Source organism: Pholis gunnellus, assembly GCF_910591455.1.
Source record: "Pholis gunnellus genome assembly, chromosome: 16".
Lineage (NCBI taxonomy): Eukaryota > Metazoa > Chordata > Actinopteri > Perciformes > Pholidae > Pholis > Pholis gunnellus.
This window is the reverse complement of record NC_136543.1, coordinates 16,025,086-16,097,174: the sequence shown is the minus strand read 5'-3', so window position 1 is coordinate 16,097,174 and position 72,089 is coordinate 16,025,086. Positions and strand designations below refer to the sequence as shown.

At 40.7% G+C, this 72,089-nt stretch overlaps 1 protein-coding gene and 1 pseudogene across 3 annotated transcripts; one reads left to right on the top strand and one right to left on the bottom strand.

The window, feature by feature from the left end:
• The first annotated feature begins 18,672 nt into the window (after window positions 1-18,672).
• On the top strand, window positions 18,673-63,382 carry LOC306708465 (NADH dehydrogenase [ubiquinone] 1 alpha subcomplex subunit 12-like; annotated as a pseudogene). Its single transcript has 4 exons — window positions 18,673-18,736; window positions 62,828-62,914; window positions 63,102-63,105; window positions 63,196-63,382. The product of its transcript is annotated as an NADH dehydrogenase [ubiquinone] 1 alpha subcomplex subunit 12-like (transcript).
• Window positions 63,383-64,863: 1,481 nt separating this feature from the next.
• Window positions 64,864-68,009, bottom strand: LOC306707988 (stathmin-like). Of its 2 annotated transcripts, none has more exons than XM_079175664.1 (5): window positions 67,963-68,009; window positions 66,331-66,375; window positions 66,066-66,238; window positions 65,753-65,944; window positions 64,864-65,657 (listed from the first exon to the last, which is right to left on the bottom strand). In XM_079175664.1, the coding sequence occupies exons 2-5, from the start codon at window positions 66,344-66,346 to the stop codon at window positions 65,598-65,600; spliced, it is 441 nt and encodes a 146-aa protein (XP_079031790.1). In that variant the 5' UTR covers window positions 66,347-66,375; window positions 67,963-68,009; the 3' UTR covers window positions 64,864-65,597. The 2 variants fall into 2 exon arrangements, with proteins under 2 accessions (XP_079031790.1, XP_079031789.1); XM_079175663.1 differs by having other exon boundaries at window positions 67,902-68,005.
• Window positions 68,010-72,089: the final 4,080 nt, after the last annotated feature.

Here is a 72,089-nt window from a genome sequence, read left to right as displayed (position 1 = left end):
ACTGTTCCCAAGGTGTTGAGGCCATCTCTCACCTGCATTGCGGTTGCGGTACAGTGGATGTTCGGTGTAAAACTTGACACTGGAAGGTATTCATGCAGAGACATCTGGCATGCAGTCTTAGTAACCATAGCAGCACTGACAGACAAGTCAGTTGCTGATACATGAGGTGACAGAGCCGGCTAACAGGCGTGTTCTTGCCCATTACGGGCAGAACATGGACTGAGGTACTGGGTTTCCTTGGTTGGGTCCACGGTATGGCCCTGATTTGACTGCGTTTGTGCTGCCCACTGTTCCCGTATGGGCCGACGATAAGCCAGTATTTGTGGGTTTATGTGAGCAAACCGACATGCTATATGTCGTGACAGCCCTGTCACCCTGCACTGTCTGAAATTGACTTTGGAAAAGGCAGTTAATAATAAAAAACAATCCGACCAGAAGGTCCACTCCGTAGTTCTGTGTCTCTCTATCTAATCTTTAGCACTTCTCATTCATGTTGGGGTGAGATTTAAATAATCAAAGCTCCAGAACTGCCACAGAGTGGTCTGTCGAGTGTTTCCTAAACTTGTTTTTCTGGGAACCCACGAGTAAAAAAGACATTTCATCAAGAAACAATTCAAAATAAATTTGTGCGTAATTGAATGTTCCTGACCATTTTACTGCCATTTCCACATAACATTATTTTATCTTGAATAGGTAAACCAGCCATTGTTTTATGCTTGTGTTATTAAGGTACTTAATGACACCAAATAAATGCATTTAGCAGAAGTTAATAGGTTATCTTCCTTTTCATTTACTCCCATCCGTTAAACATAAGCCTTTCATATTAGATTTAATGTTATAAAGAACAATAATCAGAACAACACGAACATTCAAGCTCCCACATGTGGCTCAAAGGTCTCTGCATCAGATAAACATTTTGAAGAAAAGAAAATTTGTCAAATTCATTTTTTGTCTAGAAGTCATAATTCATGCATTCAGTAAATGTCACGGCAATCAGAATATTATATTAAACACACATTACAACAATACAACTTGCACGAGGAAGGTTTAGCACAAAGGTAACGCTAGAGAAAGGAACAGACGTTTATTAAAAATCATTATGGTTTATCCTCTGGGGACCATGTGTATGGATTGATAATGCAACTCTCCTTCATTCTGAAAAATTAAGTGAGCCTAAAATGCCAGTGTTCGCATTCTCTGTCAGGGGACATGTGTTTTATGTTCTTATACATTAATGGCTAAACTAATCTACTAATCTAATATCCGTATATGTTTACCCTTATCAAAATTAAACTTAATTACAATATGAACACTAAATTCAATCATAATCCTAAAACCTGTTGAGATGTTTTCTTCATCTTTCTACCTGATGTAGACATTGATCCTTAGAAGAAAAGAAGTACAGAACACACACACTGACACAAGCAGAGCATGAACAGAATGGCAGTGCAGCAGAACAAGTGATGTAAACCCTAATACAGACAGAAGCGCAGAAAATCTCCTCAAATAGGGTCTTAGGTGGGATGAAGAAAGCTGGAAATGAGAGCCAGCATTACACAACCGTGAGCTGATGGAGATGAAAATGTATTGATTGTTTTGCCTGTCGACCAGATTAAATCTAGGGGTTTCGTAATTATTAAAAGAGTCTGTACTTGTTTCACATGAGCATAAAATCAATAACCATTTCAGGCAAGCACTGTTAACATATCCTTCTTTTGAAGCTGCAATTCCCCAGGAGATATTTCTTTAATGCCTTATTGTTGGTTCTCTTTCAGTTGAAGTGTTATTGCAAGCCTTGACGCATGAAAACAGATCCCCCTCCCTCTTCCTTTATTTTAGACATCTTGAGTTGGCTCTGAAAGACATTGAATTAACTGACTAGTTTTAATGTAAATAACATGAATTATTAATATTGCACTTCACATGTCAACATTTACCTTCAAAGGAAACATTAAATAGACAACAAAGAGAATATATATCAAGGACTCTATCAATGAAAAGTCTTGTAATATTTCTGCAAATTGGTGCTTGAGTCACTCGTTGCACAATGACGGACAAGAAAACATATTGACAAAACCCAACAGTATGCAGACGGTGAGAGTGAACTTTATGAAGGCAAATCTAGCAATAGGAGGAGGTATTTTCTGTGTTTGCCTCCAGATCATCGTCAACAGCGGCATGCTGTTCTCATTCAATACAGGTGAATTCACTTTACATACTAACATAAGTTACATAACAAACTCTTTTTTTATTAATTTTGAACAAATTATTTTCCGTAAAATATCTTACGGACCGTTGTTTGAGATCACGTTGCAATTCAGGCCTATGTTGCAATTCAGGCCTGGATTCATCAAGGGGTTGGAAATGTACTGTTCATACACACTGGTGTGATGATGTCACATACTTTTTAGCAGTGGCAAACATTTCTTCCCCAAAGAACTCTGTGATTGTTAAGTCTGTCCTGTTCCTGGAATCATTCCGACATAATGGCGCACCACTCTGCTGGAAACACCATTTGACAAAGGCTGGACTGCAGCTTGGAAAGGATCTTTTCAGTCAGCAACAATGTTAAGGTCTGCGTACATTTGGCCTAATGGAGCCTAACACCGTCACAACCAACGTGCCTGTTGATGCAGGAAGGCATGATGGCAATGAAGTTATTAAGTATAACTTAACCTACCCCATAATGATTAGTATATCTGTTTATACATATATATCTGTGTGTGTCTGTGTGTGTGTGTGTGTGTGTGTGTGTGTGTGTGTGTGTGTGTGTGTGTGTGAGAGAACAACACAGCACTTAAACAACACTGATAAAAGTAATAAACAACGTACTCCTTCCACATGATGCAAGACATCGTTGATAATTCCCTTTCTCTCAAATATATCCAAATACATCTTTTGATATTTGACAGTTAATTCTAAGTTTGTAGGGAGTTAGTACCTGACTCATATTAAATGTAGCAAAACAAGGTTAGGGCCTTTCACTGAAGGTCAAAGGCTCTATTGTTTGCCTTAATAACACACTTGCATCTGCTGTTGTGACAGGGGCTTCCTTCATACACGAGTCTCTAGCGGCAGTGATATCTGCTGGGACTGGTGTGCTATACTGTCCATCCTGGGAGAGGGATCCCTCTTCTGTTGCTCTCCCTAAGGTCTCTTCCTCTTTTCTCCCTGTTAAAGTTTTTTTTTTGGGGGGAGTTTTTCCTGATGTGAAGGTTCCGGGACAGAGGATGTCGTATTTGTACAGACTGTAAAGCCCTCTGAGGCAAATGTGTAATCTGTGATTTTGGGCTGTACAAAAATAAATTGAATTTAATTGAATATTGCCAGGTTGGAAATTCATCAGAAACGCCTTGTATCTAAAGAAACTCAGATGACAAGGTGTCAACACTTTTTGACTTCTTCTTGGATCTGCCACACTCTACCCTGTGGCTCCCAGGTGGTTCAGATGCACCAGATGGAAGAAACCTATGACTGCTCCCCAAGGCCCACTTTATCTTTGCCAGTTTCAGTTTGGTGCCAGTTACTGGAACTCCTACATGGTTTATTAAGCCAGACACTGTGTGCATTTAGCCTGATTTTAACGGAGATCGTTGCTGACATTGTGCTTGAGCAACCACGGCGTGAGCACAAACGATGTAGGTCCTGGCGAGGGTTGTTAATAATCATCCAACCGTTTACCGACAATAAGAATTTTGACCGATTAATGCAGTTAAAAGGTAAAATATGCAGGAATTTTCTTAAAAACAATATATGAACTCATGCAAAAATAACCACTCTCAATAATCACATAGGACCCTGTATCTAGAGACTTCTTATACTTCTCTACCTATAGCTCACAGATTGATGTCTGAATACATAGTTTACCCAAACAAAACTAACCACTTACACTTACTATGCCTAACATCCCAATATAGAAACACATGCTGCTGCAACAGCCAGATTGATGTTAATTGTTTGTACGGAGAGAGAAAGGGATAAAAGGCTTTTTGCAGCTTTTGGTGGATAACAATTGAGGCACTAACCTTTAAGCTCGAGGGTACAAGGAATAGAGGTAATATCCTTTTTTTAAATTCCCTCCCCTTCATTCTATTAAATCAATCAGTCTCTCTCTCCCTAATTAAAAGTTACACCTTATGAAAGTGCAGTATGACTATGGAAAGCTAGGTAGACGCCACCCATTCAATTTCTATTAGAGGCGGTGAATCACTGGCAGTCAGCAGGGAGGGCAAAGGAGTTAAAATCTGAAAAAGGGTGGAGAATGGCAGCATGTACCTGAGATTTGTTGTAAATTAATGCAAAACACAGCCTGTTATTTTACTCCTGACTCCATTCAGATCCAGCTCTGCACTGATACTTGTGAACCTTGAGTGCTATAACAAGGGAGGCGGGCAATACACTGCATTTGGTTCGGCGAGATGATGGATCTGCTTTATCCTCGTAATGGTCTCTCGCTGTGGTAACAACAACATCCCTCTCTCACTGCTAACTATAGACACTTCTTGTATGTGTCACTATCCCATGAGGCCGTCTCTATCTTTGATTGTTAAACCAGTGCATTTAGTGCCAAACACAATATTCAAAGCCACTCAAATCACTCATCTTACCTCTTCCGACTTCCCACCGACAGGGACCGAACCTATTGTCCCTATCGGCATGCTTTATGTTTTATTTATACATGACTCACTGCCTGAATAGGTGTACTACTCCCCAGGGTAATACATATGTTGAGGGCTTAACAAGTGATCCACAAAGACAAGGCTTCTTCTTCATGAGGACACAAACACAGCACTTTAATTGCAGAGCTAGATACCTATGTAGACAGAGGGACACATTTACCACTGAGGACGCACTAATGCACAGTCAGTCTCCAAGGAGCTTCCATCCGACGGTCGCTGCCTCCTCAGCTCAAGCTGTTTTCATTGGCTCATCACATCCCATCACAGCCCATTTGCCTCTCAGTTAATCCAGTCCTCCAAACCTTTAAGTCTTTACACTCTCAGCATGGGAAAATAGATGCACTGGCTAAACATGTCAGCATTAGACTGCTGGAACAGAGGAAATCATCCAGAACATTAAACAGCACTGCAGAAAAAAAGTAGTTGTTGTAGCTCAGATAATCTTTGAAATGCTCATGAGAAATGTTTCATCATCAGTGAAATTGCTGAAAATGTCAAAACTTTAAAGACTTGAGCCTGTGGAAGGAGCGGCATGCTGGGAATGTGAATGTATTACTGTACGTACTTTATTTTGTATTAACACTTAAGGGCAACTTAAGTCAAATTTGTATTGACGGAATAAGTCAGATTTTAAGAGCATACCTCTTTTATAGGGCTATTGATTTTTTTAAGTTAATGATCTAAATCTTAATACTGTCATCTCTTTATGCCAGCTTGGCTGGTGTCGATTGATCGCCATCAGCACTGTTTATAACAGATTATCATGGCTGTCTCTGTCATAAAGATTTAAAGACAAGAATCACCCTTTACAGTGTCTGGCTGTCACCCCTTCCACTCCACCTATAAAAATCACTTCTGCATAAAGACATTACCTCCTGTACCCTCTGGCCACTACTTTTATACATCGAAACAAATCTAATTATCAATGCCATTACTTCCACTCTATTGTAATGGAACTAATGTTGTGGTAAATTGTAAGGAATGCCAGTTTTCATGGACACAGTTATAGCAAGAGTTGTGTCTCATCAGTCTGTTTGTAGTCCCCATCAACTGTTCATTCCCCCTCTGTTTTCCTTCTGTTCACATCTAAAGTGACTCCACTGCTTTTGTTTCAGCCCATTAGCTGTTGTAGTTCTCATATGTTGCACTCTTATTGGAACTCATACCTTATCGTTAGTGCGTACTTCAGCAACAAATTGCCGGTTTGAAGGCTGCAGCCGTTGCTGTTTCTGCTGATCAACCAGAAGTCATGGCTCCTATTAGAAATTACAGGAGTCGTGAATATGAGCGGTGGGGAAGATAACGAGATGAAAGAAAATGTGAAAACACTGAAATGAGTGTTGTGCCCCAAACCTTTTAAACATAAACCCACATTTATGGCACTCACACGAGCCAAACAGAACACTTTTCAAGAGGAACTACTCTATAAGCAGAAACTAATTTGTAATTATGTGTAATTTACTTGTGCTGGCCTGATGATTCCCGATTTCTTTTTAGCAGAAATAGAAAAGCCTATTCATTTTAACGGTTGGTATTATTTCCTTCTAGCATTGCATTACAATACACTTAAAGTAAAGTGTTAACTCAAACAGTGACCCCTGTAAATATGAAGTGAGAAAAAGTACACTTTTCAGTTGGTTTTCAAGTTAGTTTATGAAGTCTGTCAAACTTCAAAATATTATCGTCACTCCACAATTTTTGCTGTGCAAAGCCCGGTCTATTATTGTGGGGAGGGACGAGATCAGATCCTAGGGTACCAAATATCTCTGTACATATGACTGACTAAAATGCAATCTTTATTGTTTTATCTTGGCTATATTTACTGTCAAATATTGTAGTAGGTTAAAAAGGTTAGGCTTCGGGTCATCTTTGATTGACAGAGTAGCCAAACATCGGAGAAGCAAATGAAAGAAACTCTCTATGGGAAAATACATTGATGGATGAAAGCTTGGGAAACAGACAGTTTTGATAGGCCATATTAAGCTCTTCAGGCTGCAATAAGGATGAAGAAGGCTTTGACAGAGTTCCATGGGCTCCCCTGAAAAGTGATGGAGAGATTAATGTTATACTGCGCTTGATTCAGGATAGAGTGACACAGGTCAAACCTACGTCATTGGTAATTGGATTCGTGTAGGATACTGTTCTATCGCTGCTGGTCTGTGTGTCAATATGTCTAATACCCAAGTGGATCTAAGGAGACTTGTCATCACCTTTGATCTTGTGGTGAATCAATCATCGCAGGAAAATGGGTTTTTAGAGGCAAGATGGACAGTGAACTGTTGATAGCATTGCATTGATTATTACAGCATTGTACTGCTACTCGCCGCTGCTCGTCAATTGGTGGTGCATCGTGCTGCTGCTATAGTGTTTGGGATCTATTTACCTAGAGTCTATTCTAGACTCTTTGATTTTGTTATGACCTGGCTTGGATGTGAGTCAGATCTGACTTGACTTTGGCAAACCCAAACATTTAAACTACTTGCATGCAAAGAGCACAAAGATAATGTCAAATGAAAGTTTCCTGTGTAGGGGACATTAGAGAGTATGTAGGAATTCCAATCATCCATTTCAGCATCATCAGTATCAAAGCCCTTCCCTAATTGTCTTCTCAAACAATACAATGTAGGCTGTTGTACAATTAAAAAGTGAATCATGAAGGAAATACCATTTCCCATATGGAGCCGCAGGGAAAAAAATCTTATCAAATGATGTGGTGAAACCTGGTGTCTAATGCTTATCTATTCAGAGATCTTGGAGCCTCTGAGGATGTCTGATGTAAAACATTTCCCAAGTTTTTTTTATATATTTATTTAGAACCAAGCTGTCCTGCAGCAACGGCAGTCAGTAGTGCAGTAAGCAGATACAAAACGGAGGAGCTCTTTCTGTGTGAAACCGGCGGAGAAGCAGGTGTTACTGTTTTTTCAAGCACCTCCTGTGAGCAGCATTTGATGGTGCAGAATATTCACAGATGGAAAGTTTCAATTGAGCGTGTCATGAATTCTTGCGGCGTTCAGCGGAGACAAAATGATTGGAGGCAACATCCCTGCTGATCATCACGGCAACCGCATTAGAATCACCAAGAGATTGTGATTCTCGCAAAGAAATAATGTGCTGAACCTCTTAAGCACATTATCTGGGGTTTAGCTCTTCATATATTACACTTCAAAGTGTTGTATTCATAGCACAAGTTTGTGCATCTTTGGGAAATGACTCGTCTTAAGTACATCTGGGGATGAATGGGTGACGATATCAGTACAAGTGACGAACGCTCCATACATGGTGACACTGAATTTCAATAGATTTGATCTGGGATGTTTTGTCACTCCTCATTATTTTAGGAGCTGCTTGATTCAGATGCCACCTTGGTGAAGGAGTTCTATCAGTCCCCTGCCTGTCACCCCTTATCTTGCACTATCCACTGTACAAATTAAGCTTCCTGTGTGGCATTCAGAACAGATGAACCAAAAAGGAACTATGAAACATAGTGTATTCATTCAGTAGATTCCTACCCAAATTACATATTCATAAGTTTGCTCTGAAGCTATTTGTTTTTGGAGCTACTTTTAGTCATAGAGGGATCTAACTGCTGTCAACAATCTAAAATATTTATGTTCTTAAGCAAGTTAGCCATCCTCCTCAAGACCCAGTACAGCTGTTCAGTATTTATTCGTAAAGATGCAAATGAGAGCAGTGAAAACTTTGCTTGAGGAACGGACATTTCCTTTCCAAACCAAACCTATTTGAATACTGGTACTTCAATTTAGCCACGCTGAGGGACGGCAATGTTGGTGTGACGGCTGGGCGGTCTGTCAGCCACTTAGTGCAAAGTTTCATGGCAATCCATACACTTTTTAGTAAAGATATTTAATTCTCCCCAAGAGGACAAATACAACTAACTTTGATGATCCACCGACTTCTCCTCTAACGCCACCCGCAGGTGGACATTTCTGGCTTTTACTGAAGTATCTATTGAAAAGATTGCCGTGAAATTTGGTAGAGATATCAATGGTTTCCAGACGATGTATTGCATTGACTTTGGTGATTCACAACCGCTGAATCGATTGGCATTCAATTTGTTACATATTCGGACACTCACATGCAATTTCCTCAGCAACAAGAGAAGGCACGCCAACATCATCAACCATCATCACCACCAACACCAGAGTCACTTAATTCTCTTCGTTTACACATTTCACACAAAATGACTCTGCCAGCCCTTCACCACATACTTTAGATACTCTGATGAGACTGCCATACTATTCAAACAAAGGTGCAATGACAACTACCTGTAGCTGAACGTGGAATGAACAAAATAAATGGTTGTTAGCGCATTAAATAAACCCCACACATGGACTGAAGCCCACCTCACTCCATAAAGGATCACAGCATAGATTCTATTTTGCCTTCTCACAACCAGCCTCTCCATCAGCCTCAGCTATACGTTGTGTTTAGGGCTAATGAGCAAATATTAACGTTCTGAGATGTCAAGATTGTAAACCTAAACAGTCCCTGGTGACTGATTCTAAATTTGAGCTTGTTTGCATGCCGAGATTAGCATTTAAATCAAGACACCACTGTCGAAAGGTACAGCCTCACAGAGCAAAAGGCATGGCTGTGTTGATGATAAACATCTGAATAATATGCATATAATATAAATGCTGGCCTTGTTTTTATAGCTGAAACTACTGTCAATTTGGATGACATTGTTCTCACCAAAACAATTGCTGAGATGTGAGAGCATGGCCACATGGCTACAAGAAAATATGACAGAACAAAAAACAAAAATAAATCAGATTATCAGGTTGGTTCAAATCAGTATACGGCAGAATATCTATACCACTTTAATTCAAAGTAAAATTTAAAGTTAGAAATCTTCAAAAATTACCACTTTGCACAGTAAAGCTGGATGAGCACAATTTGGTTAAGTTGAACCATGAAGCTGGTCCGTGAAATCATGTTTACAACTGACATTTTAATGATTTTACCAGTAACCTTCATTTACATATTCTATCATATTCATGCTGCACTTTCTAAAGGTCATCTGTAAATCTGTAGCGTTATTTTCACCATCTGTATCACCCTTTTTTATTGACTTTTCTCATGCTAACAGCCCAGCACAAAGACATCATTCCCTTCGAACCAAAGGTTTGTCAGTCAAAATCAGTTATGGATAAAAACAAGATTAACATTTATTACAAAGAAAATGTGTCATTGTCATGGGCTGTTGTACATAATGCACACGGCTGCATTTTGGAAACACACACAAACAAATCCAACACAATAATATTGCCCATTGTGTCACTGTACTTGCAGTTATTACATGTTCATATTATTGGCCAATTGTATATCCAGTAAGTCCACCACCAAGGACTCCAAACACAACTATGCTGGATAGTCAGTATTTCCTTGTGCTTCAAATCTGATGTTTCTTAGGCAACAGTATGTTGGAGGTCACTCTTTTCTAAATGATGTCCGTGTCTATTATGTTGGTTTGGAAAAAGTGTTTAATAAATCCCTGTGAAGCCTGAACCATCAAATAATATTCAGATACAAATGGCTCTACAGGGTTTTAAAGGTACAGCAGGTTTCAGACCCTTTTAGTCCAATCCTGCAAAAAACAGGGTCTGGGTGATGAGATGTTCTCTCTTTTTCAGTATTTTGCTGTGTTCCCTAATTTCCTTAAGAAATGTTCTGCAGTAGTTTGTTTTGAGGTCTGAAACATGCCAGCTTTTACAATGTGTTATGGAATTTAATTCTGTTTAATTAGACATAGAGAACAAACACCAGGCTGTGTGTCCTTGTGTGGGGAGAAGTGATTAACCACTGGCTTTGTTTAAATATAATCCTGTCAATCACAGTGTCCTTTGTCTGTGGCGCTAACAAGTATTTCATTGTTCAGCAAACACGATTTCCCCTAAAATAAGATGAATGATTAAAAATAATGAACTGTTTGCCTGCTCATTTGCATCTTGCGTTAGGTTGAAGTGTGGCTTTGGGGAACAAATTAATCAGTGCTTCATTTATATTAAGATGGCTGGAGAATGTTTTGGAAGGATTGATTTCAGTAAAAGTTTGAGCGAAAGATTGGCAGACTTGTGATAATACGTACATTATGACACAAAAACGTCCCTACAGTAAAGATCCAATATTATTTCCTGTTAGTGCTATGCAGCAAGCAGTAAGTATCATCCATTCAAACATCCTTCTACCTGAATAAGTAGCAATTTATTTTCTTTACCTGTCCATTAATCAATTCATTCTACATCCTTGTTTATACCTTCTCTATCCATCCATCCATTCATCCATTTTTATACCTGTGCCATCCATACATCAATCATCAATTTTCTATACCTTCCCTATTTATCAGTCCAAGGGTTACCCATCCATCAATTTTTATACGTGCGCCATCTATCAATACTTCTACTGATCCATTCGACCATCGATCCATCCACCTTTTTTATTTATTCATTCTCTTTACCTGCATATCAATCCATCCATCCATCTATCCATCTATCAATTATCCTTCCATCCATCCTTCTATCCACCCACCCACATTCTACACCCACTCCATTCATTCATCAATTCTTTTTTTTCATGTCTGCCTCATTCATCCATCTCCCCTTGAATCAATTGATTTTTATGCACACTCCATCAATATATCAATCATCGAATTACTGTACCTTCACCATTCATCAGTCCAAGGGTTAGCTAGCTGCCGAGTCACTGCTAAAACTAGATTCACAAATCCATATTGATGAATCAACGTCTTGGTAATTCAGTCAGTTACTTCTGATAACAAATTAAACAGTAAAACAGTCGAACTCCTGCTAAAGCCAAGTCATTTACATATTAACTGTACTGAATTGTAAATCATTGCATTGTAAATAAAGATATTAAGAGTAAGACAGACACCTGTTTATTTTTTCTCTTCTACTTTTCATTCAGCTCCACTGCATGCTTCTGTAGTCACTGCTCTCATACAAACCTCTAGTCTTCCTTTGCCGCATGCAACTTCTTTTTGATGATGGTTTCTGCCATTGTAACTCGCTTCATGGATATGTGTTAATGTAAAAGTAAAACTTGTCTAAGGTGTGATCTGTTGTAGCATTTTGCCACCCTTTTCATATTTTCAAAGATGTACACTGTTTGGGCAACTTGAATTTAAAGTTAATGGAAGATCAAAGCGTTTTAAGGCAAAGCATATAAACAGTATTACAGAGACGTGACATGCTGGTGCTCAGGAGGAGTTCTCCAATTCCCTCACTGTTTGTAGAGGACCCAGCTACATGCAGAAGTCAGCCTGACATTTTTCCAAGTAATTTCTTTCTCCTTACCACTAGAGAGAACAAACCACATTTATTTGACCCCTGCTTTGAACTTTTAAAATGGAACATCTCTGGTTTTAAATTGGGGTAGTCCGTGTACTGTCTTAGACCTTTCGCTGACTTAGCCTTGTTTGTACAAAGTTGTGTTTGATTTTCAAAGTCACTCAAGGAAATAGCCATACAGCTCCTTTCATCACCTTTAATCGACATCTTGTTGGCCTTCTCTCAGACCTTGAACATCCGAAGGCCTTTAAAAACTAGCACTGGGAAACTAGCACTTTAGACAGAAACGTCCCTGTTGAAAAATCTTACCCTTTAAGACCTTCGACTCAAAAATATTACCCGATAACCTTTACCAGTTTGAAACACCTTAGCTAAAGCAAACCATCTGTGTTCTGGCTGATCGGTTTCACCACATGCCAGACGGCAAGCTACAGTGCCATTTTCTTTCTTTGAGAGTATCCGTACTGGTAAGAAATATTCATAGCAAGAGTTCTTCATCTAAAAGATATACATGCGCTCTCTTCCTATTCAACCTTCATCTCATTGCCAAAGCAGCCTCATTGGAACTGACACTCTGTCCGCTTTAGAAGCCGGGATTTGAAAGCCTGCCTCTATCGCTGCGAAATCCAGGAAATGCTGCACCAGAGGAATTTATGTCTTTGTAGGTGAAACTCATCTATAGTAACAATCTCAGTGAAATGGCAGCAATGCTCCCTAGACCACTGTCTGAGAGATGACATTTTGTTGAACAGTATTTCATTCCTCATTATCTTCTCATGTTCAATCCATCATCTCTCCCCTTTCTCTCTGTAAAGCACCCCTGTTCTGCTCTCCCCATCTCTCTGCTCAAAATATCTTTCTCGCCTTGCATCAGTCCTTTTTTCCCCCTCTCGTTACACATGTGATTCCATCCCATGTGATCACCTTTACCTCTGTGAAATGTGCTATCTATACAGGCTTTAGTGGAGAAGTTATTCGGTGACATGTTGACTCTATACCGGTATGTGATAATGAGTGTCTCGTTTCTCAGCCTTTTTGAGTTTAGTTAATGCTTGACATTACTCTCAATGTATCAGGGGAGCTGTTTACAAAACCATGACTCACGATTGGTTGAACCAAATAATGGGGGATATATTTCTGAATCCAGAGATGCAGGTAAATGTCAACTGTGTGTGCGCTCAAGATCTCATCAAAGGTTCTGAATGCGTGATATTCAGACTTTAGATGACAGGAAATGCAAATGAATGACTAGAGCATCCCAATTTTGTTTGGAAATGGCTGTTGCTTTGTGAATGACTAACCCAAATGTGATAAAGTTGTGTATAATCTATGTATCTATATATATATATATATATATATATATATATATATATATATATATATATATATATATGTGAAAAATGAGAAATAATAACCAGCAGTAATGAGGGCTAGTGCTGTATGTTGGTGAATTTGTGTATGAAATACATTTGTCTCCATCATGCATTTCTTCATTTCAAAAAGATTCTGATGGTTTGAATACAGCAATATTACAATCAACCATGCACACCTTTGCAGCATCCGCTTGATAAAGAAAGAATAACACAGTTTCTGTACCGCAGGTATGAGAATTTTATTTCATTTTTTATTTTATGTGATATCTGAGACATTCTGTGCTATAACAACACACACGCACTGTAGTTAGGTCTGATATCGCTAGAGTAGCATTGTAATACACGTATGTAAGATGTTTCACTCATGCCCAATGCATGCTGGGATTGGTCCGAACACCCATGTGATCATTAGCAGGAAGTGCATCTACAAACTGGAAAAGAGGCTGGAAGATGAAAAACACATTAGCAAATATCATGCTGCATTTCTACACTGGATACAGAGATTTCTCAGCAGAAATGTTCTGGGGCACTCAAGGACAAAACACAGACAAGAAGACATGAAAGCACAATCAAATAGACAAATGTCAAAAAATATAATAAAATATCAAACTTTGATATGCTACATGCAACAACACTATCTTTGAGTTTTGAGTCAAAACATATTTTGCCAAATACAAATGTAAATTGATGCAGATGGAAAACTAAAAGTTCAGAGTTGTTGTAGAATTTGAATAGCCTTAAATCTTGAACCAAAGGAGTCAGTTATTGTTATTGTAACACATCTCCCAAAGCTAGAGCTACTGTGCAGTCATTAGCTTATTCATGGGGTCCCTGGTACTTTAAAGCAGTGATTTTCATCTTGTTTGTGATGCTTTAACATGAAGCAACTCACTTGTGCTTTTCATAATTATTTATTCTTGGAAGCTTTAAGAGGTCAAACTTGACAATGTGACAATATTTCACAGGAAAAACACAATTTTCGAAAAAAACATCTGTAAAAATACCATTCACTGTTGTTTACTTAACATGTGTGTGTATGTATGTAAATAATTATGAATAGTCATTAGGTGCTGCTTTTCAATGCATTTTAGTAGTTATAGCAAACTGAATATCTTTTGATTTTACACCGTTGGTCAGAGAAAATAAGAAACGTGAAAGTCAAGACTCTGGGATGTCAAGCTAATTTCACTATTTGTGAGAGATTAATGGGAGAAAATTGGCAAATCCATTGAAAATGAAAATAGTTGCAGTCCAAAATGAAGTGATTGCTGAAATGAGATGAGTTGTGATTCATTTCTTTTTCTGGCTATAAAAGATATTGAGGGCAGTAAAGTTTTGTCACCTGATCTTCATTAAAACAGATTGTTTAGTGGCAATAACACCTGTGATCCATTAAAAGGAGTTGAGCTCAGCTGCTGAGTGTGTGTGTGTGTGTGTGTGTGTGTGTCTTCATGAAGACAAGTGAATTTATGATAAGCGCCATCTGGAATCCTAGGTATTATACAATTAAAAATTTGAATTATTAAGTTGTATTTGTATCAAGAATCTTTAAATAAAGAACTCACTGATAATATTCACTGAACAAAATGTGATTGACAATTTTCCATTACAATAAACTCGGTGGATTCAACAACTGAGCCCTTGATAGCGTGAATCAAACCGAGAAAAGAAAGAAAGGGAGTAAAATGTGATAAGCATTATGATAATTTCAATTATTCTTCAAACGCTTGATCAGTTTATCTGAAAGCTATTTTAGGTTGTTCAACAAAGACTGTTCATGAGACTAAAACTGATGGGAGATCACTCAACTGGAAGAGCATCAACAAGAATAGACAATCAGTGACATAGAATGATCCTGCTAATAGGAAGCATTAAAATGTCACCAGCCTCATCATCTATAGCTTCTCAGTCCATATAAACATGATCGGCCGGTGCCTCTGTATGTCTATGTGCCGAAACTTTGGAGAGGTTAATTAACCCTCCTGTTATGTTCGTTTTTTAGGTACAGCCATGATGTTCGCGGGTCAATATGACCCGGTGCAGGTTTAATCATCCAAAAGTTGTCAGAAACCAAAAAATCCTAATAAATATAGTTTGTACCTCATCACCAACACCCTTACTAACAATTCAATCAGTTTTTAGTGGAATGGAGTTATTCCCCCCTCCATAGATCATAGTTCAATGAGGGTAACTCACTCGTTTTAATGAAAAATACATGTTAAAACAATTTTTTAGGTACATTGGAAAAACCTAGATGTAAATTGCATTAGTCTACCATAACATGTATTTTCTTCTAAATTTTTTTTACATTTTGAAACTTTCTTTTTTTCATGGGGTGATGTAGATAAATGGAGAAGAGACACCTCTGCTGTTCAGGGTCATATTGACCCGCTCACTCAAAATCAAGCCAAATGAGTCATAAGGATTTGTATTGAAAGTAAACTGTATTTATGTTTATTTATAGTGTTAAGAAACACACATTTACAAAAATGAACAAGATATCAACACAATGAACGAGGTGTGTGTGTGTGTGTGTGTGTGTGTGTGTGTGTGTGTGTGTGTGTGTGTGTGTGTGTGTGTGTGTGTGTGTGTGTGTGTGTGTGTGTGAAATGGGGTGAAACATGTTGGGAGGAGTAAGAGATACTTTGTCTCACATTTTCAAAGAAAGAAATGGTCTAAACTTGACCCCTTTGATCCCTTATAGCCTCCACTTCACTGCCGGGTCAAATTGACCCCGAACATCATCTCTGTAATATAAACATGCAGGGGGGGGTTGCAAATACATGATTGGGTAGGACTCCCAAGCAACCCTTTCGTATGTTTCTCCCCTCTCCTGCTAAGTGTGGGTGGAGTTTTCCCGCGAGAAAAAAAAAGGTTTCCCTTTCCTTTCTCGCACAGGTGCGGTGTGTGTGTGTGTGTGTGTGTGTGTGTGTGTGTGTGTGTGTGTGTGTGTGTGTGTGTGTGTGAAATCGGGTGAAACATGTTGGGAGGAGTAAGAGATACTTTGTCTCACATTTTCAAAGAAAGAAATGGTCTAAACTTGACCCCTCTGATCCCTTATAGCCTCCACTTCACTGCCGGGTCAAATTGACCCCGAACATCATCTCTGTTATATAAACCTGCAGGGGGGGGTTGCAAATACATGATATTTTTTATTTATTTTTTTTCACGTAGATTACCCTAATTAAGGCAAGCAGAAGAAGTTTCATACAGAAAAAAAAATTGTAAATATTTTTTCTAGATTTTCAAACTTTGAAACGGGTCAATTTGACCCGCAACATAACAGGAGGGTTAAAAGATATCTTTTAAGTTTTTATTTATTTACCTCAATCATGTTTTGTTTTGTTTTGGGGGGGGGGGGTTTTGCGGTCCAGGAGATTTTTTTCAGAAGTCCTGATAATCAGCATCAAAATGGTGCTGGGTTATTCATTTTAGGGATGATCTTTATCTACTTTTTGCAAATTAACTGCTAATTTATCATGCACTGGCTAGCTAGCTGCTGAATGTGGATACAAGCACCATATAGGGAGCCCGAGACTTCCATCATGTTTGGAATTATGCTCCACTGAACCACACGTGCCCCACTGCAGTGTTGATAATTACCACATGCTGTGAGCAATGTTTGATGTCAGACAATGCTTTAAATGCTGCCGGTGCTGGAACACATCTCGAGGATTCAATATGTGCACAGGCTCAGTCAAAGCTCATCAGCGCATCAAAACTCTGGAGTAGATAACAAGATCTTAAATCCACGGAGTGTCTGCGTTGATCCAAGCCACTCTTTGTACTGCGAGCCTGATCCGTAAGTGGATGATGTTGAGGAAATGATTACTCTGTGGTATTGTTCTCACCTTCGCTTCTTTCTCTTTTATGCCTCTGTTCTCTGAAGCACTTGCATGTTTCTCTCTTTCCTCTGTCAGTCACATCAAAAGCAGCCCTTTCTGCTTAATGGGCCATTAGCTCTGCTCTGAGTCTCTGTCAAAAACTTCCCCAGGCTTCTCATCATGCCATTTCACTCAATATGTTTTAAGGGCAACAGAATAAAAAAGGGTAGAGTTGTGCTTCCTTTGGAGGAGAGAGGAAAAACGATGTGCCTCTATTGCTGCTGAAGGTCATTTAGAAATCTTTAAAGTAGGCCCTACAGTAAGTGCAAGCCAAGACAATTTTAGAAGTTATGGTTTTCTTGTTGGTACAAGAGATGTTAGCTGGGGACATGAATGCATGAAGAAATAAACAGTACACACTGTTTATTTTATATTTCTTATATGCTCAGGTTCACATTAGATGCCACAGGGTGCAAGGCTAATCTCTGGAGAAACGCTAATAATATGGGATCTGTATCTTCTTCATTGTCGGATTTGTTGTGTTCTTTTCTAGTTTGGTTTCTAACTCTCGACATATCCCATCACTCATTGGGGATGCTCCTGATGTGAATAGACAGGCAGTGTGCTCCGTGAGTAAACAACAGGGGCTCTATGCATGATAAAACGGTGGAAACGGCTTCCGTGCACTACTGTATCCCTGCGCTGTGTAACATTTGTCAGGGAACCACTGAAACAAACAAAGTGCGTGTGTAAAAAAAGGTCACCAAGCAACTCTTCCTCCCACTGTCGTAATGTCACACCCAGATGATCTGGAGGCCTCTCCACCTCACGTATTATGAGCACTGAATATCATAAGTGACTCAGACATTGATCCCATCCGTGACTACATCATTATGCGCAGACACTCCGCCCTTGTCTAGGTACACACTGTCACCTATAATGCATGAACGAGCGAGCCATTTCATGCGTGGATACACCGCAGGTATTATCAGCTGAACTGATGACTGGCGCATATGCCCCCTATTTGATTCCAAGTGACACATATATTTCTCTGCTCTGATATAAAGTTGCTGGAGTCAAGTTGCAGTTCTGGCACAGCTTCACCTAATGTTCAGTCTTGAAATTAGAAACTCCAGCAACAATTCTATTGAGAACACATATTTACTTTAAGCTGACACAGTTTTGCATTTACATTGGAACGGATAAATAGGGAATAGGGCTTTTCGAAACTGAAATAAACGGACAGTAAAATAACATCCATAGTTATATGAAAGGGTTTATGTTTTGCTGAACATTGACTATGGCTATAAGTGGTCATTTCAATTCAATTTATTTAGTATAACCCAAAATCACGACTGCTAATAATAACAGCAGCAGTGGTTGTAGTAGAATGATAATAAAAGCAGTAATGGTATCGGTTATAGCAATGTGACTAATAATAATAATAATGATAGCTGTGGGTGTCAGCATGACCACGGCAGAAGGCTGGACCAGGGTCCAGATGTTAGCCACGACCAACGGAAACCTGCGAGGTCAGAAAGCACAAAGACTCCGGGAAAGAAGCAAAGTCAGTAGTGTGCATTAATGCGACATGATTTCATACAGAAAGGAGAGAGAGAGAGAAGCATGCATCATAAAATCATTGTAACCCATTCATGTGTAGAAGTAAGGAGCCAACAGGAAGTCAGCCGGCTCGGCCAGTGGAAGTCTCGGAGATGCACGCTCTCAACCTGGCTCTGCTGCAGAAGGACTCTAGTGAGCATAAAACCAAAAAATTGGAAAGTGTGACAAAGCGTGAGGAAAACCCATGACGGCTTTAAGTACTCCTTGATACGTCCATGGCAATATGCGCTTGCAAAGAACATGTGACAACAACCGTGAAAGCATGTCGTTTTGAAGACCCCTTTGGGCAGCCTATCTGATCAACCTGACATTGCTATTAGAAACAAGCTAATTGATATCAATCATGTTTGGGTTTACTCTCTCTTTATTTATTTTTTTTATCTTGCTCACCATAATCTTCCATCTTGCCTTAGCCGTCGGCCTCAACATCTGCTCACTGACAAGTGCTGCCTCTAATATTCAAAGCCACGGAAAAAAGAGACAAGCATAGCGTGTGTGCACACTGAACAGTGCAACATGTTTAAAGCAGACGATCCTGGGACCCGCTGAGGGTCTAGCCTCCAAGTTAACGAGTTATCTCAGAAAATACAGACTAGTATTACTTTCTGTAATCCCTCTTTTACCATTGTACACCGACTTGCAACACATTTGTACCAGGAAGCTTGCATTCATGTTATGTGTTGAGGGAGATCAATGTCACAATAGCGTGATTGGGATCAAAGCCTGTGTCTTCATAACCTGACGTGCCAGATGGTTACACAGAACCATCTGAGAAGCAGTCATTGGAAACTGTTTGGAAAAGAGCAGGCACGGATACTTTCCACACGAAGACCATGTTGAAATGAGCCACTCATGAATGATACATTGTGGTCTGTTTAAAGTTTGTTTTCATCCAGGAGAGAATGAACTGCCTTGTAACATCCGCACTATCATGCAATTATAATTTCCCTGGTTTTGAAACCAATTGATGCTTAAGCTAAGACCAACCTCAATAAGCATTTTGATAAAGTAATTGAGTTTAAAGGTGACTATGTTCCCTGAGACAACAAAACAGAAACAAGCGTTGCTCCAGCCTTGTATCTTTTCGCTTTGCTGCTGATTCATTTGTGGGAGACCATGGAATACAAACAAATCCTCTCACTGCGGCAAAAAGGGAAAGTGTTAAAATACGCTCCTCAATATAGACCCAATGCTGGAGGTGAATTACACAAACATATCCTTTGTCGTTAAAGGCAAGATAACAGCTGACTGTTAATTTACCCTAAATCTATTCGTTGATCGATAAAAACACTCAAAGGTCAATCAAATTACCTCGTTGGCCTGGAGCTGTTTCATTCCTCAAAATGATACACATCTACCGAATCTATATAGGTTAGCCAACTTCAACGACTGTTATTTAATTAGAGGAAATGCTCCTGCGTGCTACAGTCAATGTTTGGTGAGCTGGTGGATTCGATGCACAGGACAGTGACCCCAATGAAAATGAGATCTCACCTTGAATGAAGTATTTTATGCTGTACTGCCTAAAGCTTTATGACTCCAGCAAAAAAGCTGTAGGCAGTCCCCCATTAACACATTTTATTGGAGGGCTATGCATATGTATTATAGAATATGACTGGATTTAAGTCTGGCACTCTCAGACGACTGCTGCACAACTTCTGGCATCATTTATGTAGCATGGAGAGGACTCATAAATGATTCATGGAGCTTGATCAAGCCTTTGAAGTTATGATATGATTTGTGTATCTCAGAAGGTCATTCTCAAAACTATTGATACTGTGCAGATGCTTTACTTGAAGGGGTTTCTGTTATATTGTAATAACTGAGGGAAGCAGAACACTGCTGGTGCTTAAGGATAAAGGAGTGTACTGAGGTTGAGTCTTTGGTATTTATTTTTATGTCATGATGTGAGATTTCTTTTTAGTTTTTGTAAGAAACCTTTTTGAGCTCTTTGAGAGCTTCTAAATGTCAGAACATATAGAGAGGGGGAGAAATAAAATACATTATGTTACAACAACTGATAAAAGACACATTCCAGAGACGGAACAACCACAAGCAGCTCTCAACACCGTAGATAGAGACCTTATAAAAAACATTCTGATTTCTAGCCTGGAGTTGCTCGGCTGAAAGGCTTTTTGTTTGTCAGAAATGTTGCACCCAAATGAGTTCCATAATGCATGAGATTGATCAGTTCTGATCCAGTAAATGCTACCACTACCCATCCTCTGACCATTTGTTCAGTCACTCCTTTGATATTTTGCATGTGAAGCTGCACAGTCTCAAATTACAGAACTGAACATACTGAACACATGTCTATGGGAGAAAATAATGCAACACATGAAACTAATTTAGGAAAGTATGAATCCATGTTTTGCATCCATTCAGTTTTTTCTTTGCTCATTTGTTATGTAGTTTCTTTGATTGAAAAATCACAATGACAAGTTCACCAAAAAGTGAACTTCATTTGATACGTATCATGTGAACAAAGTCTGTGTTTGTGCGTCCCCAATGCACAGCACTCATCTAGCAGTTACCACCGATACCGTCATTCCCCGACTAATGGTGGCGGGACCACGTCATGGAAGCGTGGTCTCACTCCAAAGTCATCAAATACTGATGGTTGGTCACTGCAAACCTACCCGAGTTGTTGGACTGAGCAACGAACGTATTATAAAGATAAAAAATTGTCCAAACAGGGCAGGCGGGTCAAACACAGGACTTTTGCCATGCTGCTTGTGTTCCATGCTTAACTCAAAGTAAACGCTGACATTGTGTCATTTCACTCGTTAGTCACTCTCTAATGACTTGAGGGCCAGTCATGATATCGTCAATCACGCTCTTTTCCGATACCTAACTAAGTTGTTTTTTTGCCTAAACCTGACTTCCTGCGAAGAGGGAAGTTTATTTTGAAAAAACACTTTGCATGTAAGGAATGGAAACTGACACGCTGCCCCTCTTACGTCCAAAACTGAAGCTAGAGGTGTACGTAGAGCGTCTGTACCACTGACCAAGCATCGGTACTTGACAAGTTGGGATTGAGAACGTAGTCACCCTCCGGTCCCCCCCCCCCCAGGTAAACACTGTTCTCTCTGTCAGCACTGTTGTTGTTGTTAGCACTGTAAGCACCATTAGCTGCTTGTCTTCGGACATTACAGCGTTGAGAGGTAATGTACCGGCACGCAATCCCGGCTTTATGGGTTATAGCTGATGCAGTAGTGGGCCGATTACATATCGCAATAAATCCAAAAAAACGCTTGCAGTGATGTGCTGCAAGCAAAACCATACAAATACTCTTTTTAAGATTTAGGCACAAAAGGGATCAATTGTTTATATCTTTTCACTGGAGAAGTTTCAATACTACTTGGTACTGGGTTATATCAGTCAATACCTTAAAAGGGTACCGGTACCTAGCCATATTAACCTGTTCATCATTGGGTCAGTCAGTTATTTGTCCATGTTTCAAATCGTTGAAATGTCAGAAAATAGTACAAATAATTTCAATTTAAAGAAACCTTTTAGGGTTTTTTTCTTTTTTCTTGAAATACTGACTTGATTGACAAATCAGTACCAACATCTTGATTGATTATTTTTCTGTTCATTGACTTCGACACGATATTAGAAACATCTCTAATGTAACAGCATCACATACTGCTACGTTGTAAGTTGGTTTATTTGTTCACGTGCCACACAGTGAAGCTAACACATCTCCATTATATTAACTAAAGCTGCGGTTACGATTAGGCATCTACAAAGTAAGAAATGTACATAAAAATGACAAATGGAAAAGGGTCCCGTATACGAGTGAGTAAAAGCTGAGGCAGTGATGTGTGTAATATGAATCTTTTTCCAACAGACCACAGAGCCTGTCTCTCAAATGCTTCAACAATGCCAGTCCATAGTTTAGAGACATAAAAGGAAAGATTTGACATGCTCTACCTTACATTAGCCACTTTATGGTCTGCAAGAGAAGCAGAAAAGCACAGTGAGGGATATAAAGGAGCAGACACTCTGATATATTACTTCCTCTGACCCATAACTATCAATTCAAACTTTTTAAAGCCTTAAATATTATTCCACAGGTCTTTGAAGGTGATGCATTTTGTAACTCCTTTCAAAAAGTGGTGCCTGCACCGTTCACCAAAGTGGCATCCATTTTGACTTGATTTTTTGAAAGCTTGAAAGCTGAAGCTGTGTCTGGACAGCCAACAAATGAGCCACAGGTGCAAAACGATCCAGCGATATTACAGCAGATCTGACCGTATAATTGGATGCCTTAGATCCATGCTGCTATCCAAGCAGAACCATTACTTTGGCTCTTTGATACAGAGCATCAAAGTTCATTACTGAAAAAGCAGTTTGACAAACTACAAACGTACATTCGTGAGGTTATATAACAATTTTGAAATAAGACATATTTCTTTCTGAAAGATATTTAGTAAAAGTCACATTTTGCTAACATAATAATATGAATTGTATATGACTACTTCTTTATATCACTCAAGTTTATAGCAACCTTAAATGTTTGAAAATGCACAAACAACATCCTAACAGCATTTTCTCCAAAGCAACAAGCTGCGTATTTATTTTGTTTAGTTTCTGACACTTGCAACACGGCACGGCAAGTCATCACAGCTGAGCCGAGAAGACATTTGTAATTTTTTGCTTGTTATGGAACGAACGAGATGAGAGAAAACAAATAAACAAGCTGGGGTTTGTAGAACACTGCTCTGCTGTGAGACAATCCCGGTGACAGAAGAGATATGAGAGGGCTTCACACTGTGTCGGCTGGACTTCGGCAGCTGCAACGGATTTAGAACGGCACCTGTTAGAAGAAAGAAGAAAAGGCCTGAACATTTGCATTTAACTGATTGACTGATTGACTGATCGACTGATCGACGATTCTCTTCCTGGTACTAATATTTCTGCCTTTGAGAATCCCTTCTCCAGCCCCCTTTCTGTGAAAAACTCTTCCCCCACAGGGGTTTCATTGACACTTCTGGCCTCTTATATTGACCTGTTTTGCTCCCACCTTTTTCATCTCACACCTTTTTCTTTTAACGCTAATCCATCCTTTGATCCTTGAACTCAGAGGGTGTTTTGTCATTTGCAGAAGGACCTATGAATAGATTCCTTGATCCTTATCACAGAGAATATTAGTTCCCTCAAGTAAGAGCTTCCATGCAGTCTCCGTGCATATGAGGAGTTGTGGCATCATGCAGGGGATGAAAGGAAAAAAAACTCTCGCTGTTAAATGTAATTCATTCAGTACTTCCTGTCAGTACTCTGGCAGGCTCTCCGCGTCAGCTGCAAATGAATGGGTAAAAAAAAATTAAAAATTGAGTTGCTCAACCTTGAGGGGTGAGTTGTGATGGCGTGCACATTTGCCGCAGGCTGACAAAATGGAAGCTGAGTAAAGTTTTCATGTCGCTTTTGGCTTTCCAGCACACTGTTTTCACATGCAAGGCTTTCACGGCATCATGCATAATCATAACGTGCATTGCATCCGTGTACTTTTGTTTGCAGTGAATTGGGAAACACAAAAGCCCGGTCGCATAACAGATTTCCTCTCCAACGGTTTCGTAGAATCTGCTTACCCCCCTCCAACGCTGTGGGAAATGGCACATCATCAAATTCATAAGGGTCCGATGGCAAATGAGACGCTGGCTAGTCTTTAAGTACTCTGTCTCCCACCTCTTATGGAATTGTCTCTCTTCAGCAGAGATTTCCTTTTTTGTTCATCGTTATATAGCTCGGAGAGTGAAAAATCACTTTCTAGAGGATAAAAATTCATTGCAGGGGAGATCCAGCCCACAGGCCTGGAGATTGGCATTCGATACACAAGTGTAAGTTTAATAGAGTGCATTCTAACTTGGGAAATGAACTGCTGATAGTTTTTTCTTTTTTATCAAGATTGTTTTCTTAACCAATTTGGCTGCTTTTACCTTCTGCTTATTTTAAGCGACTGCAGTGCATCAGAACTGATACAAAAAACAATACACAGGAGTTCCTGTGCCCCTGAGCTAGCTGTTAGCATACACTATGTGGTCGTGATATAATGTGTAATGCAAGTCTTGAACACATGAATGATTTGGTTGTCTGTGTTCACATCTTGACGTTACATTTCCATTTTAAATTGATAGAATTATTTAACAAAAGGTTTTACCCTGACACACAAGTTTAGTTTATAGAGTGCATTCCTCCTGTTTCTGACAAGATTGTTTTCCTGGCCGACGAGTGAATTATTTATTATAGTTTGCGTCAAAATGACATTGTGCTGCTCTTGCCTAACACTTCGTTCACACCCAGCGAACTTTCAGGCGTTCTTTCCAAGCCTAAGTTTTCTTAATTATGTCGGCTTACTTCACTTCAGCTGAATAATAAAAGGAGTCGCTGGATAAAACATTTCGAGTAAGATAATGTTACATTTATAACACAGTTACTACAGCAAGCCAAGGTAATGGTCATGTTAGTGCTGGTGACGTATATTGTACGAGACAAGAGATATTGTTCACTGAGCAGTTTCACACAAAACTCAACAGTGCTGCGCCAAACTGACTTTGTTGACTTGCAAAAACATGATATGCGTAGTTTGTGACACGATTCTGCCTACCAAAACATTATTATTATTATTTATTTTTTGTGTGTGCATACACAGGTGGAATGAAGCATGCTCATTGACAATGCCAGCAAACTATTGTGTATGATTTTATTTTCACCACCATTTGCTTGTTAGAACTGAAAACATATTATAGCTGAGGCTGACGACAATGTCATTAGTTGTGCAGGTGTTTGGTTATAAATGAATGTTTTGGACAAACTAACATTTTCACTTGATGATGGCGGCATATGAAAAGGTCAGGGGATAACCAACATTATTACAATTCATGCTGAGGGGAACATTAATGTGTGAAGCAAATTTCAAGGTAATCCATCCAATAGTTGTTGACACATTCAAAACCCCAAATGTCAACCTCATTGCAGCTCGAGGAAAAGCAGCTCGAGGAAAAGTCAGAAGATCACCAAAGTCATTAGGATTCATCCTCCGGGGACCATGAATACATGTACATCTCATGGCAATCCATCTTGTATTTTTCGGGCCATCTGTAAAGCCATGCCCTGCCTTTAAGTGTGGTCATTTGATAGAGCTATAAACGCTTTTGCCCTATAGGTCGTGTTTGGACGGCACAAGCATACCCCGACCATAAAGCTGCTGCCACCCACAAAGTGGTGTGAAATACAGACAGGCAATGTGCTAAAGCGGACATCTAACACTCTCCGCAGGTAGACAACGTTGCAGTCTGAGCACACATTCAAATAATTGGAGGGGATGGGTCCTCTGTGAGAGGCCCTTGAGGTATTAATTGGATGCAAGGTTTTTCTTTTTCTTTTGCAGCCGTTACAGCATGATGCTGCCACCGAGGGACAAATGAAGGCCAGCATCGAGTGGTTCGATGAGATTGCAACAGGAGTCTGGGACAAATCTGTATGGTCACTGCAAAGGGCACTTCAAAGCAGTGCAAAGACAGTGATGTGGATATTCATGAGTTCATTTTTAAAAATGTTGGTTTTCTTTTCATTCTCCCTCCTCGTCCTGCTAGAATATTGCTTCGAAGAATGTTTTATATCACGCCTGAGGCGTGTGTGTACAGAGCTGACACATCTGAATGATTGATACGACTTCATCGTGCGCATCTTGGATTGGAAAAATAAATGAGAGAGGAGGGAGCCGGAGCAGGTGATAAATTAATTTTGCCCAGGGTGTTCTAGGTGGACAAAACATTTCACCAAATTACTTTATTTAAAACACATTATTAAAAAAAATAAAATAAATGAAAGGTGACACCTTCACCATGTTAATGAGAAATGTAAAACAGACACATAAAGGCCTGAATAATGTATCTATTAAACCTTTTATTTATATATATATAAATAAATGTGTCAACCAGAATACATAAGACAATATGAGAAAAAGTGGATTTTTTTTCTTTTCGCAGTTGGGAGAAAATACAGAGTTGGATATATTCTTAATATATACGTATATATACAGTATATATATATATATATATATATATATATATATATACATATATATACAGTACATCATCATTTAGGCTGTTTTCCCTTTTTTTAAGACAAACAAAATAATATGTATGAGGTTTGACTGATTTGAGATTTTGATAGACAATAGCAAAATGTTTTTATTTTATTGTTAATACCATTTATTATCAAACCCAACTTTATTTATTTACCATCTGAGCACAATGTGCACCTTAATGATTAAGGTTTTAAAACTAGATTTTAACACACACAAGGGCCACAGCATTAGGTAGTAGTGTAAGATGCGTTGATGCATAAAATGTTGTGTTAACCCTTAGTGACCCAGAAATTGATTAATTACTTCATTAATTTAAATTAATCATGAAAGTGTATCAGGGCTTAGAATATCATGGAGTTGAGGCAATTCCCATGTCTTTGGGTTGATACCATTTGTGTATATACGTGATGCACAGAGAAGTGTTCTAGCACTGCTTCCACTAAAATGACCAAAAACTAGTCAATGTGACTCCATAGTGTGTTGACACCATCTGTGAGCAGCTAGCTGCTTTTTGTGTAGCAGTGGGACAGGAGGACCCAGAGGAGGTACCGGCAGTGGGACACAAGGCGATCTAAGCAAGCAATGCTAATTTATTAGCACGTGTTAGCGTTAGCGTTCGGGTTAGGTAACATAGCTAACAGCACAATTCAAGCAAACTCTCTAGAGGAAGGGTTGTTATGGATTCTGAACCGGATTTGAGCCACAAACACACAATAAAATTAATAAAAAACTCTGAATTTATTATCAAAATTTGGACATTTGTTTATTTCACATAACCACAATCCTGTTTAATATCTAAACATAATGCTCATTATAGTGAAATATTTAATAAAGTACCATTTAGCACTTTTTACCTAACCATTTCTGTAAACCAAAATGTTTTTTTATGTGTAAAGTAAAAGTAGTTTTAGCATAAAAGTTTGATTTCTCAGACTTGTGCAGCAGTTTGTTTAATAAACTAATATTCATTTATTCTAAACCATTTCTGGAGTGTTGTCATAACATTTTATAGACAAGCCTTACAGAGGATTTAGGAAGAAGAAAAATATTTCATTAATCTGTGTGCACACCATATAGTACGGGCATACTGTGTATTGCACAGCAATTAAGCTTAATTAGTATCAGTTGTGACTGTTCATATGGCATATTGCTACAAAGTGCTGTTTTGACAGCAGTTGATAATATTCCTGAGCCCTTGGTGGTAATCAGTATTTAACTGGAACTTTCTCAGACATGGAGCGATTGCTTATTTTTTGGTCTTAAATTAGTCTTATATGTCAGAGCCATACAAGTCCAAACAAATTGGGGGAACAGGCTGCTTATTTTGCAGCTAAAGACTAACAGAGTGTGCTTTAGATCTCAATATCTTGTAATTTGTCTTTTTGTTTTTGTGCACAGATTGTATCATTTGCATATCTTATCATACATATTTTCTGTCTTTTGTGTTGGTCTTCTGCTGTTCTCCTGCTGTTATTTATTTGCTGTATCTTATAATGTTGTGGTTCATATCTTTTCATATTTTCTATTCAAAGCATTGATTCCCCCACAGAAATAAATATAAATGCAGCACCTAGTACAAAGTCTCTCATTCCTGTGTATGCAAACTCTCTCTGGTCTTTAACACCAATAGGACAACAAATAACAGTAAATAAACAATCTAAATGACAGTAAAGGACCAAAGTCTCAGGCACCTCATTCCAAAGCAAAGGCCCAGTGTAAGCAAAAACCTGTTGACATTCATTCCTATTACTAAACTTAAAGCTAGGGTAGGTAATGCATTTTAAAAACCTTTTTGTTGTTTTTGTGGAAATTATCTTTACGTCCCGACAGAAATCAATAAATCAAGTGCTCTGACAGAAAAAGAAAAGAATCTGGTCTCTAGATTTTGCAACTTTTGGAGTTAATACTAAAACGTGTTGGCACACTGGTTTTGGATCCTTTTACACTTGCTGGTTTCTTCAAAGTTGCCGACCCTAGAGCCATAAACTCTACAGCATTGGATACTGTTGAAATCACTGCTGGGGACAGGGACTGGGGGGTTCTCAACCTTTTGTAATTTAAGGCCTATTTCTGATGGTTGTAGCAATTAGCTAAAAGAGGCAAAACATATCTGATGAGGTGGTTGAGATTGGCATGATGACATTAGAATGCAACTGGTTGAAATTATGCATTTTAATTTTTCATTAATTTGAATTCATGAGAATATTGAGATATAATATAGATTTAAATATTTATTTAAACTAAGCATATGCTAGTACATCCCCGGCTAGATGGCAATCTGAGGCCCACCAGTGGGACCCGGCCCAGTGGTTCGCTGCAGTGGAGAATTATCACACCAATTTCCATCCTGGCAATCACATGGGAGACCTTGAACATAGGCTCGTTAAGGACCAGTTGTCAGCTATAATGATGTTGCCTAGTGTGAAAGACGGGGGGTTCTTTTAATACAGTAACAGATATGATTCATCAGAAAATTATCAAACATCTGGTCCCATTACCTTTCTGTTATTTCTGACTGTTATCCACCTTAATCATGTGGAATCCGTCTGTTTTCTGCCGGGTTGACAATAAATCTGTGACTAGGAGGACTGTTGATGAGAGACGAGCTGCGCGTTGATAAATGATAACTGGCTGCCGATCAGACTTGCAGAGCAACACGATCCACACTGCTCTGGATTGACTTTATAGAAGCAGACAGATGAAATGTTGACACACACAGGACAGGATATGTGCTACCAGGGAACAACACTATTTCTGATCTGTCCTTTTTATCTGGGAATTCTGGTTTCTGGAAATTAAAGACCTGAATACGTTCATTAAGATTGTGCTGTTTGATGAGAGACTATTTTAGAACCAAGTCGAGAGCAGAAGTCAAAACTACAGTAAAGTACTTTACAACCACCGCACGTGTAAAGTCAAATGTTTGGTCTTAACCGCCAACTGAGAGCATTTAGATTCACTCTTTCAGCTCGTTGACACCGAGGTGCTCTCATATACTGACCTCAAACCAGCCTTCACACCCAGAGCTAACCGTTGTCTGAGCTGTGCATGGTGTTTGGGCTCTTCCTAAAAGCTATACTCCGACAGAGGAAAACCAGAAAAGAGTGAGATCTCAATCTGCAGCTGTAGCTTCATCCAAAAAGTGTACTGTGAAAACAGAGTTGTGATAACAGAGAGTCACATTAGACCGAGGATCAGCCGACCACATGCATATTCAGGCATGGTGTAAGAAATAAATAAAAGAAGGAAAGGAAATCAATAAACACCAGGGGCAGACTTTACCAGGAAGGCCACCTGGGTCTGGGGGCCAAAAAAGGTTTGAGAACTATCAATAGAAAACGGTCAATATGTCACTACATTAAGTTTTCATGTGAGAAAGTAACCATTTAGATTCACGTATGTGGTCAAATAACACCTGTTTGGAAATGTAGTGTGCTCGTTTTCATGTGAGAGCAGCTATGGGTTGCCTTGAAACCGGCCTGGCCAGACACAGAACGAAAGACGGACAGAGATACCTTTCTTTACGGATAGATTTTTCTTCCCCGCTCGCCAGCCTCGGCTGTGAGATCACATTTTACAGAAAACCATTGGTAATTTTTCTTCACTTTTGGGTCATTTCCTGTAAGAGCACATGAGTGAGGACAAAAGCATAAAGAGGCCCCCAAGGGCCAATAAAAAGAGCCTCTTCCAGCATGGCCTGTGACTGAATTACCACCGACCTCCCCAAAGCCAGCTCCCTCGGCCCCTGCGGCCAGGCCTCTAATGCATTTACCGGCGGTGACGAGGAAAAGGCACACTGACAGGAGGGGAATCATCTTTCTCAGAGATGGTAATGGGGGGGAAAAGGAGCCTCCAGCCCAGTTCTAAATCCTAATGTGGCGGGCAGGGCTGCCAGAAAGGAGGCAGTCATGGTGAGAGGCTGTGGGATTGGTGGGATTATAATGGCTTTTGGAGAGGATAAGAGGTGCAGATGGGCTGTGAGAGGAAACCGGGTCCAAACCCAGTGCCGACGGTGGACGTCATTTGTAGAGATGGCGGCGTGTCGCTCAGCAGTGCATCATAAATCCAATTAAGCACTCAAATCCAAATGAACACACACATATGCATGCACAGACACACACAGACAGGGGGACCATACTGCAAGTACAACATATTTGTACTGGGATGCAGAGAAATCCATCAACCAAATTGGCATCTGTATTTCTCAAGTATTAGAAATCCAAGTGCCAACAATTGTTTTCTTCTGTCTTCGTGGCCTTCTTGCAAGAAGGCCAGAGTTGTTGCTCTGAAGTCAAAACAAACTGCTGTTCTAAATCATGAAGATGCACAAACAGACACGAGCCCTCGGAAAGAGACTTATGAGAGGTTGGTTTCTCTGTTTTTCTCGCACAAAGCCAAAAGAGTCTAACCTCAACAGTTTCATATCATCAGAGATCATAAACACCATAAATCAATGCTTCAGATTTTCAGATTTCCGTCGCCGACCCATCTGCTGCAATTTCATACGTTTAGCTGCAAAGAATCAATCTCTGGTGAAAGGTATAATATTAGGTTTTGTTCTTTGTATGTACGGATGTAAATATTGTTTATGGCGTACTGTAGCTCTCATGCTAGAGCTGTATTTCTTGTTAATGAACCCAACTCTGACACTGAGACTCTTCTTTTTCAACAAAGTAATGCCAATGAAAAATGTGAGTTGTGTTGATCACCCACAGATGATTTTCAGGTGATTATTTTAAGTGTATATTTTCATTCAATGCTTTGAGCACCGCACGCAAAAGCTTCTGCTGCCGTCGGATCACAGCAGGTATTTAAAATCTCAAAACTGAAGCAAATGTATCATAAACTCTTCAAATAACAGAAGGTAATTTATGTTTTCCTCATTTATGATGTATTGTTTCACCCACCCTATAGAGACAATTAATTAAGGCCGGTACATACAGTAAGGCAGGAAGCCCGGCCTGAATTGAATCAGCGTGTCGGGGCCCATCTCTCAGACTTAACATTACAAACAATGCACTGGCCCCAAGCGCATTCCTACTTGATTGATTGCAATCAGACACATATAAGAAAACATTGCGCTCAGCTGCAAAAATTTACAGGCATGTTGTTCTGTCATATCATTAGCGCAATATCTTTTGTGAATCAGACCTCGAGACGGGGCAGATAGCAGTTGGAAATGATGCACAATTTGTGGCGGTATCAGTGGCTGTAATCAATCCTTTTGTGTTGTTGTCAGGGCAGGGATCTTAGTTTTACTCAGGCATGTCATTCCTCATCTCTCCTTAACCTCATTTCCTTTCATCTCTCTACTGTCGTGAAGCAAACAACTAAAAACAGAAATTTAAAGAGATGATCACTAACATTTCAGGTCTGCTCATTGTCTGTTTTACTTTCTAATAAAGAGGTTTGGATACCTGTCCAATGTCTGAGCATGTTTTTATCATAACTGATGATCACATGTCAGATAATTAAGATTTCAAATAAAATACAGTCGTGTAAAAAGCCCAAGAATTTAGCAATTAGGATGTACAGTATAATTTGACAGATGGATTGAGTATACAAATTTAAAATAAAACACATTTGCAAGTAGAGGTTGGGAGATTCAAAATGTCCAAAAGGTATAAGTGAATAGATTTTAAGGAGGTGTTGTATTTTCTGCCACGAGTCAGTTACACTTAAAAGCAGTTTCCATTAACCATCTGAGTGACAAAGCACTTCAGAAGGGTAATACGGTCATTTTCTAGTACGGGCTTTTATGGTTATTTAAAAACACCAGTAGGTATCACATCTTTCTTAAAGAGATGAAACACAATGATGTGTACAACATCACAGAGTGATAGTCCAGAATTGTGAGAGTTAAAGAGGATGTGTGCTTATAAAATCACATCGCTGTAGTCCAACACTGACGTGAAAGATTCCTCAACAACCCCTTTCCAACAAAATGGAAAGATGTTTTTATTTATGTTAATATAGCGTATTAACAATATATATATAAGCTATATGTCAACTCTGTTTCTTCAGAGATGTACGATAAAGTATTTTTAGGGAAATGTAATTCCCATTTAGGCTGCGTTAAAAAGAGGTGAAACAACTGCTGAAAGAGTTCCTCACAACTCAAAACAACAGCACGGCTGTTAGGCTACTAACTCTGAATGACTCACAACCATTTACATTATGGGGCAGACTACTCCTCCCAAAACACATATAGGGGTATACCTCATTTTTATTGTCAATATTTTGATGTTTTCTTTTATTTATGTATTTCTTTCTTCCTTGAGATATGATCCCTTACATTGCCAAAGAAGTGAGAATTGATATATCATGATGTATCATGTTTTGAGTGGAGTATCATGTAAAACAGTAATCCCAGTACCGCCACCGTAAAATCACCCAAAGATATTGTAATATACATTTTAGGTTATACCACCAAGACTAATATTATAAGCCATCTGAAAAGCTCTGCCAAGGCTGCTGAAATGCTAGAATACAAATAGAAAGATGTCTCGCGTCTAAATCTGTCAAAAAAACAAGAGAAACATAAAAAATGCTGCTTCTCATTTTCACAAACAGTTTTACAAGACAGGTTCTGCTGTTCCTTACATTGATGGTAATTGCTTTGATACGTGATGAAAAATGCTGCGGTATTTGTTGAGAACAATTGAACATCCTGCTAAATCGCGGGGAGGTAACGCATGAAGCTCAGATCTTTACAGCCAGCAGCCAGCCATTCTCCCATCTCTCACATGTCTGTCAGATTCGCTCTATGGGATGCTGGTGTGCCAAGAAAAATACTCAGCTTTATTGCCTTTCCAACATCAATTTAATGCCTCACAAAAAAAAAAAAAATGGCAGGCATAGTGGGCTGAAAAATCACCTCAATACAAAATGCAAAATACATTCATGTTTAATCCCTCTGCCTCCTCTCGGGTGTTTTAGAACATCCAGCCCTGACGTGGGAAAGGTGTTTTGCATTTTCAAACCCAAAAAAGGTGTTCTGTCTGTATTACAGAGTTCGGTAGATTGATTGTACATAAGGATAATGCATTGTTAGGTAAACAACCACTCTGTCCGATGCCTAGCCAGCACTGCAATTTAATCACACCAAGAGTAAATATATGAATTCCTGCTCCTGAACACTCATTAAGAATGCTCACCATACGGCTCCTTCCTGGAATGAGGCATTTGCAGCTTCGGTAGTGAGAGTAATGACCATCGTTCATACTGCCAGCTTTCATTGCCTGGTGGCGTGTTTAGCTACACATACTTGAGATTTGGAGGAAAGGAAAGGCAATTGTATTTAATCATCCCCGGGGAGAGATTTGCCTTGAAGATCACGTTCAAGTGATCAATGGCATATGCAGACAAGTAAAACGCTCCATCCACACATTACTCTCCTTACATCTCTGTCCAGCACTTCTGACAGCTGCTTTCATGTGAACACATTGTGTGATGAGATAACTCTGCAGGATAACATAACTTGAAAGCAAGATAAAGAATTAGCTCTTGCAGAAATATAATTTAAAAAACACAGTAAACGACATGTATACTTACTCATAATGATAGCGTATCATGATAATGTTTCTGCGGCTACAATGAATCAGCAATTTATGACCATGATTAAACACTTCAGCCCCCCTCTTCCCCAGTAAGAAGTGTGATGTATGCCCCCTTCACTAAAAGTTTCTGTCAGACGACTCCTTCAATACTTCCTACCAGTGACAGAGATTCATGAAGACTGGCTGCCATCATGTAGTGTGCTCTGAATCCCCACACAGAGTCCGTAACTGTAACCCCAAACTAACCGTGTGATGAATTAGTCATTTTAGCACTACCCTCCCTTTTATTGATGTTCTAAAATTATTAAAATAAATGATAGTATTGGTGAGCTAAAACTACCTCCTGTCAGCCGAGGTTTCACTCATCTCTCCTGGGCGTACTTCCCTGCAACTCCGGCTGAATTCCATTCAGTGGTCCCGGTGTTTTGTGGTGGCAAGAGGTCGGGAGGACGATAAAAGGTTTTCATGGAAAGCTGATTCAGTGAAAACAAAACCGCAGCTGATATGACAATTGGTGACAACTTTGCAACTTGTTTTTGTTGTTGTCAGAAGGCCAGTCACAGTCAGTATGTGTGCAGTGGGCAAACTGACTTTATGGCTGCGAAGTTGTTTTGTAAAAACAGGGAATAATGTTCATGCCTATAACTCTACCTGACTATATGTCTAGAACTAGCCCTCACAACAATTGTATTATGCATAACCAAGGTAATAAAAAAAATAATAATAATTGGAATCCAGCTGGGGACCTTTGTTGCGCGCTATACCCCTCTCTCTCCATTCTTTTTCTGTTTGCATCTACGCCAACCACTTTCCAATAAAAAGGTCAGAATATCAAAATGTTTTGATTAGATAAGAACAGTGTTTCCTCAGTTAAGGTCATCCCGCAGATGGGATGCGAGCTCCGAGCATTAACGGAGGCGTTTATACTCTATGCGCTGTTTAATGACATTATTCCAAATGATTACCCGGGAAATGATTTGCAACCCTAATGATGACAATAAGTCAATACAGACAATCATCAGCTGGAGACAATGAGGAGAATCAGGTATTTGTCACTCACTTATTTGATAATGATGTGAGTATGTGTGAGCGTGTGTGTGTGTGTTTGTTTCCTGAAGTCAGAGATTGACCTGAACAGGTTTACACTTTAACTGGGACACAGTATGTAGAGGCGAAGGCTCACAAGCTTCCACAAAGAGGTAAACACAGCAGCTTTTCTGAACACAGTGTACCACTGCACCTGGTCAAACAGCACCTGAGGGCTGCTTTCATCCTGTGCCGCAGAGTATTTCCTCACCTCACAAGGTTGTTTATCTCTCCCTGCAAATCTCTGTTTTTATGTCTCTCTTCCTCTGTGAAACCACACAGGAAGCCTTTTTCAACCCTGCGGTGAATTGCTTGAACCCGTCCCTCTCTGTAGTGCACATGATCTATAAAAATAAAGACAAAGTTTGCCCTTTCAGATTTTTATGCTGCAGGTTTTTTTCATCAAGAGTTGAAATTGTTTTCTTTCTTATTCTTATGCTTGCTTTTTTTCAGAGGGCTTAATTTTGACTGGTTGATGTATTGAAGAGCAACACTCACTTCATTCTTTTTGTGCTTGCTACTTCTGATGGAAGAAGAGCTGCAGAAACACCCTTCATATTCTGGCCTGTCGCATTCTCACAAAGCTCCCGGAGCATCAACAATACAGTGGCAGACGATCCCCCCCCCCCCCCCCCCCCCCCCCGGTGCTCCCCCCTCCAGTGAGCTCTCGTCAGTGAACGTGGATGTTTGCAAATGGAACAAATGCGTTTCAAAAAGCTACCTGAGAGCTCCGAGCACGGCTCTTTAATGTCTTCTCCGCAAGCTCCTTGAAACTTTAGGTTGTAGAGGTGGACTATTAAGGAAGATAAGAAAGTGTGAGGCCACCCACGCTCCGCGGTGGTACAGTCCTTTTCAAAGAGGGCACAGGGGTTAAGATCGCCAATCAGACGATGGTGATTGAGCCCGTGAGATGAGAAACAGGGAGAACCTCCAAGGATCCAATCAAGAGTCCACGGGCAGGATACAAAGTGTGTGTTTTGGCAAACTCTTTCACATTGGGATTCAATCAGGTGCTTTTGTGGGGAGATGGGAAGCCCTCTCATGTCAAGGTTAGAGATAGTGGAGGAGAGAGAGATGGATGCATTAGAGCAGCTCTTTAAAGGTGTTAGTGCCGGCGAAACAAGGAGCGGCTGAATCTACCTTTTGAGCAACACACAAATTGGCTAGCATGTTATTAAAGTGTGTCCGTGGGCTGATTGACTGGAGAGAGCAGCATTTAAAAATTGTCAACGTGTCACTTTTCTTTCTCCCTCCCTCCCTCTCCCCCGTCCCATCTTTTTCAGGCACTCTGTTAAAGACAGATTGGCGCGCCTTTAATTCCCATTATTCTATGCATTTTCAAACAGCCACATAGATACCGCCAGTGATTAACAACTTATCCTGAGTTTGCTTTGTTGTGGCGGAGGTAAGAAACACCAAGGGCAGCCAACATTTTTTTACCAGCAGAAGGTTGTAAAAGATTTTGAAAAGAATATTAAGGCTGAATTGGAGAAAGGGGATTTTTTTCTTTGATTGTCGTGTATTATTATTAAAGAAGAGGTTAAATTCCAGCAACATTTCTTTATTTTTAACTATAAAGATATTTATAACTTTATTTTTGGACCCAGGCATTTTGCTGGAGTTTTCCGGCTAAAGGTACCTTTTAAGGGTTGGAAGTCCCGCCAACACTTCACAAGTTGCTTTATCAGTATTAAGTAATGTTTAGACTGTTTTATACAGCTCTGTGGCACTTGTGTTATGACCAATCTGTCAGCACTCAGTTATTTCTCCTTTAAAATAAAGTCATTGGGAGTCGTATACTGTACAGATTGTAAAGCCCTCTGAGGCAGATTTGTGATTTTGGGCTATACAAATAAATTGAATTGGATCGTTAAAATAAACAGAATCAACGCTAGCCTTTCATATTAGATTCAATGGTATAAATAGGCTACAATAATCACAACAAAACCAATACTCAGGCTTCCGTCAACTGGCTCAATGGTGCACTGCAGATATAAATGTTGAATAAAAGACTATTGAAAAAGATTCAGCAAATTTATTTAGCGACTAATAAAATCTGCTACAACCCACTTGTGGGTACCAACACAGTCTTCGGGAATAACTGATTTAGAGACAAAAAAAACACCATCAATATGACAGTGCTGCTCTTTGCATTCCTATAAGATAAAAATGAAATATGCAAAGTCAATCAGCTATTCTGAGGTGAAATCAGCCAGTTAGGATCAATCAATCTTTTATTTGCTTGCAGTAATTAAAGTTTATTTTAATGTAATAGTAATAATTGTGACAAGAGGAAGGAGGCCGCTTGGGTGTGAGACAATCAAAAAGGAAAGTTCACGTTTTAATCTCGTCTCATTAGTTTGAAAAGGACATGGCGAAAGTCTTTTTCAGAATAGAGCTGAAGGACTGGGAGGAGAGCACGGGAAGAGAAAGGACATTTTTCACCTCCAGGTAATCTTCTCTTTGCACTGCAACAATTATTCAGACTGATGAGGTTATGGACAGAGTAGAGGACACGCCGAATGCTCGCCTTCAGCATTTTGGAAGTACTGAGGAAGCTTTTCTGTGCCGTGCAGCCTGCGGAGTGAGCTTTCTTTTTTCCAGCTCTTGTTGTTTATTCTGTCGGATGCCTCTGAACTCCCCGCGAACACTTATGAGGAAAACATCATTAATATTTGCTGGTATTGACTGAGGAGAAATTCGAGCTCAATATAGGCTTTGTCATCCAGTCTAATCGCACACCTGAGCTCAAGGTAAACAGCAAATAACACGGAGGGATAAAAGGTGTTTCTCAGAACTGAATAACTCCTAGTTGGTTCATCCAGTGGACGAATGAGCAACAGTGTGCAAGATAATGCAGTTCAGTCTATATAATACAGAAAAAAAGATGTGAACACACTTTGAACATTCACAAGCTTCACAAATATGTATCATTATTATTATCGAGCTTAATACAGTTTATAATGTAGCGATAGTGTTTGGTTACCAAGCTACTTGATGGAAAGAATTGCTTAAGTTATAGTGCACACTTTTAAAATAGCTATGCTACCTGACTGCTACTGGAAAATGTAGTGTCTGATATTTAAATCCTTTAAATCATATTAGGGTTTTACATTTTGGCAAAACGTATTAAACCATTAGCAGCTATCAGCAGTTTCTGTATGCAATGTCCATTTCTTAACACACGTTTTTTGGATAAACTGACTTCTGGAGTAAAACCCTTAATTATTAGTAAAACTATTAATGCAACACTGTAAAAGTTCAAACATAATTCAATATTTTTTTACCTCTATTAGTTTTAGTTGGGGTTTAGCAGGTTGCCTACCTTGGAGTAAAGTAAACGGCGTCATGGCAGGTGTATTGCTGAAGCGCAGTGTTGAGTGTGAACTTGTAAGTACGAAGGTTTCTTGAGAAAGCTGCAAGCAGCATCCCCACAGGCCAAGCATTTGTCCCGTTCTGAAAAGGCATGTTTTGAACGGGCACTGCACTACTTTAATGGAACGGAAGCGTATCGGTTTCGTGGGACGAGTCAGTGACGGTTGTCAGCAATGCTTCTAAAAACGTGGATGGGCCGCTGTGAGGGAAAACAGGCAGCGGTTGAACTCAATCCGATCCGATTAGCACCTCAAGTTGAAAGGAGATGGATCAAACCTGTAACTGCGCTTTGCTCAACTTTCCATCACCACTAAGCAGCAAAACATTTCTTTCTCACATCCAGAGAAAATGCACGAAATGTTATTTGAAGTAGTGTCAGGACCAAGTGGCACAACATAAAGCCGCGCTGCAGCAGTGGCAACACATTATCATTTTGTCAGCGTACGAGCACTCTAGGAACTCGTTTGTCTCTGGGCCGGGAGCCGTCATCTTCCCGCAGACGAGCCATGTAAAGCGGATACTAACTCAAGTGATAGTCTCTCTACAAGCTCTGACAAGTTCATTTGGGTATAATTACTTGCCCCGCTCAGGTACTCTGTCGACATTTGTCACTGAGACACCCGCATTACCAGATGAGATTAATTTGTCATATTTTGTGTGTTAAATATTTTTCCTTCCTGTAAGTGATCTAATCCTCACAGCTCAGCAGACGATGGCAGCACAGGTTCTGCCTCTTACCTGCAGAGCTGGAGAGTTTTGTGCAGAGGGGACCACCGCCAGGTTTATTTATGTTAGTGGTCCCTCCACCCATAGATAACGTCATTTAGCAGGACCCCAGAGAGCGGCCCCTCCGCTCCTGTTTAGGCCTGACACCGGGCAGACGGATTTAGCTCCTCTGCCCTGACTCTGCACCACTTACTATGGACCATTGCAGTCTCCATTAAGAGAATCGCTTCCTAATGAACCCTCTTCCTTGGGAGGAAGTGATTAATAGGAGTGGCCGTCCAGAATTGCATTACCCAGCAACACTCCTCTCTGCAAAACGAGGAGGCACGCATAGGAATACAAAGAGAGTAGAGCGCTAGCATGCTAACAATCATCCCAATGTTGTCAGGGAAACAGTTTGTAGCTCAACCAAGTGAGTGTCTGCACACTCTATCGCTGCTTTGGATTCCTATTTCTGCTCCACTCAAATGGGCGAGTTATCTGGCGGGAGTTATATACTAATCCTTTGATTCGTAGTGTCTGTTTGAAGTCTAAAACCACACGCATCTCAATAGCAATCACATGAGACTTACTTCAAGCACAGTGGAGATAAAGGGATTATGTTGGAAAGGATCATCAGGTCCTTTTAATCAGTTTCACTTTTACTAAAGAGGCTGCCGGGCCTCAAAACAAACCAATGCCGCATCGTTTGGAGTCGAGAGTTGTACAGTGAAACTCCATAACAAAGGAAACCATCAGACAAAGCCACAGGAGCCATATGTTGGTGACAACAGGACGCCATCTCTGCTGCCACCCCCTCCCTGGGGCTCAAATCATGCCAAACTCAGCAGTGTGTTGCCTCCATTTTGTCTTAACATATGGCAGAGCAATGGCGGGAGAAGATTGTGTGTTGCACAGGGGAGAGTTTTGACAGCCGCACAGCTCCATTGGCTCTGAGGGGCTTTCATTCGCTGGCAATGACACAGACGAAGATCAGGAAACGTCTCCCTGGGGATCAACACCACGATGTGGAAAAAAGCTGTTTTCTACAGTATTAATCTACTGATCTATGACTCGAACACAAGTCTCATATACTCTGAGGCCAAAAGGCTACGAGACAATCCGCGTAGTTTTGAGGTGTGAGGTATAGATGATGTGGCACGCTGGTAAACTTTGGTGACTCTCGATGCTGTGACCTCTCAGAGTCCCTGTACACCTCCATGGAGGGTTTCATTTTCTTTTTTTGTAAACACATGACAGGATATAGACCGCCTGGACCCTTGACACCCTTGATGAGGTGGTGAGAAAAGCAGCGAAGAGTACTTAAAAGAGTCTCTGGAGGACAGCTGAGACCGTTTGCAGCGACCGCCGCCTCACACTCCTTGGCTCCCCGACAGCAGGACGCAATGTGAAAAAATACCTGACGCTCCGCTCTAATTCATCAGCGACCTTTAGCCTACTCGCATGAACAGCTTGTGATAGAAGTCGCAGAAGACACGTCAACTTGTTGGTGGCCTCCGTGCGCGAGACATCAGGGTCACTCTGGCCGGAGTCCTTTGTTCCCGCTTCATTTTCTGGTCAGTTGGCATTTGCTCTCTGATTAGCTCATTATGGTGTTCAACGAGCGGCAGGCGGCGCAGCCGGCCGACGTGATGGAGTGTACCGAGCCACGAAAAATAGCTGTTTACGCAGATGTGTGTGACAGACATTCTGAGGCATTAGCACGCTGTTAATGAACTACAAATGATGATGACGCTGATGACGGTAATCATACATGTTTCCCAGCAGAGAGGAACAAATGATCGGTTGAGCCCCGGAGGAAATGGTTTTCTGACAAGGGGAGTGACTTAATCTGCAAGGTTTATGGGGTTTGTTGGAGTTATTGCTTGGCTGCATGCTGTACTAATACACCCTCCGCACCCCCCCCCCACCCCCAACCCTCACCACAAGACACACAAGCCCCCATTAGCTTTAGTGAAGTATAAATTCACACACCACCACGCTGTCATTCTGTGAAGTCATCTGGTTGCCTCGGAGGAAACATTAAGTAATTGTCAATTCAGAATAGGGCTTGCAATGCTCGGCCATCTTGACAACATCATTTTCTGCTTTTCAATTTGTATGCAGCGCTTTATGGCCGCAGAAAACTGTCAAGGAAAAGCCATAAGCAGCGCCTCATTGCACTGAATGTTTTGTTTTCGCAGCTTATCACCACATTGAAACCCAGACGAGTTTAAACTTGGGACTGAAATTAACCGATTCATTTATGGTGTCAATCAAATGCTGTCAATCCATGACGATCGATTGGCACTGAGCTGCTGTGTGAGAAAAAAAAAAAAGCAGATCTGTCTTTGGACGCTGTGTGGACGGAATGACTGATTTCAGGTCGAGCTCCGGTATTTTGGCAGAGTGAATGTGCCCCGCTTTGTCACGCACACAGCCCAAAGACGTCCAGGAATGTAGAATATTTTCCCTTTGACACTTCACCGAGAGCTTAGCAGTGGAAATAAAGATATCCCTCTGCAAATCCTTAAATGACAGCTACTCCTCCTCTCCAAAGTGAAGTTAATCCCTTCCTCCCGGCCCACTGGTCGCTGTCTGCTACATATTAGCAGTGCCTGATCACCAGCACAGGTGCCTGCTGCGGCTGCTGCTTCCAAATCTAAATAAAAAAATCCGCTTTTATTCAGCAAGTTACATAAACTGAGAAGCTGCTCTTCAAAGGCATAGTTTGTTTATGAATGTATTCAGGACTCTGGTGATGATAATGTTAGAAAAACAAGTTGTATTCAGAGGAATATATAATAGCTACCGACATGGACATACAGGTTTGTTAATACAACTTTTAAGAGAGTTGTAATAACAGATTAGAGACATCTCCGTATATAATGCAATGAGCTGAATTTTTAATGAGTACGAGCCAATTTATTTCACAAACAACATGTTGTTCATAGTGTTGATACTCCTTGTTCAGTCCCCTGATATGACGCAGTTTATTTGATAATACATTTATTGTTATCACCTTAGTGGCTGTCATAGAAACCACTGAAGACACTTGACTAGAAGTGATGTCAGTGTTGCGTTTTAATAAGATTCCACATGAATAAAGATGAATATGTTTATTATTAGTACTAGAAGAAGTGGTAGCAGTAGTAATGTTCCATTTTCTCCATGTTCTTGTATTTTAATGTTCAGGACTGAATCACCGCCTATTTTTAGTTGTAGGACGCTGGAGTTTGTGTGGTTGTCTGGTTACTACAGCATCTTTCAAATGGTTCTGATGGATGTACAGGATTTCTTTGTCCTGCACTGCAAAGATAAAGCGATATTTTTAGGATCTGACATAAGAAATCTTTGCCAACTTCAATGTGCCTCGTTCAAAATTCTTGGGTCTCTAAGGGATGATAATTCAGTGATCAACTTTAATACAAGGCTCTTAATGAGACAGAACAATATGGGCATCCAGCCCCTCTCTACCTGTAGTTTTGATGTTAATTAGATGGCATTCAATTCAGGTTTCTGCAAAAAAAAGTCCTCCTATTAAAAGCCGAATATGTTGTTGATCTGCTCCTTCCAGATCAGAAACTGAGGCAGGTTAAACTTCCTGAGCTGATGCAGAAAGCACATCCTGATGCGTACAGATGAGTCATAATTCCCTTGGCTGCTTCAGGGCTTTGTAGCTTGAACGTAAACATATGTTGTTTTGAGGCACTTGCTGAAATGACGGATGTTCTGTTTTTCCTTGGAAAGACTGCCACGACCGATTGGAAGTTTCATGGAAAAGAAACTCGGTCTGACCAAGGAGGGATTAACCTGTTGAGAGAGAACAATTTGGTGTTGGGCTGCGTTCACGCCAAATCAGGTGCTGCGATGATTAGAGCAGGGTTGTGAGGCCGCGTGGGAGTGTCCCTTGTGCTGCATTCACATGGATTAAAGCAGACGGTCAACGCGTCCATGGACGGCAAGGGGAAAACAAAAGACCTATGCGACAGAATGGAAGGACGACGAAATGAGACACACACATGACGATATGTTGATATGGCAACTAAAAGCACTGAAAGCACCAAGTGACTGCCTGCGTTTGCCGCCGCACTTTTCTCACTGAATCTTTAATCTCCGCCTCAGCCACTTTATAAACGCTTTTCCCGGAGATAAAGGAGGGACGGCGTCATTTCCTGTAATTGATCGAGTGAATTACACAAGACTGGCAAGATTGGCTGGCATGGAGACACAGCATGTGCAAATTGATGATGAAATTCATTGCCAACTCTTTAGTTGTGGCGGGCCTACTATAGACAACGTTTTTAAATACATTAGAATAATTAAACAACTTTATTTAACATGATGAGCTAATTTTTGACACATGCAATCCTCTACATGAGTCACAAGGTTAGCTAGTTGTTGCAGATTCCCAAACAAATTTGCAGTGAATCAAAAAGAGAACCTGCTTTCTTTTTGTTGTGGTTCGTTTAGGTCTGTGGTCTCGGATCAGGTGCTTGATATTTCAGCCTGGGGTTAGAGCTAGTGAGATTCTCATCGTAACTTTTTATGTAAAAGTGACCCTGGCACTTATTCCGACATAAACGCAATGTTAAATTGCCATCGCATTTATCTAATGGTATTCATATTTTATGGGTTGCACGCCCGATGCCAATTTGTCTCAGTGTCCCCAGGGGAGTAGCATACTATTGCTGACACAGTGACTACCACAAGGGGCCGCCAAAGTGAAACACATTCAACACACAGTGTTGTGTCGAACCTTGCACCTACAACCTGTATGCTGCATAGTGTGCTGTCTGAAATACAAGCAGTGCAAAATGGTGGGAGAGCTTAAAGGATGAATCAAACATTTTATCTGCGCACACATTGCAATGTAATGCATTCATCTTAGGGCAGTGGCAGAACCTAGCTCAGTGACCCCTTTCCCCCCCTCTCTACTCTCAAACAGTAAATTATTACTGTCCATTGCATAATTCCAATGCTAAGTGCAAGTTCTTCCAGCCTGCGGGCACTTATCCGGCAGACAGCGATGTCAAAGTCGGGTTATGCAGAGTGTGCATGCAGTCTTATTTCTGGGAAGAGAGGATGTCTGCTTAAGAGTAACATTGTGTAGGATCGAGGGATCAGATTTCCTAATCAGGCAGCAGCGAGGGAGCATCGTGTGGTGAACCAAAAAAAGGGGGGACACAGAGGAGAGGGAGAATGGGAGGATTAAATTAGAATAAGCTGAAATGTGATCAAATATAAGGAAAGAGAAGAGATGGAATGGGAGCACAGAGATGAGCAGAAACAGAGGCTTGTATTTGTGAGGACTTTCTGACAGCAGCTTATAGGATAGGGTAATAAATCAGAAGTCACCCTGCAAGTCCCCTCTATCAGCAGACTTTTCTACATGGGCAACTTTGCATTGATGGAAGCCAAGCATGGAGCAGAGCTGAGAGTCTCATGATGGGATGGCAGGGCTGTGGTTGCGAGATGACTGATAGGACGAGCTCCCTCAAGCACTCATGTTACACCTCAGTGGGTGGTGTTGACTAGATGGCGGAGGCGGCGCTACACTGCTGAACAGCTCGGTGCAAAGGTATACTCGCGGACACCTGAAACAGAAACACAGTTCAACACATTTACTGCTTTTGAAGTGTTCTGGCGATATCCATATGGGAAGCAGGGGTGACAGAATGTGAGAGAGCATCAAGGAGGCATCTGCTGAAAGAGCAAAGGCACAAAGACAGCTGAGGGACTGAGGATTCAGATGCAGTTTGACCGGTCGCAAAAGGTTGCAGAAATCCTGTAACAGCGAGCCGAGCCCGCCAACCATTCATTTTGAACGAGCACATCACTGGGTGTTAGCGTGCAGATGGAAACAAAAGGCAATGAACTGGAAAAAAGGAATGGAGATGCTTTTCCACGAGCCAACACAACAATTTGTGTGAATTTTTTTTTTTCGACCAGTTGCAGATGGTCACCAATGGATACTGGTGCGTGAAGAATTAGATTATTTCAGTCAGTGAGCTTTTCTCACAGCAGAGCATGTAGCCAATGTGGCACTATTTTGTACCCATTAAAACCTGCTGAATTTGTCTCTAGCGCAACTATGCTCCCGTCCATGAAACCACCTTTAAAGAATAGCTCCCATGGTGCTTTACAATGAATGATTTAATCAATGATTCTTTCGGTCCTTGAGAGGTCTCTAGTGGGACCCCCAGCTCAATGACGCATCTTTTGAGCGTCATTTCCCAAGCAACAGTCTGGAAGAATGACTACAGAATCCTAATCATAGATTTCACCGTAGCCACTTCTACAATCCTACAAAAAGCTCAAATCAATCAATCACTCACAGAAATATTCTTTTAGAGTATGGTTTCTGTCATACAGGGGTGATGACACTAATGGCTTTATGTGCCTGTGACATGGAAACAAGAGAGAACACTTGCAGCTAACAAGGATCAAAATAAGAAGTTTGAGGTGATATTAATGTGTTATGATTGAATCATGGGATCTCATCCTACCTTCTGATGAGAAAGCTTTGACTCTGCTGCAGTTGGAGAGGATTGGAGATTTAGAACAGGACTCGGCTGTGTCCATGTCCAACTACTGCCCCCTGCAGCATAAAACAGGGACTTCTAGCATCGTGAGTGTATGTTTCTTGGTGTTTTTTTCATCAGTTTTACAGTTTGAAATAGAGAAAAATTAACTGATACGGGACAAAGTAGGACTGCAAATATTTTTGCCATTATTAATACATTCTATAGTCCACAAGATGTCAAAATAGTGACAAATGCCGATCTCAGCCCAAATTGATGCTTATTTTGTCCTAAACTGTCCAAATCCTCAAAGGCAGTAATTTTACACTGATATGAAAATGTGAAAAGCAGCACATTTTTACAAATATACATTTTTTGTTCTAAAAAAATGCTTCTGCCGAATATTTATTAATTTCTTGAGATTTTGGTAAATAAAACATTTTTCTTCAATTCAGTTTCTGTTTTGAAGAAAAATGATCTGCTTCTTTGAAACGACCCTTTAAACTGAATTAGTTAGTGAACGATGACTGAAAGAAACCAATACTGGTCTGTAGGTGACGGGCAATGAAAAACGCTCTCCGATGTCAAAGACCAACGTTTTGTTGACCGATCCGACCGGCTTGACTTCCTCCCTCTGCAGACTTTGTGGCTCTTTAGTAACATCACACTGCTTCCTCCTTTTGATCCTGATGGTCGAGAGTCATGAATCATATAATTTAAACACCTGCTTTTGACAGAATAAACAGCTGATCCTCCAGTTTGCATTCAGTATGCTGCCCGGTTTACCATATCACTATAACTCTCATGTAATTTAAGGACCTGCCACTTCCTCCTGCCGTCCAGTATTCCCCTTTCCCTCACCTGGTCTGCACCACCCAATTACCCACCTGCCTCCGCCTCCCATTCACTCTGATTAGCCCCATATATTTCAGCCTGTTCCTTTACCTTGCTGCCTTTAACACACAGTGAAATGAAAAATAAATTGTATTACTTCTAATCTTGTCTCCCTGAGTTAATTGTTCATGCATATTTAGTTACATGCTAAATATGTGAGCAGAGCAACACCATAGGAGGAGTGTTTGAATTTCAGTTAGCAAAAATGTGAGGTCTAGTTTATCCTGCTCCTCGGATCTATAGCAAGGTGGGTGATGGAGGTGTGGGTGAAGGGGAAGAGTTATCTACAACTCTACACTTACATGTTACACGACTGAAGCTAGCTAACTTCCATTTTATTGCATATCAAGGGGCTCTAAGTAATTATTATGATTGAGGGTTTTGCCTCCACACGGCACTAACACTGGCAACACTGACAGAGCTAACAGTGTTAACCTGGTAGGAGGGTACCATAAGGTGGGAGTTAAGCTCTCATGATGATGCTGTAAACATAGCAGAGAGAAGCTCGGACACGCACAGAGGAAGAGGACGTCATTCTCCGCTCAGGTAGACGTTGTCCACTATATCTTTTCATAGCATATAGTTGTTTGTTGCTATATCAATGGAATCGGAATTTGGAATTTAGCACCTCCAAGGTCACAGTATGCCCAAAACAAACTAGTTCGTATGAAGTGTGGTACGAACACGACAACAAAATTACAGAAGTAGTTGTAACAAGAATGGGAAAAGAATGAGAGAGATGTACAAACTCTGCGTACCTTCAAAAACTGCCACACCTGGCCGATCGTCGCATGAAGTGGGCGGGATTGTCTATTTTGTAAAGTTACAAAAATTGTCGGCTGCAGCCAAAGTCACAGGGGTAGGACGTTTATGACACTATTAGACGACCCGACGAGCCGAAATAAGATAGTAGGTGTATACGTTTACACCTTGCTTGTGTAATCCATTGTCCATTGGTGTCAATTTGGTTCCTGGGTAAAAAGTCTCATGATACCACAAACCTCTTTGCCCCTTCATAGACATTTCACACCTTGTTACGCGTATTTGAACAGATGACTTCTGCTTGAAATGGCAGGCCTTTATCTGGCTGTGAATGCTGAGATCATGACCACAGTTGATGCATTTCACTATTGGCAAGTCTAATATCCCTGCTGAGAACTCAAAATCCCTCTGAGTGTAGATTCACTTTTGATGATCCAGATAATAAGAGCATGTTGATATAGCTATCCTGCCGCCTGCGATTTATAGGTTGATATGTCTTCACTTGCTGTTTTATCTTGTTAAGTGTTATACTAGAGGACCGCAGTGGATAAAAGCCTTCGGGGCTTTCTTGGGTTTTCATTCTCTGTGATTTTTAACGTATGTAATGACAGCAGTGCATTCGTTTTTCCAATCATAAAATAAATTCAATCAATCAATTCATTCTAAAATAGAATTCCTGATAGAATTATATTTTCCTGGTATAGTTTGCGGAAATGTAATATATTCTAACTGTGAAATGCTTTCCCTGAGGTGTCCCTCCCTCTGTGGAGGCACAAGTTGGCATTGTGAGAAAAAACACTTGTAGGGAGTAAGAATATTAAATGACCAGTGCCGGGTGATCTCAATCCAATCAAAATGCAATGTTTTCATTTCCATAAGAAGCCAGTGTCAGGGTATACGCTGCCGCAGAGAGGACAATTAAATAGAAAGGTAGCGTTGGGTTTGAACTGCAATGGTGATTTTTGTCTTGATTTGCTTGTGGCCACCTGAGTTCATCACAGCGCATTTTGTTAGGGACTCAGTTGAAATCATCTTGCCAGTAAACTTATTTAAATGCCGTGGGAGGAGAGAGCAGGCCCTGCGGCGCATATACTATCATGGCCTGAGTGCCAAAAAGTTGATATTCTAAAAGGGACAAAGATAGAACACCAGCATTAATATTTCATGAGGGAAATGCCATTTTCTTTGTATAATCAAAAGTGTTCTTATTTTGCCGTCGCATTTGATAAAGCGCTATAAAACTGTAGCTGCATAAAAATATACGTCTCTAGTGTGCATATTAATTACTGTGTGAATATATTACGCTGCTGCTGTTAGAAGTATTCACCCTTACCCTTCCAAAAAATGTCCTTGCGTGGCCAGGGGCTTCACTGCTCCTCTGAGAGACAAATTAAACACTCAGATGGATCATTCATTCGCATGATGAATTAATCTATTGATTTAACGGTGAAAGAGGATTTTTCCCTGAAGCAAGTCAGCCTCCTCTTTAGGTCACGTCAACAGCTCAGCAACAATGTCATAAAAGCAGTTTAAGTTGCTGATTGCAACATTTTTTATGTTACCTCTGCTGCAAACTTTATTCCGGAAGTTTGATTGATGACATCTTTGTTGTTGATCGCGTTGCCTAGGCGGGTGACTGCGGCGCACGATGCTTCATAGATGCTGAGGAAAGAGGGGTGAGGGGTGGGTGCGCAGTTTATTGGCCCATCACTGGTAGTGCAACAGTATTACGTTCCATTTGCATTCTAATTTTGTACAAATCCACTGCTTGTTCAATGGGCCTTAGTGAGATGGATGCACAGGTTTATAATAAACAGGGGACATCATTATGCAAATGAAGGAAATATTACACCCAGGAGTCGTAAAAATGTCTGCGATGTGTGTGGTGGGTGGCAGAGGCTGGGGGGGGGGGGGGGGGAAGCGTGGCACAACACTGTTCATTTCCTTACGCAAATGTCATTATAGTCAGATTAGAAGGCGAGGGGGACCGAGGGTAGTGAAGCAGTCACTGGCTTGAATAGCAGACTGATAGGTTTGGCATGGGAGTCTGTCTGCAGTACAGAATCAGGCGCTGATTGCACGGAAGATGTACATGGCTTTTAATAATCAGATTTACTGAGCACAAAGCAGCTCTAATTGGTTTTACATTTTTGCTAATTGGCATTTATGGAGAGCTGCTCAGCGGTAAAGAGGGATGGCGAGGAGAGGCGGGTTTGCCAGTGAGCGGCCCCGGCGGAGTCACTACACCCGTGGAGGCTGTCTGTCAGCTCGGTGACTCTCACACATTGAGTCCTTTGTGGCGAAATAAATAAATAAGAATGGCCAAACAGTGCACACAGTGGGAGAGACACAGCGGTACTTAGCAAAGCGGCCCTTGTTAGTATTCCGGGAGAGAAGTGTCCATTAAGGTTAATTTTTAGTCTCTCCCCAGAGCTAGCTTAATGGACAGGCGCTCTAGCAGCCTCTGGCTCAGAGTCCCAGACTAAACATAGCTCTGACACAAACACACGGCTGTGTGGGGAACTTAACCTGCATCAAACGGTGCATTAAAACTGTCTGAAGGAGCAACCTAAGGCCTTCCAACCTGGGGAAGGCACGGTGCTGCTTTTAGTGGCTTTTACATTGCATCATATTTTTGTCACACTTCACAGCAGCAAACACGCTAAGCTAACCTCCGCACCGACTGCTTATTCACTGCTTGTATTAAAACTATCAGTCATGTTGTCATAGTTTTATTTTAACACATTGATCTTCTTGGTCACAGCTGAATTGTGCTATATTAGTCTTTATCTTAGCTCATCGTGTTCATGTTGCCTTCATACATCTCTTTGTAAGCAGTGCAGCGGGGGCCTGAGGCCTGCTTGCTCGGTGGCACGGATGTGATGAATGGCTGCCAGGAGCTGGCACTGCCTCCTGATGGATGGGGGCTAAAAATGCTAATGGCCTATTGTTTTAAGGCTTTCGCCCGCCGTAACTTATAGCATTGTGAAATCCTTTTGCCACAACCCCATCAATTTGTCACAACCCAAAAGTTCAGAGTCAGAAAATGAAAAGGGAAAAGGGAGAAGGGCTGCTGGGTGATTTAAAGTCAAATATGCAGCCAGAGAGCACACAGACTGAAGTAGAAGGAGCTGGAATGCCTGCTCAGCCATATGTTTCATGGCATGTGTTAGCATAACATACAGCTTGCTCTTGTAGAGTGGATTTTGTTTTCTTTATAGTGTGCAGAGTCCCTAGCTGATGAAACATATGTGATGATGGCTGTGGATGATAACTCAGTGGGTATAGCACCAGGAAAACCAGTAGTCTACAGATTATATTCTCTCTGGAGTAAAATAAATAAGATTTTCTTACCTATACATTATGTCACAGAGTGTATGAGTTGCAGATTAGCCTCAGAGAAAGATTTGAACCTGTCGAGTTGACACCTCTTCATTTCCAGTGTTGTACCTGCAAAGAAGCAGGAACATTCCCAAGAGATCAAGTCTGTCTGTCCTCGGCAGGCCTCCCTGCAACATTTATGAGCGGCAGTACATTGATCCCACCTGTTCTGCAGCTCTCATTATCGCAGACATTTAGCAGCATTGGACACAGACCCACAGAAGACTTAAACAGCTTAAACTAATGCAGTCAAAGACAACAGTCCTGCTGTAAATCCAACCCGAAATGATGTTCAACTGTACTGCATTATACTGAGAGGTGTCTGTTTTTTAGCCTACCCGCCTTGAAATAATGGGGTGGACAAAACACCGGTGGGTATATTGCACTACAATTACAAATCAAGCCATTTTGAACAACAGCTGAACACTCATGAAGGTAGGATTACTGTTGCATTAAACCACATTAGTTTTCTGTAAGTGTTCCTAATAAACTATTATGACTATTATGACCTTATAAAGTTGATGTAGCAAACAAATTGGCAATTAGCTAGCGCACCCTCCGCCACACTCTCCTCCGTTACAGCAGAAAAGGACCTTCAGATTGCAACATTTCATGAAATCCTGCCATAATACAACCAAGCATACACATCATGACAGCACAGAGCCAAGCTCCCATTGGCAGCAAAAACGGTCATTAAGCAGAATTACGATTAATGTGCATATTGTAAATTTACAGATGGAACCCTTCACATTCCATCACAAACTGATTAGGCAGATTTTAAGTTCTAATTCCCTCCGAAACATTTTGTTTGGATGTTGATTGTCAATTTACGAAGTCATTAAGTTAGAACTGATGACTTTTTAAATGTTATTTTTGGGAATATTTTATATCCTGACTGTTCTTCTCGTCTAAACCACTTCCATTGGAGGTAAATGTGCAAGTTAGCATAACTCTATTGTCTTTAATAATCCTGAAAATAAACTGAATAAAAAGGAAAATTACAGCAGGTCGATGGAACGCAGAAGATAGAACAACACACCTGCCATGACATAGTTGCATCCCCTTGCAATGCTTGCAATGTTATACATTTGTATGCAAGAGCGAGCACAGGGAGAAAAAGTGAGAAAAGATGGAGCATACATAAAAATATCTGCTTCCGCCAATTTATCCCTGTGGAGCTACGTTGTACAAGGTATCAGTGACTATCCGGGACCATATCCAGGAGAAGTGGAAATCATTTCAGCGGTAAATCGTGTAGCCATTTCACAGCTTTCCATTCTGTGAGACAATATGATCCCTAAATGCATCCCACCCCCCCCTCAATCGCTCACTTTCACACCTTCTTCCCCTTTTTATTTATTTCTTTTCTCCTTAATCTTTCTCATTTTACTCATTCACAGCAGACATCCAGATCCGGGCAGATAAATTCCCCTCATTGAGTTTCTAACAAGGAAATATTTGCATAACAAGGAACATGATATGTGACATCAAAGACATTAATTGACTGAAGTGCTTTGTGATGAAAAAAGACATTCTTGCTCTCTCTTCTGGTACTGATTCTGTGTCTGATATGGGGTTTAAGACTGTGAAGCTCAACAAGAATGAATGCAAACAGATAATAACCTGGAAAATCCATTCTGTGGAGCAGCTGTGACCCTTGATTTTCTCCCAGACCCTGCAGTAATCTCTTCACAGAGCTGACAAAATATTATGTGCATACCCTCTCTAAGTGCAAGGTATTCCAAACAACTGGTGCCGAAATTTGGTAACGTAGACATGAGTCTGTGAAACTGTCCAAAAATTCAGAAGGATATACAGATAAGCTTTTTGTTGGTCACGTAACCTTGAATATGTTATCTCAAAGGACAATCAAATGGGAGCCTTTGGCGTTCTTTCGATTGTTTCTCTTTATTATCAAAAGGAGCTGAGGATGGTGATTGATATCAATGTTTGTCTAAAGCGCTGGTCACACAACAAAGTGGCACAGTAAAGTCCCTCCACTTGTCCTTGTGAAAGTGCATTCAGCATTTATGTCGAATGCAAATGTTTCAATTTAAATCAACTTCAGGTGTATTTGTTTTCTAGAGGAGGCCTCTGCTTGGTGAGAAAAGAGACACATTAAGTGGCAAAGCTGAGCTGTTGGATGGAGTGTTTGTTTTTCTGATTAAACTATTGAATAAATGCAGCGTATTTTATTTGGAGTCAAAGCTTAGTGCTTCGAGCAACAGCGTTAGCCCTCAGTGCCTGTAGCCCCACCAAGGTAAATAATCACCAGCTGCCAATGGTAGACTCTGCAACACAGATTTAGACTTCCCACCTCTCCGTTTTCTCAAGGTTGCACTTTTAAGGCGTTTTTTTGCAGGTCAACTGTGTTCATTTGCATGTCACAGTTTGAAAAAACAAATTTGAATGCAATGCGAAACAATACTTCAGCGGCATGAGCAAATCTCATGATTTGCAGCAATTTTATTGAAATAAAACAAATTTCTATTATGATATTTTGCCATTTTGTTTGCTGATATGACCAGATCATAACACTTTGGCCAACATCTGTTCACCAGATAGCCAAGATATTATTCAGGGCCCTCAGAGGATAATTCATCTTTGGTTTGTTTGATGACCTCCCTGACTTTTGTACATAAAGGCGCAATTGCGCTCTGGACCGTGAGGATTAAGGTGAAGAGGCTTCTGTGCAAACTGAAAGTGTTAATGACTCCACTTTGTAAACCTACAGAGACGAGAGGGAAAACATGGAGCGTCTACACACTTTTCTACACAGCTAGCGGCTAGCTTGCTGGTTAGTTTATGATTTATTCAATTATATACATATGTTTATTAAAAGGACTCACTGTGATCAGTTGCTTCACTTGTGGAGGCAAAGTAAATGTGTATTTGTTGTTCCCCTTTCTGCTGTTTTTATTGCAGGTTGGTGCACAATATCTCAAAGCCTGTAGCAGCTAATGGTGGACCTTTTGACCATGTCTTTTCATAAGAGTCACAAAAGTCTGTGGCTGTGAAAAACTGCTTCACTGCATGTGGTTTAAATCAATATTATGGGACAAAAAGCAGCAACAGAAACTTTTATATGAGGTGAATTAAATTTAGATGTAGCTGAGTCACCCCGAGCCTCCTCGCTGCTGCTGCTGTTCACTCGGAGACTAAAATTGTTGACTGAAAACTTCAAACTGTGGAGAGCAAAACACGGTCCATTTGGGGGACGCAACTGAATTTACTGTATCACAACATGTCACAAGAACAGTGTCCAAAAAAGCACAACTGCAGACTGAAAGTGAGAATCTCATTTGCGGATGGTAATTGGAATCACATTTGTTTTTTAGATAAATCTTTATCTAAAGCTTGCAGATGTAGCCTCCGTGTATTTGGATACACAAATATTCATCCAAGCAAGCTGTGTTTGATATAATTAGGCATTCTTCCAGTTTAATCAAATAACCCCGACACCAGACACACACATACTCACTTCCTCACTGTTTGAAAGCAACTCAATTTCCAGGCAGAAACATCAAGCAGTGTTTCTCCCTGTAAATTTCCACATTCACATTCACATTTCTGTTTATCTGCTCTTCATTACAGACTCCCTCTATCATCGCCGCTCAGAGTTGCTGCGATTTGGAGCCGCTTCCAGGAACGTGCTTCACCTCTCAGAGAAACAACTGCACATTCACCACTCAGGATTTACTTGACTTTTCCACAGTGGCTTTGCATAAATCAACTTTGGAAGCCTTCCCCGAAGAGATTTGGGGAAGGGGGGTTCATCACGGGGCCTCAATCAGGATAAAAATCCAACAATTAGTTATAATTCTTCACAATAATGGGAGAAAAATTGCAGTACCAGCGCACCGTGCCTGAACAGTGGGTTGAGATTGTAGCTGCTCAACTGTAGGTCATCTCCTATAAGCACTGAGGCGTTTGGATTAGCTACTCCTACACGGCTGTACTGTGGGACTGCTACGTGTCAAAAGCGTGACACACAAACACACACAAATATACGCACACTCACACACACACTGTAGGCCTTTTTGGATACACGGCGCTGTTGATCGATATGTGCGAAGCAACTTGAAGTGAAGAGATGCTTGGCTTGCTGACACCTACACAAAAAAACAATGCTTACAGAGATGTAACACTAAAACATCCTCCTCCGCTTGACATCACTTGTTTAATATTTATTATATCAACACTTTACCCAGCGACTCTGACAACCTGAGAGGCTTTTCGAGGGGTCAAGTGTTGTACTGGCTTGCAGATATTCCCGGGCCGCTATTTGTCATGTATTATGTGTTGTTGCGATGTATGATCGGGTGGTCGGAACGAGCCATTTGGGACCATTAAACTGCAGGTAACCACAGCAACAATACTCAAGTTGTACACTCATAGGTGAAATTAACCTGACAATGGGTTTAAAATGACTACAAATATGTTTGAAAGGGTTACTTTTTAAAAGACGATTGGTATGAAGTTATACTGATATTTTGGTTTCATGGGTTGGGTTTTTGCAATATCTTCCTCTGGAAGTTGCGCCACCACCCCCCAGTACAGTAAAGGTGACTTTTTTTTGCAGCACTTAAAAATAACATTTGAAAAACTAAACAGCAACATTTCTTCCCAGAATATACGTCTATTTCTTTGGCAAAAAGTTATCCCAACTAATCGGTAAGTTACAAACACTTTTCCCTTTGCCCATAAATCGCAAGCAAACCGTGCAATGTGTGGCAGTCTTTGTGAGTTATAAGGAGGCCGAGGCCGTAGCCAAGATTAAAAAAATACTCAGGTGGAAAGCACCAAGTCCCCCGAGTTTCTGAAAACAGTTTTCCACATGAAGGTCTTCGTTCCAAAACCAGGAACCAATCATCATCATTTATTCATTTTGTGGCAAGTTATATATTACAATTTGAATATACTGAATCTTTACTGGAATCAGCCACCAACCACGTTTACGTTTCCGATTGTAGATCGTAAACTCCCCTAAACGGGTCAAAACTCAAGCAAAACTTGTATTAGAACAACTTCAGACCGACACATTTTGACTATGCACTCTGCATGATTTTAGATGGCCATTGGAATCCATTCATGTAAAGCTGAGCTTAAATCTAATAGGAGCACTGCAGATCTCATGTCAAATGTGTCAAAACTGTTGTTTGTGGCCACACCCCAATCAGTGATACCCCAGGAGGAGTTGTGGCTTCGACAGCTGTTAGGAAATGTCTGTTATGGCATCGCTGAGAGGGGTGGAGCCACAAATGCAGCATGTCTGAGAGTTTCAGCCCACAGAGAGCAGTGCAGCGGTCCTTTGTGGTTTAGTCCTGCTTTACCCATCAAGGGCAGTTAACATTGCCAAAAGAATCCCATTAGCCTGGCTGTCAGAGGAGACTTCCGACTATGGTTTGAAGGCTTTTCAATCCTGACAAGCATTGTGAGGAAAATACTTGAAAAGTTTCACATGAAAATGGTCAGATTTAAAGATATTTAGCAGAAAAGTAACAGCAGGAGCTCTGATTTCAGGACTACACTTGGATATGGAGATAAACAGAATATGTTGTGTTGTTACTAAAAGTGTTACTCAGTTCAAAAGTTTTACTTTTTAGTAACTTTACACTTTAAAAGTATATACAAACAACGTAACGTAATTCAGAGTTAGAGCCCTCGCCATTATACAATGAAAAAAAAATGGTGCTTTGGACCAACACAAAATAATTACTTTAATTTGTGAGACATTCATTTATTATTTTTAACTAATTAATTATATGTATGACTTGAAACCTTAGATTTTGATTTAATATTAAAATAGTTCCTTAGCCAAAGACAATCATTTACATAATATTTATATTACATAAGTATACATAACTAAACGTGTTAAAAGACACTTTACAGATTTACAGATTTGTATTGGTGTCATTTTCATACTTTCCACAATGCAATATTTGGATATAATATCCATCGTATGCTCAGGCTTTCACTGCTGCTGCTGCTGCTCTGAAGCAACACATATTTCACACTCTAATTAAAGTATATTAATATGTTCCAGCCACACTATACAGGGTTTTACAAAAGATAAGATAAACCAGCACATATGCGTAAGTCGTTGCAGTGGACATATTGAATTCTAAAAAAAAACCTGTGTGATTAATGACCACTGGAGGACAGAGAACTCCACAGTAATTATAGGCTGATAGGCAAATGTGCATGAAAGTAGGATAAGCCTGAGAACATATATGAACTTTAAAGTTTAAATATTCAATGTTTTATCTTGTCTCAAGCGTAATGTGGTTAATGCAAAACGTACCCTATTCCTTGATAAGGTTGTGCACATCTTCTCCAAGGTACACAATGAGCCATTACCGCAGACATTCTCTCTTTAGAGTCACCTCAACGGATTAGATGAGAGCGCAACCGCACACATATTGTAAAAATATACTGTTCAATTCAGCACCTTGTCTGAAGATGCAAACACTACGCAATGCACAAATGGGCACTTACAGTTACAGTAACTGTGATTTTCAAATGCTATGAGCAGACCAGTTAATAAGCCTGTCACACTCAGAGTCAAAATAAAATGTGACAGCTTATTATCGTATAACCATGTGACAAAGGCCTGTGCAAAGTGCTTTAAACGGGAAATTCCACAAGGATATGAAGTACCAACACGTTCTCTGCCCAACTCGTCACATACTGACGCTTTGTCTTACTCTTTGGCGTCACTTTCTGACACACTGGAAAAAATTAGCCCACGGTTGCAGTAAACACGTGGTTAATGTTGCAAATCCAAACAAAAGTACTTAAACTGAGTGAAACGTAAACAATGTAACATAAGTACAGAAAACACCTCGCAAACATAACTTCAAAATGACTCTACAACACTTTGGGACTCGAACATCGGTCTCCTGGTGGCAGGTCCTGTCACTTCAAGATCATATCTAATGTCATCATTCAACCAGGATCTCTAGACAGTTGTACTGATTCCCTGACCGCTAATGAGCCAACAAAGCAGGAGTTCAGTGCAGTCACTTGTCTTCCACATACCAACTAGGCATGCAAACGATATGCTCCTAAAGGTAAGAAATCAATTGTTGTTTCCTTGCACTACACAGATTAAGAGGCCGCAACAGCTCATTTGTGCCCCGGGGCCGTCTGGCAGGTTAATGCAGTCATGGGATATGTACAAATACCTATGTTAAAAACACATATTTAATTGCTGTTGGTATCTACTATACCAGCCTTCAGAGGGCTACATTAATAGCACTCGGGTGCAAAAAAAAACTCGAGGGAAACAACACATTTCTAGATGTTAGATTACAGCATAAAATATCAAAACAAACCAAACATTATCAGTATACGCGTGTTCAACCACCTGCTACTTTTAATATTAACAGGGCATCTCTTTGCTGCATTAAAAGCCTCAGTCAGCCCTGAAAACGTATTTTCACATGCCAGATCATCATTCCTCCCCATCCTGGCTTTATCTCGCTCTTACTCATCGTCTCTGCTGATCTGCGGTTCTCAGCCTTAATGTGCCTTTTTACGCCGCCTCCACTGACCCTGCTCAGCTTTGCTTGCCTTATCCCTCCTCGCCTCGGCCTATCTGCACACCTTCTACACTCCCTGTAGTCCAAGCCTTAGCTTGGCCCTATTTGTTGCTTCCCCAAAGACATTTTCATTAAGATGATGTCAGGATAGAGTCAACTCATTCTGCATTATGTTTACTCAAGGAGATAAAGTCCAGCACGCCTTTCTTCTTTGTTGTGATCTCACCAGGCTCAGCATGGCTCTCTTTAGATAAATACTAAATAAATAAATATACAAATTAAATAAGATAAGAGTGGCAGAGAAATTATTGTTAATTCTGTACATTATGGATTTACTGGGATATTTTAAGATACCAAATTAAAACATTAGAAATTGACATTGGAATAATGGAGTAAAACCTTAAAGCAGTGGTTCCCAACATGGGAACAAAGTGATGCTCAGAGAATGGAATATCTACAAAAAAATGAAGATATTTTAACAAAGTTGCACACAACGTCACCACACTAGCATGCTAAGTTAGCATTGTCGTGAGTATGTCAGCACGTCAACAGTTAGCTCAAACCACAGCCTCGTGGTGCTGCTATTGCTGTAAAATCATATTATCATGTTGATATATTTTAGCTGTTCGCGAAAGAATGCACAGCATTTAACCTGAGCAACGTATCCTCTACAACGGTTCCTATGATATCTTACAAAAAGATGCTCCTCGTTTTTAGTGCGTTTTCCTTACAAAAGCCAGCAACACGTGTTAATTTCCTCTTGACACACGCATATGGTCTTTTAAAAAAAAACTTCCGTCTTCACTGGAAATTCCGTTAGGTTTAGGCATAACAAATACTTGGTTAGGTTTAGAAATAGATTGTGAAATACTTAGCTAGGTTTAGGCAACAAAACCACTTAGTTAGGTTTAAAAGAGATGGTATTTTTGGTTAAAATAACCACGGAAGTGCTAACTAATAACGAAAGTTAGGTGACAAAAATATCAACGTTGACTTTGTGTTTCAAATGGGACAGCGGCCTCCTCTCCGAAAGATCGCTGTTAGTTGGTCCCGCTCAGTGTGTGCGTCAGTAGTTTTTGTACTTCCTTGTACATGATTGCGTGCATAACATATAAAATAATTCCGGGAGATATCAACAAATTACAGCGCATTTATTTTCACAGGTAATGTTATGAATGCTGGATGACACCAGCCAACCCTGTGACAGGGATTTCCGGAAATAGTCAAGTAGCATTTCAGCAAGACCCGGCAGGCATCTGCTGGCCGTGTATAAGGTTGAAGTTGATAACTTCATCAGGGGTTACTCTGCAGAGCCCTTCCAGAACTACCGAAGGCCGCTAATCAGTGAGGAGGCCATTAAGTGCAAAATTAGCTGTAAAATCACAGGAGATGACTAGGAGGAAAAAAACAAGAAGGAGCCGCAGCGTGAAAAGCAAGTTACAATAACAGCTGAGTGAATTGTTCTGTATTTCCAGTCAAGATAACCACAGGAAAGTAAAACAAGGATTGATTGCAGTAAATGCATGTGATTAGTAATCTGCAGGCTGTGTATTAGCAAGCAATGAGTTATAATGAGCGCCCAGTCTATACTGTCAACACTGCAGTGTTCAGCTGAGTGAAATCATTCAAAGGGTTACGCCTGCAGTGTTGTGCCAATTAAAGCCGGTTTCACATCAAACTTTGTGGAGCTAACGCTGTGTGTATTTAACAATAAGAACAGTCCTTTCATGCTGAGTGTAACAGAGCTCTTGTGCATACAGAGCATTATTGAGCTGTCATGGAGAAGGTTGTCTCGGGTCACTCATGCTGTTGTAACAAAGCCAAATCACAGAGGGTTATTACAGGTCATTTGGCTCTGTTTCTAATCACGCTTTTTAGAGAAACGTTAGCGGTGCGTTTACACTTTTTAACCCACACCTTGCTCCTTTCTTCGACGGTAGAGTTTCAATAGATTTTTTTTTTTTCTTAATTATTCTCTTCTGTGCGAGAACAGCAGAACAAATCAGCCATGGAGAATGAGTTCTCTGACAAGGACTTTAACAGCCGTGATATTTCTTCAGTCACTCGGTTTTTTTTTTTTTTAGTCGTGGCATATTTCAAACGAGTGCCAAGCTTCACCCTGCATGACACCCTGATTGCCGCCTGCATTACACACAGCATGTGTTCAGCCAGGTACTTTCTGTGAGGAGCTCTTGTGTGGGCTCATACGTACAGTTTGACAGGTATTCTGCAGGATTTAAATGGTATTTTAAAGTTAATATGAAAGCTCAGTCAGCAGCTCCCAAACTGTTGTCACATTGGTGGAAAGTAACGAATGTAGTCAAGTTCTGTCCTTAAGTACAGTTCAAAGTACTTGAACTTCAGTATTCCCTTTACAGAGAGAAATGTTTTACATTTTACGACACTAAATTTAATTAAAAGCTATAAATACTAGTCACCCTGCAGATTAAGATTTAAAAGCTTGGGATTGTTTTATAAAATATGATTTCATCCTGCTAGAGGTGTGGTTCCAGGGATGGAAATGTTGGTATAGTCTGTCACCACTTTCGTCCAGACTGAAATATCTCAGCAACCACTGCACTGATAGAAAGGAAAGGTTGTACAGATATCCATGGTCCCAAGAGGATGTATCCTACTGAGTTTGACGATTCCTTTCCTTTTTCTCGAGTGACACCAGCAGGTCAAAGTTTGCACTTATCCTGTGGCGTATCTTAACACCTACTGGATGGATCGGCACAGTCTGTGCAGACATTCATGTTTGTTGTGCCACCATCGGGTCAAACATGTAATGTGTCCAATCATTTTTTGGTTTATGACTTATTAACTGTATATCTGCAGAACTACGATGTGTTAGCAAGTAGCTGGAAGCACCGCTAGGCCTACAGGTACAACCTCACAGAGCCACTAGCATGCGTGAAGACCATTAGTCCTGTTAGATTCAATTTATAGATTCAACTACCCAACAATATCCAAATGACCGAAAACTATATGCATGAACAATAATCTCTGACTTTTGAAATAGTACAGCCAAAAAAAACAACGTAACTTATCGTACTTTACTTCAATCTGCATCCACTGCATGTTAAACAACTTTGCTCCTTTTTTAAACTGCTGCAACAATAAAATGTGTGCAACTGTAATAACAAACCAATGATATACAGGATGTATTAAATATGTATATGGCAAATACTTGTATCATTTTACATAGAAATTTGAACACAGGATTATTATGTCGACTTGAGTTTCGTGCTATTGTTGTAATTCTGCTAAACTAAAAGATGTGAATACTTTTTCCACCACGTTCAGCATGTTTACAATTCAGTGCTAAATCAACATCGGCGTTACCATATGCAGAAAACCATAATCACTCGTTCATTCAAAGTCTGTAAGTTATGCAACGAAGTAGTACTGACAGTTTAGTGAGGTGAGACATTTCTTGCTGCAATCCGCATAGGTGGGTGAAAAAATCCATGCTGGTTTGATCGATACTTGGAAAGCAACAGGGAGAAGAAGTAAAGAGCAACATTGCCCTCTACTGGTCTGTTTAACAGATTACTACACATATTAAATATTAAAACAGCATTTAGAGGTGTGACATAAGAATAAAAAGCAATCCACCTCAATCTCATCTAACAGACTATGAATAAAAACAGAACTACACCACTCAGATGTTGCTCTATGTCTAGACATCGGGCCCGTCTGCAATGCAAAGGTGGAAAGTAATGTATTAAGTTTACTCACGTATATACTGTACACCTCAAAACTGCACTGAAGTACTTTACTTGAGTATTTCATTCTTTTAGTACCTTTCAGATTATACATACAAAACATATCAGTTTATCATGACATTGCTATAGATTAAATAAATATCAGTATTAGCTCCATCTTAACCAAAAGTACTGTTTACATAATAATGCCTCAATATTAGTGTACTTTTACATTTAATGATTTAAGCACATTTTGTTGCTAGTACTTCTGTACTTTTGTGTTTTTTTAATGTTCAGATTTGGGTTATTTTGTCAAATAACACTTGCTAGATTGGATTAATAAACTCTGGTCTCCTAAACGTGTTCAGGACCTCACCGCTGGGTGATCTACACCACAGAGATGAACGGAGAGAACACCATGTGGGAGGTGGACGGCAGCATGGCTCCAGCTGATGGTACATTTGGTATAGAATCAGTACGACAATGACCATTTGGGCTAAAACTCTAAATGACTTCTGGGGCAATATTTGGCACGTCTTCTATACAAAATAATGATAAAAAAAAATATGCAGTTGTTTGTAGTCTACTGTACTGTCTTGACAAGTAGATTACACATTATTTGCATTTTTTCACCTCCCGCAGAAATGTACCCATCAACAAAAATCCCCACAAAATGAACAAAATGAAGGAATTAGCTTGTCATTTCAGCCAGCTACATTTTGTGTTCACTCTTCAGGCATCGCTGGCAGCACTGCATGACAGACGACCCCCCCACCACCACCACACATCCACCACAGCCCAAGTAGTTCCTGGCTGAGGTCCATCAGATCAACGTGAGTGGCAGCTCACAGCAGTACGCGCCCTTCCCCACCACCAGCAAGAAGATCCACGAGTGGGTTCCACCCAAAGCCGGAGCTCAGTGAACTCTGACTGCTTATTTGTAAATGATAAAATCTCTATACAGACATTTATGATGGGAGTGGCAGTTCTTACAATAAACCTTTTAGACAATGGCAGTGTGCCCCACAGGAGGATTTTCTTTATGAGGGAATTACTTTAATGTGAGAAAAACAACTTGGCACACAAACATCTGCCTGTGTCCAGTTGTTTTACCTTTTTTACCCTCAGACACGCTGCTATGCCTGTGATCAGAAATATAAACATTTGCAAGTTGTTATTTCAACATTTGGTACTTTACTTAAGCAGCTAGCTGGCTATAGAGCTGCAGTTGACAATCATTTCTAGCTTAGTTTGTCTAGTCGGCTGTTAAAGACGCAGCAGCACTCTTCTTGATATTGTCTTCTTGTCAGTATTATACTTCAGTACATTGGTCTCACTTAAACCAACAATATGTTGACAATAAACCAAACAAAAAAATGTAAAAAAAGATCTGTATAATAGCTGTTGGCCTCCAGTCAGAATTTTAATTCTTAACAGTTGCTGTACACCGTGGATTGGACGGATTGCTTATACGTAAAGTCTCTTACTTCTGAATGACCTGCACTGGTCACCTGTCTGTCTTTCTAACTGAGAAGTCTTTACAGCTGCTGGGCCTGCTGGTCTCTATTCTGATGATACATCAGGTCAAACGTCACAACAGCGGTGGAGGAGCGTCCATCAACATGAAGAGCTACTAAAAGAAACCCTTCAGACTTCAGGTGCAGTCATCACAACGTTTGAACGGTCCAGACCATCCAGGACACTAACACAACGTGAGCTTGATGGAGGAGAAGCATCAGAGTCCGATTCCCAAATATTACGTCATATTTAATTTGATTCAGTTTTCTAGGTTGTCAGTGAGATACCCAGACCTTTAAACCACCAGCAGAGGGAGACAAAGACCACAGTTTTCAGTAAAGCAGGTTCACAGAATCTACTAGATGTGCAGGGATTTCAAACATACAGTAATCGCCATTAACTTGGAGTATTCCCTTTCAAAATGCTGTTAGCACACAAAAGCAGCATCACTTATTAATTCACTGCATCTGTGATGAGCCACTGTTTTACATGGCAGACTACGGTTAGACAACGTGATGAATACTAAGCTCCAGTTGTTCCACCTTTTCGCCAGCAGGGAACATGCACGAGCATCCTTGCATAACGGCGTGTTCTGTAGCTTTAAGAGAGCCATGTCCAATCACCGTTTCTTTACTCTTCAGGGAGGCCTCAATACCCAAAAGATGGGCTCCATTTCGGTTGTGTAATATTAAAGCCCATCAATAACAGGCCCCAAACCTCACATGCAGTCTCATTGAAGCTTCATCATCTGCATGTTAAAAACCATGAGGGAACATAACACCTTAAGGTGGATGTGTTCATTGTGTGCTATTGCGCAACATTCCCTAGTAGAACTATACAAAGCATGTAGTACAAGACAATAGTAACAGCGAGCCAAACAGTGCGTTTACATTTTTATTTGTTTGTTTTAGTACAACAGTTCAAGTCAACTAGCCACTGTATCTAACGAGATGCCAAAGTGTATTGCTCGTCTGCATTCCACGTGTAGAACACTGCCAAGTGATGTTCAAGGTGGCATCCATTTCCATGTCTGGCATGTTAATTCACACCAATACAGCAAGAAGCCATGTGCGTTGAAGACAACCCCAGTGTTACAAAAGCAAAGAATCAGCACGAAACGTGATCTGCAGGAGCAAACTGGCAGAATCTGGGTAGCAAAGCCGCACGAAACGTATAACAGCCGACGCCTTGGTCATAACTTGTGCTACTTTTTTTTTATTTTAATATACAGTAAGTGCTAAGAACAGGTGTGGTTCACATGAACATTTTTTATTCCTCAAAAACGCACTATGAAATAGGCAGGGCTAAAAGACCTATGCATAGAAACATGCTTCCTCAAAAAGAACAGGATAAGTACACACTGCTAATTTTCAAAGCGGGCAGAAGCGGCACTGACAAAGCTACAAATGGAACGGACTCAACAAGTGGGGGGGAAAAATGATCCACATGTAAAACCAGCGCAAGAACACTTATAGCAGAATAATTGAAAAATTCACAGAGTAGAACTTGGATTTATTTCAAAAAGGTGGGCAGTGAACACAACAAAAATATTGGCCAAACAAAAAATAAATCAATCTTTGGATACGTAAAAAACCCTGTACAAGCCCCCATTCGCAACCTTCAGTCTTCAGAGCCATCTTTGGTTTCCTTGTTCTTTCGCACCTCTTCCAACTTCTTGTCCTAAAGAGGAATTAAAAAAAAAAAAGGTTTAAGTTCCAACATCCTGGTAAAAACGTATGCAACTTCATCTATTTAACATTAACTGAAACACTGACCTTCTCCTTGAATTTCTCATTCATGGCTGCCATAAGTGCTGTGCGGTTCTCTTTGTTGGCCTCCATCTTCTGGTTGAGCTTGTCCTCGGCCATCTTGCTGAAGTTGTTGTTCTCCTCCATAGCTTTCTGGAGCACTTCCTTTTCATGCTCGCGCTTCTCAGCCAAGTGCTTCAGCACCTCAGCTTCATGGTTCTGAAAAGGGATGGTTTAAAAAAAAAAAAAAAAAAAAAAAAGAAAATTATAAATGATTTGGTGTCCTAGGTTTCTAGGACACCATCGGGCTCAAGAGGCATTATAATAAATATATTTCTACCTTGCGTCTCTCCTCTGCAGCGTCCAGCTTCCTCTGAATTTCCTCCAGCGACACATCCTTCTTCTTGGGAGGAGACAGGGGGAATTCAGCCTTGGAATCTATGGCAGGAGTAGCCAGGATGACCTCAAAGGCTTGGCCAGAGGCTCTCTTGTCGAGCTCCTTGACCACGATATCTGAACACACACACAAAGGTAAAACAATGCATTCAGGCACAATGAACCATAATTTAACCAATTATTTACATTAAAATCTTAAATGTAGTCACCGTCGCAGGTTGCCATTGTAGGAGTGCGCTGCAGGTCGATTTTACCTGAAGGGGAAATATAACAAAGGTTAGATTGATGAACAGTCCGATGATTTCTTACCAGCAAATGGCTCCAACAGCGACATCTAGCGGATGTTTTAAACCATTTATCCAACTACCCGCCATCTAAACAAGCCGGGTTAAAAACAAAGCGCAGCGGCAACACCCCGTGGCCGCCTTTAAGCACTGCAAGCAACCACCGCCCATCCAGCCACATACACACAAAAGCTGCATGTTACACACCATTCTTTATCATCCAACTTGTGGCAACGACATGCAGATGAATCCGCGAGCAACCAAACCGAGTCACGAGACAAAGAGAGGCGAGGGCTCTGCGCGAGCCTGTCTGCCGCGTTGGCGGTTAATGAACGCGACACAAAGTCGCATTTGGTTGAAACAAAAGAATGTGATGATGATGATGAAGAGGGCGGGTACGACCGGCAGTGCCAGGTGCAGACAGGCCTGCAAGTCGGCCAATATGCCCCATCCGAAATGAGATTAGTGAGCAATGAGCATATCTCGGGGGGGCAATTACCCACCAGGGAGCACCTGTTCCTTGCACCATGTGTTTGAGCCGCAGGAGGAGGAGGATGAAGAGGGGGGGGGGGGCACAAGTACTGCAACAGCCGAATAAACATGCATGGCGAGCTCGAATAGCTGGACCTTTGTGCTCAAAACGTGAAGTCATCAATATCATTTTAAGTCTTAATATAGATGAAACCGTTGGGGGCGATGACAATAGCCGCCATATTTGGTAAAATGGGTTTATGTGAATCATAGACGGTCACCAACATTTGGGGTAGAGTGAAAAGACCCCTCCCCTTGTTGTTCATGAAAGGCTGCAGAAATAGCAAACGACAGAAATCCAATTTTGACGGTTTGGTGAATGCCTGCACCTGGCCATCCCACATTGACACCATGGTTGTCATTTTTTGAATTTTACTTTGACTGCTGATTGGCTTCGCCTCGCTGACAACAACCACACACACACACACACACACTTTAGATTCGAGCCTCACAAGCAGCATCAAACAAAGGAGCTTTTGACGCCAACGTGGCGAGCAGCTGCACACAAAGACGAGCCGACTGCAGGTTATTTCCACAGAAAATGTAGAGAAAACCCCCCCCAAAAAATAGTTTTGCACACACACAGCTGAATTATATAAAATGACTAACAAAACACGACATGTCTGCTACCTACAAGTGACATGAAACATGTCGCCCATCAATCCACCCCCCCGTCTGCGTCTTTGTCGGTGCCAACTGTGCCAGTGTCTGTCTGCCACCATACAATAGGCTAACACACCGCCAAGCAGCCCAACAACCGACTGTCATAATGTAAAGATAGCTCATATGCTACGCTAACACACACACACACACACACACACACACACACACAGCATGCACGACAATACAAACAAAGGGTGTAGGAAAATTACCCACTTTCTAAAATGAACTCCATTCAAATATAAAACTTGGACGCCTGCATTTATTTTTACAAAAAGTGAAAAACAAACAAAATGTGCACTTACGGACGAAAAGGAAATCCTGGTGTACTTCTTCTGTTGTAAAGATTTTGTGTGTCACACCCACCTTAAACCAGCTCTGGATGCTGTGCTCCTCTCTCAAAGAGTTTACCGCGAGCCCTGTGCGCGAGTGTGGCACAGGCGCCCAAATAAATGGGCCACATTCAGTGTCGTCACGCCGATTGCGGCCAATCATCGGTTTGCTCCTCGCTCACAGGTGCCTCTGGGAAGTGTAGTTGTTTTGTGACTTTACGTTTAGACAATGAGCTACAACTGTTCTACTCTTCAAAATGGATTAATCATTATTATCTAGAGCAAACTCGGTTAGGTAGCAATCCATAGTGATATTTTGGAAAGCAGTTTTTAAGAAAAAAGCTGTTATTTGCAAGGGTCATTGATCCTCTATGTTTCAGTTTATCGCCCCACCCATTGCTGAGTGGATTTGGGAAATGTGGCTGTCACAAATTGTTTTATTTTTGGCATTTAGGTACTAGTTAATTGTAAGATTTTAACTAAGATAACAATAACAATTTTAACTCAGTACGCTTTTTTTGTGTGAAACAAATTGTTTTTCAAAGCTAAGTATTTCTCTATGTCTTAAAATGTGTCTTGAGGAGAACAAATACACTTAAAAACAATTCTGTCTCCACCATTGAATCTACCCAGTCTTTTAGATCTATTTCAAACTTCTTAAAATAATTCTGGAAACTGTAATCATAGCTGCCATGATAACTGAAAACAAATCTTCTTTAATTTCCCCCTAGTAAATAATCCAATAGATGTTGAAGTAGTCGCTGAAAAGAGTTCAGGACTGGAAGACGCCACTCCTGAGACGTGCCATGCAGGTTCAAGCAATTATATCCACAAGCATCAGGTTAAGTGTCTTTGATGTCTTATAGTTTTTAACGTGACCTCTGACCCCTCTGGAGGAGCGAGAAAAGGAGGTACATGCCATGAGAAGTGCAGACAGCAGAAGGTCTGAAAGCAAACTGTCCTACAGGAATCGATCGGGAGCAGTCTGCTGCAGCTCGCTGTTCCTATTCTGCTGATGCGTGCCAATGACACAGCCCACACAGCCTCTACAGTGTATGTTAGCGGAGCTGAATTAGCAATAACAACTGGTGCATGAAGGCCGTACGGCTGCATTTGGAGGACCAACATGCCGGGCAGAACAGTAGCTGGAAGAAATGACGTTGTACAACCCTCTGAACCCGGTGTGTCATAGACATGTCACCGTGACTGTTTAAAGTGAGAAGGTCATATTTGCAAGACGTCCGGGGATTAAAAGATTGCACTGGTAGGCTGTGGGAGCAAAGTTAACATTGAGTTGGTGACAGTAACAAAGCAAATTCACCTGCTTTTCCCCCCTGATGTCTCTGAAATACCAGATGACAAAAACAACTGCACAAAAACTCCTGTGCTTTGGAAAAGGAACCATATGTTGGTCAGCTTTTCTTATTCCTGCTATAATCCCTTTCTTTTATTCGTCTATATTATGACAAATCATTTGGTCATGGGGAGGATTCAAAACACTGTGTGTTGCTGTTTTTTTTCCAGAAAACTTAGATCAAATATTCTGCATCTCTGAATCCGATTAATCATCAAAGCTCATCTATCTTTCCCAGAAGTTAAAGTATCTTGTATGCTGATGCCTTCTTCTTAATTTATTGATGGTCAGATCCAATCTAGCGTTAAACAATATAGGTTTTAAGTGATATCTCTGACTCTTTGCAGGTCCTGCTCTATGGTTTCATGTAGCTCTCCAATAGCACTGCCAGGCGTTATGTAAATGTAAACGCTTGGACCTTATTTCAGGATCAATCGACCTAACCCAGACTATTTGGTTTCGGAGTATTTTTAGCTTAGCATCATTCTGACGACAGGAGGAGCCGATCAGTGTTTGTTCACTCGAAGTGATGCTGGGCTGAAACTATTTGCAACCACAGGGCCTACAGTTAGATCTATTTTTACTGTTGCCATGTGGATGTCATTTCATGTTGAGATTTGGGCCACTGATTTATATTGTTGTTGAAGGCACATCAGTGGGATGTTCCAGTGCAGACAGAGGAAGAGAAATCAGTCCATGCTGCACAGCGGAGGAGTTACAGCATCCTCTCCTTCATCGGGTCACTGAGTGTTGCTCTGGCCGGACCGATCAGATGGTTACAGACAGCCTCATTCAGTCTCACACATATAAAGTAGCAGAGTCACTAACAGGGCTGCATGGTTTCACAGTCTGAGAGGAAACATAATTACTCATATCAGCCCTCAGACATGATTCTTCGTTCCCCAAAGGTCACTGATACAAATCCCCAGGGTCTGGGTTGGAAAATTGAAAGAATAACGCTCTCAAAGATAAGGGGCAAAGTGCCTTTGAGCACAGAAGCCTCTGTTGATGCAGTTGTTACTGCAGGACCTGCGCAGTGGTCAACAATGTGGAAGATGCAACCTTTTTGGTTCTTCAAAGTGGCGTATAATTCACATTCATGAACTATTTTTTAAATAGAAATTAGATGCTTTCTTTCATGTTAAACAAAATAAAGATTCAGAAATCAATCTGTTGGTGTAATAATCACAATTTAATTTGTATAATGGAATTACATATGCTGATAGATAAAAAAAACAACAGTATAAAACTTTGTTTGGCAAAATAAAAACTTAAAAAAAAAAATTTATTTGCAAAATGACTTAACAGACAAAAGGACATATGCAATCTGAATTTGTCATTTGAACACTAAATCTTAAAATAAAGAAACCGCAGAACTAACTTGCTGAAGATCGTTTATAATGCAAGGTGCTGATAGGGAGGCAACTGGAGGCCTCTACACACTTGTCTCCATCCACTCCCATGTTGTCACAGTATTGGGAGCAGGTGTGGGAAGCCACCCACCTGGAACTGATCTCCTCATCAGGGAAGAATAAAAGACATTCGGCGAGTTCATTTTCAGCTGGCACATGCTGAGAGTGAAGAGCTCGCAGCCTCGGTTCACCGAGATCTCCAGGGTGAACTTTTGTTATATATTATTAAACCGATAAGTTGGCTAGCGGCCCGGCTGATTTAGCTTTTGGTTTTGGTGAAAGGGCTCCTGAGGGAGCTAGATTTATGGTTTTGTTAGAAAGACTTTGGGTTTAATAAAAAAACGTTGGCAGTTAAACTGACTTTGACCCAATCCCAATGTCCCCCCCGAAATCTTAAACCCTGAACCCTCAGGGAGTTATCTGGCATCACCATGCTTCAATAACCACATGAAAATAAATGGTTGGTGAATAAACCGTCCGAAATAATGTGCCGTCCTCTTTGTTTACCTTTTTTTTTCTTAGGTCTCTGGCTTCCACTGTTAACCCTGTGTTTAACATCACATTGCTATGAATTGTGGGTAATTCCTTCAGGCAAAGTCTGCAGAAATACGGTCTTACGGAAAGAGTTTGTAAAGGGCTCAAAATGTGTGCGACAGAGCCCTCAAACACTCAACAATTTGACAGTGGGACAGCCCTAAACCCTCACGGACTTTGCGGGAACGCGCCTCAAAGTCCGTGAGTATGGAGATAGGGATTGGGCCTCTGTCTTTGATTGGTGTACTATATTTCCCACCATGCCCTCTGCCCAATCCTGCTACAGCAATTAACCCATTTAACCTGCTTTTTGAGCCATTTGAATAGTTTTAGAAGTTTTCATTTTCATAGCAGGCTTATGATTCTTCACTGAAAAGTGTCTTGCACGCCTAATGGAGAGAGCCTCACCAATCATGCGCCCAACATCCCTCACTGTCCAAACACATTCACATTAACAGTGATGAAACTAGTATAGTTTTGCACAAAGTGGAAGCATTTTACAATGAAAAAGATTTGGCTTGCTCCACTCAGACATGTCTGACATTACTGTTATGCATAATAGCATGCCGATGTCATGTAGCATTTTTCACCTAATATTAGAAGTCTGTAGTTTCCTGGAGTTCAGTCCCAGTCCGTTTAATGTGGCTGAGCTGCTCTGTCCTAGTGAAGAGGAGCAGATGGTGTTCACGGCCTGCCAGCATCAGTCTCCCCCTCTAACTGGATCTGTGGGGCTTCACAGGACAAAGACGGGCGAATGAGAGCCCGGGAGTGCAGGCCGAGGCACAGGGGTGGGGGCTGTCTGTCGGCCAGGTCCAGTGGCAGCAGCAGCCAAAATTTGCAGATGTGTGTGGAAGAGGATTT

What these genes read in the sequence shown, in the direction of transcription:
- LOC306707988 (XM_079175664.1), bottom strand. An exon ending in CTGCAGAGGAGAGACGCAAG is followed by an intron (nt 65,945 to 66,065) that starts GTAGAAATATAT and finishes ATCCCTTTTCAG; the next exon opens with AACCATGAAGCTGAGGTGCT. An exon ending in ATGAGAAATTCAAGGAGAAG is followed by an intron (nt 65,658 to 65,752) that starts GTCAGTGTTTCA and finishes ATTCCTCTTTAG; the next exon opens with GACAAGAAGTTGGAAGAGGT.